The sequence below is a fragment of the Thermobia domestica genome, chromosome 14, assembly GCF_964235325.1.
Source record: "Thermobia domestica chromosome 14, izTheDome1.hap1.1, whole genome shotgun sequence".
NCBI classification, from domain to species: Eukaryota; Metazoa; Arthropoda; class Insecta; order Zygentoma; family Lepismatidae; genus Thermobia; species Thermobia domestica.
In genome coordinates, this window is record NC_137467.1 from 36,839,012 (window position 1) to 36,911,100 (window position 72,089).

Below are 72,089 nucleotides of genomic sequence, written 5' to 3' on the forward strand. Positions count from 1 at the left end.
CTGTCGGAAATAAATCACTTACCGAACTTCACTGGAGAATATGGTTTGGCCAGGTCTTTTCTAGAAAACTTAGAACAGGCGTTTAAGATAATCTCTGCGTCGGAATACGAACGCATGGTTTTGGAACCGTGTTGTTTGTCGGCTGGGGCCAAGACTTGGTACCAAACGGTCTGCAAAGACATCAACAGTTATGCGGACTTTGTGCGTCTATTTAAGGAGCACTACTTCTCGGCCAGGATGGAACGCCTGCAGAAGAAATTCATCCAAGGAATGAAATTTGACCGGTCCAAGTATAACCGGCTAACTGACTTTGCCTGGAAGGTCACAGCCGAATACTATGCTGTGGCACAACATCCAGATGAGACAGAACTCATTGAGATTGTCCTAGATTGTCTGCCAGCTGGAGATGCTAAATTGTTGCGAGCCGTGGAGCCCAAGAATATCCAGCATCTAATTGTTAAGATAGCTGAAATAGAAGGTCATCCGGAACCTGTGGAACCAGTGACGGATAGGAAATTCAAGCGTCTACATATTCGGCAGGCCAAGATAGGAAAAAAAGACAGAAAAGAACGGAAAGTCACAACAGACTAAAGACACTTCGTCGCAGACGGAGGAGGACGAAGGAAAGAAGAATGGCGATGCCAAGGGAAATGGAAATGGCAATCGATTCTTGGGGAACCGAGGTCGAAGAAGAAATTTTCAGGCCAGAAGACCCTGGTACAACAACAACCGAAGGCAAAACTGGGGGAACGGAAACCAGAATGCTCAATATGTTTCCAATTCTAATTACCAAACGGGAGCAATGAACTTTGGATGTCATCGAGGTGCATCCCAACAGTGCGCGCCGAGTTCGAACCACATACCGGGAGCGCAAGCCTATCCGGGATACATGCCGAATTTGCCTCCTGGAGGAGGAGTGGCAATTCCCACATCCACTCCTTCCCCAGCGGTGAACATAGCTATGTCCACTGGTTGGCCTCCGCCGTATACGATGTTTATGCCGCCGATGACGCAGCCACCGGAAGCGACTAGGAATAGTTCAGAGAATGCATGTCGCTGCTCTCACTAAGGGAGATTGAGGACTGCGATATGGATTCCTTGAACAGAAACAAAACATAGTCGAGAAAAAAAGAAAGAGAATCGTAGATTAAATTTAGATTAAGGTAATTCTTGTTTGTTTTGTGTGTACTTTTGTGTCCAAATTTTCCTTTTTCATATAGTGTAGTTATAAAATTCTTTGTTAGGATTAAGGTCTTTGAAAAATTTTCAAAACATTTCTTATATTGATTGCATTGCATTAGAGTATTTTATGACTAAAATGTTAGGTTAGAAAGAAAGAAAAAATAGGAGCTTAACTTAGAACTCCTAAGTTAGATTTTTTTTTCCCGAAGCTCCCGGAGGATGTTACCTTATACATCGTATAATGTAACATGGCCCGGAAGTTTTGGGCAACCAGTGTATATATGAATTCAATATTTATTAAAATTTTATTTTTTAATATATACTTAATCTATGACTCGATGTGAAGTAGGTCGCAAAATTTGCGTTAAGCTCCTTGAACTAATGATTTTAGGATATTTAGAGGGAAATATATGGTAACATATTTACATTGAATAATTATTTGTATATTTAGCTAAAATATAATATTATTTTGGGAAGTAAGGTAATTTCTGGTCGTTTTTAGTCCTTTCCAGTCAATTTTCATTCATATTTTTGGCTTAGGGGATCTTCAAAAGAATTCAAAAATTTTATTTCAAAAATCTTCTTTAAATTATTACATTTGTAAAGTCAGCCATAGTAGCATCTTGAAGCATCCCTTTGTTTAATTTAAATTATCTGTGATTGGATCTTCCGCAATCACAGTTGTGGTTGAGATTTTTCGGCTCCTTTGATCTTGAGATATTCACCTATCATCGTATAGTTACGTCACAATGATCTTCCAATTGAGAATCTTCTTCCTGTTGCCTTTGTTCTTTGGTTGATGAAGCCGCCATGATCAGATGTGTAGTGCGTCTGATCTACAGAAAATCAACAATTTAATTCAGTGTGATTAGCTGATAGTGGACAAATTTTGGAGTACGAACTCTTGAGGACTGCGGCGCAAGACAAATTAGTTTGACTTGCTCATTGTGAAAGGGTACGAGGAAGCAAGCTGCGGGGGTCAGGTTTGCACGTTGTCGCCGGAACCGTGAAGACAGCATGGCTGCAGTCCAGCTTTAAATTGTTTTGACGTCCCAAAACTCACCAGGAGGTGAGGGGATGAAGAAATTTAATCCATAACGCCTAAGGTAGCTATATGTCTCTGAGGTGAACAAGTAAGTGACTATTTTATTCAACAAAAATTCCCTTTTCGGACGAGTTGAACCTACTAAATTTCTAACCTCTTTCGGATTGGAAAATGTTTATATCTAGTGTTGTGATGCGGTATATAATGTGCTAAACGCTGCGTAGTTTTCCCTAAGTTATACCATATGCAAACTTAGCGATGTGACGTAAACCACTCGTTCAATGGGGGGGGGGGAATTGTTCTTTTGGAGTTTCAGTGTGGATGTTTGTTACCAACAGTCCAAGAAATGTGTGTACTCTTGAGTACATACATTTCACCCCAAAATTATATTTTGAATATGTAATTTCGTATGTTTCTTTTTTTTTTGTTATTTATTATTTTCCGTACTGCTATATTCTCTGGTTTGTGCTTACCTTCACTTTAGTTTGAATACGATGAGACAAAATGTATACAAAGTTTCGGCTCACATTGATAACAAGGGTGGTTATACAACTATCGGCAATGGGAGATGCTCGTCAACAGTGACACGTTCGTTATGTATTTTGAATTCCTTTCACCTGAGATCAGAAATTCGAATTTTAAGCACATAGTTTAAGACTTTTTTTTTTCAATATACAAAATTAAAGCTGAATGGTCGACGTCCCATACGTCCTCGGTAGAATGGCAGGGTGTGTGCTATATTATTAATCTGTCGAATAAAGTGATTTTTATATGTTTTAGGTTAAGTTAGTTAGATAGTTAGGCTAGGGACTAGGTTAAGTGTACTTTCTTTTCATGTAGATTTATTTAGTGTATGTATTGTCTCAAAAGAAAATGTTTTGTTGTGGAATCAAAGTGGATGAGGTTTGAGCTCATACAAGGGAGGTCACCTTGTTGGTATAAATCCTCCGCGCTGACCCTACTTTCACAACGGTATCTAAAAAGAGAATACTAAGAAAAGAAAGTAAAATATGTAGCATACAGCCGTAATGAGTAGCACATGTGTAGTGCAAGGCTTACGTGATTTTGTAGTAAATGTCCTTATTTTCAAATTGTTTTTTTTTTTTGACTAAACTAAATGTATGTAGAATTGTTCATGATATGTGAAGAGAGTATGTAATGCAATGATAAACTTACCCATTCAGCTATGTCAAGAATTCTCCTCAATTTCCAACCTTTGCGATTTTTTTTTAAATGTATTCTCCTGTTATTTCTTATCATACAGAAAGTTAGTGTAAATAAAGCGTGCGAGTCGAAACAAAATCTTTCATTGTCCAGTGCAAAGCTGATTATTTTAAAACGATGTAGTAAAGTAACTTCAATAGTATTGTTGGTACTCAGAAAGTAGTGTGTTTAAAGCAGTACGTGAACAGTGTAACGAAAGTAAATCATAGCGTCTTGAAAGTGTACAGAATTGATTTCACTTAGTGTGACCGGGGTTGGAATCACAGACCTGCCAGGAAATTTCACTTCGTTAATAAGATCACAAAATTCACTTTGGCGTTTAGTTTCTTTTCGAAATTTCATCCCGTTGCGCGTTTTAGATTCGATTTGAGATTTTTTTTATCTGGGTTAGTAAACACAAACATTTAGATTTTCGAAGCACTCACCGTCAGTTTCACTCTTGGGTCAGTGTCTTGTTCTGTCGGATTGTGGTTTGTAACCTTATCTCGCGATGGGATGCAGGCTATGAGCTGCGGATCAGGATACTGGACTGCGAGTGAGAATGAGAGAGGCTTAAAAATCTTCACATTTTGGGTCAATTTGAGTTCTATTTTCCGGAGAGGATTGGTGTAGTGGATGGGTCAGTGAGTGTTGACAGCTTACCGATCTGGGCTCAGTGGGTTCGCGTTCAGCAATCAGTGACACATTCACGCAACCATAGTCTTGAGGAAAGGGAACATCATACAGAAACACAATATCAGTATCATCATCATTAATTTGTTTAATTTTTTTCATTTTATTTTACATTTTTTTATATGACATTTTTTTTTTTTTTTTGTAAAATTGGCGTTCCACAGCCAGGATCTGTTATTTCAACCTTTCGCGAGTGCTAAGTGAATCATATTGAAAGAGCAGTGTAATGTAATGGGGACTGTTGTGACAAACGACTCCTTGAACGATGTGTAGTCACTTTTGAGTTTGTATATGTGTAACTTGGGGAAACAATTTATATGAGATGGAGATGTCTGCTGGTAGCAGGTCAAGTACTGAATCCCGTAGTCCGGATGAATATGTATGTTGTAGTGAAGAAATACAGGGCTTCAGTGTGTATTGTGACGGTTGCTCTGGATGTGTGCATGCACAGTGCTATGGTATAACCGACGAGCAGGTAGAAGAATTAAATAAGTGTAGTGAGCCCTGGTTTTGTAAAACGTGTGTGGCCAAGCAGCTGACTGTGCGCTCGCTTTCCAAGTCACAGGAAAGTGGAAGTGAACGGAACACCACGACACGCGACTCGGGAGAGAAACTTTTACACAACGGTGGAGAGAGTGTCGGAACTGCAGGTTCACCTGCATCCGTGACAGACCTTGCGAAAAGGTTAGAACGTTTTAGTCAAACCTTAACTTTAACTTTGGACCAAAAATTTGAAAAGGTTGACAGTATTATGAACCAAAGATTTGAAAAAGTAGATAATAATTTGTACGCGATGAATCAAACATTTGATTTGTTAAAGTCGGAAATGGTGCAAATTGTAAATGAAAAGGTGGAAAATGTAAACAAGGACGTATCGGACCTCCGGAACGAAGTTCGCGATTTGTACACTTCGGTGGGGGAATTTCAGGATACGATAACAACGCGGGTAGACACCGTTGAGGAGAATCTCCGGTTGTCAGTAGAAAAGCAAAATCGCAGGTGTGATCAGCTCGCCAAAGAACTATCGCATCTCGAGTCGAGCACCCAGAAATCTTATGACGTACTCGAGGCTAAGATCCAAACTTTGGTGAAGGATCGGGAGCAAAGTAAACCAGGTCGTGCCGGTCGCAAGCGGTCACGTGACTTTGTTGGTTGTGAGGGTGTTGACTTTGACGGAACAGACTCTGACACCCGAGTGGATGTACCAGTCTCTTCGGTTGGGGAGACTCGTACTGTCCCAACGGTGACAGTCTCTGTCTATCAGCCGACCAGAGTTCACACTAAGAATGTCTGGTCGTTTGACTTAAATTCGCATTCGTTGGTCACGAACAATTCCAGTCCCGCCTGTGGGGATATCATGAGTGGTCAGGTTGCCTCTAGGGCTTTAAATCCTTTATTGACGTGGTCTCAGGCTTCGGTCTCGACTTCCAATGTATGTAGCTTAAGTCATGTAGTGTCCAGCACTGCCGCAGACAGGACTCCTTCGTTTGTTGGAATTCCGGAGGGAGTATGTAGTCACACAGTGGTATCGATGCCGAGCAACTTACCTTTTGGCCCAAATTATACCTCTTATTCAAATTTTGGACAAAATTATTATAATGCAAAGAGCCCTGTGATTGGCTGCAACTCTCCCCTGAATCCCAGCAGATATGAGGGATGTTCTGGAAATAGAGCGTTAAATTTAAGGCTGTCGGAAATAAATCACTTACCGAACTTCACTGGAGAATATGGTTTGGCCAGGTCTTTTCTAGAAAACTTAGAACAGGCGTTTAAGATAATCTCTGCGTCGGAATACGAACGCATGGTTTTGGAACCGTGTTGTTTGTCGGCTGGGGCCAAGACTTGGTACCAAACGGTCTGCAAAGACATCAACAGTTATGCGGACTTTGTGCGTCTATTTAAGGAGCACTACTTCTCGGCCAGGATGGAACGCCTGCAGAAGAAATTCATCCAAGGAATGAAATTTGACCGGTCCAAGTATAACCGGCTAACTGACTTTGCCTGGAAGGTCACAGCCGAATACTATGCTGTGGCACAACATCCAGATGAGACAGAACTCATTGAGATTGTCCTAGATTGTCTGCCAGCTGGAGATGCTAAATTGTTGCGAGCCGTGGAGCCCAAGAATATCCAGCATCTAATTGTTAAGATAGCTGAAATAGAAGGTCATCCGGAACCTGTGGAACCAGTGACGGATAGGAAATTCAAGCGTCTACATATTCGGCAGGCCAAGATAGGAAAAAAAGACAGAAAAGAACGGAAAGTCACAACAGACTAAAGACACTTCGTCGCAGACGGAGGAGGACGAAGGAAAGAAGAATGGCGATGCCAAGGGAAATGGAAATGGCAATCGATTCTTGGGGAACCGAGGTCGAAGAAGAAATTTTCAGGCCAGAAGACCCTGGTACAACAACAACCGAAGGCAAAACTGGGGGAACGGAAACCAGAATGCTCAATATGTTTCCAATTCTAATTACCAAACGGGAGCAATGAACTTTGGATGTCATCGAGGTGCATCCCAACAGTGCGCGCCGAGTTCGAACCACATACCGGGAGCGCAAGCCTATCCGGGATACATGCCGAATTTGCCTCCTGGAGGAGGAGTGGCAATTCCCACATCCACTCCTTCCCCAGCGGTGAACATAGCTATGTCCACTGGTTGGCCTCCGCCGTATACGATGTTTATGCCGCCGATGACGCAGCCACCGGAAGCGACTAGGAATAGTTCAGAGAATGCATGTCGCTGCTCTCACTAAGGGAGATTGAGGACTGCGATATGGATTCCTTGAACAGAAACAAAACATAGTCGAGAAAAAAAGAAAGAGAATCGTAGATTAAATTTAGATTAAGGTAATTCTTGTTTGTTTTGTGTGTACTTTTGTGTCCAAATTTTCCTTTTTCATATAGTGTAGTTATAAAATTCTTTGTTAGGATTAAGGTCTTTGAAAAATTTTCAAAACATTTCTTATATTGATTGCATTGCATTAGAGTATTTTATGACTAAAATGTTAGGTTAGAAAGAAAGAAAAAAAAGGAGCTTAACTTAGAACTCCTAAGTTAGATTTTTTTTCCCGAAGCTCCCGGAGGATGTTACCTTATACATCGTATAATGTAACATGGCCCGGAAGTTTTGGGCAACCAGTGTATATATGAATTCAATATTTATTAAAATTTTATTTTTTAATATATACTTAATCAATGACTCGATGTGAAGTAGGTCGCAAAATTTGCGTTAAGCTCCTTGAACTAATGATTTTAGGATATTTAGAGGGAAATATATGGTAACATATTTACATTGAATAATTATTTGTATATTTAGCTAAAATATAATATTATTTTGGGAAGTAAGGTAATTTCTGGTCGTTTTTAGTCCTTTCCAGTCAATTTTCATTCATATTTTTGGCTTAGGGGATCTTCAAAAGAATTCAAAAATTTTATTTCAAAAATCTTCTTTAAATTATTACATTTGTAAAGTCAGCCATAGTAGCTTCTTGAAGCATCCCTTTGTTTAATTTAAATTATCTGTGATTGGATTTTCCGCAATCACAGTTGTGGTTGAGACTTTTCGGCTCCTTTGATCTTGAGATATTCACCTATCATCGTATAGTTACGTCACAATGATCTTCCAATTGGGAATCTTCTTCCTGTTGCCTTTGTTCTTTGGTTGATGAAGCCGCCATGATCAGATGTGTAGTGCGTCTGATCTACAGAATATCAACAATTTAATTCAGTGTGATTAGCTGATAGTGGAAAAATTTTGGAGTACGAACTCTTGAGGACTGCGGCGCAAGACAAATTAGTTTGACTTGCTCATTGTGAAAGGGTACGAGGAAGCAAGCTGCGGGGGTCAGGTTTGCACGTTGTCGCCGGAACCGTGAAGACAGCATGGCTGCAGTCCAGCTTTAAATTGTTTTGACGTCCCAAAACTCACCAGGAGGTGAGGGGATGAAGAAATTTAATCCATAACGCCTAAGGTAGCTATATGTCTCTGAGGTGAACAAGTAAGTGACTATTTTATTCAACAAAAATTCCCTTTTCGGACGAGTTGAACCTACTAAATTTCTAACCTCTTTCGGATTGGAAAATGTTTATATCTAGTGTTGTGATGCGGTATATAATGTGCTAAACGCTGCGTAGTTTTCCCTAAGTTATACCATATGCAAACTTAGCGATGTGACGTAAACCACTCGTTCAATGGGGGGGGGGGGGGAATTGTTCTTTTGGAGTTTCAGTGTGGATGTTTGTTACCAACAGTCCAAGAAATGTGTGTACCTTCACTTTGTGCTTATTTTCACTTTAGTTTGAATACGATGAGACAAAATGTATACAAAGTTTCGGCTCACATTGATAACAAGGGTGCTTATACAACTATCGGCAATGGGAGATGCTCGTCAACAGTGACACGTTCGTTATGTATTTTGAATTCCTTTCACCTGAGACCAGAAATTCGAATTTTAAGCACATAGTTTAAGACTTTTTTTTTCAATATACAAAATTAAAGCTGAATGGTCGACGTCCCATACGTCCTCGGTAGAATGGCAGGGTGTGTGCTATATTATTAATCTGTTGAATAAAGTGATTTTTATATGTTTTAGGTTAAGTTAGTTAGATAGTTAGGCTAGGGACTAGGTTAAGTGTACTTTCTTTTCATGTAGATTTATTTAGTGTATGTATTGTCTCAAAAGAAAATGTTTTGTTGTGGAATCAAAGTGGATGAGGTCTGAGCTCATACAAGGGAGTCACCTTGTTGGTATAAATCCTCCGCGCTGACCCTACTTTCACAACGGTATCTAAAAAGAGAATACTAAGAAAAGAAAGTAAAATATGTAGCATACAGCCGTAATGAGTAGCACATGTGTAGTGCAAGGCTTACGTAATTTTGTAGTAAATGTCCTTATTTTCAAATTGTTTTTTTCTTTGACTAAACTAAACGTATGTAGAATTGTTCATGATATGTGAAGAGAGTATGTAATGCAATGATAAACTTACCCATTCAGCTATGTCAAGAATTTTCCTCAATTTCCAATTTTTGCGATTTTTTTTTAAATGTATTCTCCTGTTATTTCTTATCATACAGAAAGTTAGTTATTACAACACGTTCAACACACAGCTCGCAACATTCTTCACCTTGATCTTCATGCCACTTACAATGGTTCGTACGTGCACTTTCATGTATCTTCACTCGAAACAATTATTTTACCTCATAATGATCAAATACCTAGGTATTTTACTATGACTTTTATTTCTATTTCTCAACATTCTCTTGTACTTACCTCATATACTCATATTTGAACAACTATTACACGAGGAACAATTTCACACATTACTTATCAGTAAAACGCATCTCACTCCCAAACTTAGTTAAAAATTTACCTGCTATCAACTCATTCGACACGATAAGAAGGTTCCGGGTTGACGCGCCACCAGCGGCGTGGCATAGTATTTTATCCTTACACATGCTATAGTATTGACTCCCCACATAATATTCCAGAACATCTAATCATAACTATTTATTACAAATCTTTGTGTCACAATGACAGTCATCTATGTTCGACCAGGTCGTCCTATTCGTCTCCCATTCCAATATATATCTGATAATTTCCGACATTGCTGATATATTCTGATATTAACGTCCATAGCTGCTCAGACCGAGAGAAACAGCTTTTAACAATTTTATTACTGCCTCTACTACAGGCTTCATTCACCCATTACCAAAACCAATCCGTTCCTGATCTAACACTACTCTTGATAGTCATCACTTCATTTCTCGCCCACAGTATTTTCATCTACATCCTAGATCTCCTGGGTAGTGAACATGTGCCCATTACACTCACTCTAGAAGTTTTCACTACTTCCTCCTCTGTCTCATAACCCCCTTTTCTCATACTTCGCTACTAAACTTACTAAACTCATACACTCTCAGCGTCCTATCCCTCTTTTACTGAAAATGAATTTAACCCTTCGAATACCAAGACTGGGTCAATTTGGCCCAGATGTTCTTTTATAAAGAAATGCTATAATATCAAAGAGAGATAGTGGGCTAATATTTTAGGTATTCCTCCATTAAGAACCATTTTTACTTTTGGAAATAGAATATCATATAAACACAAAATACCCAAAAAATGACAGAAAAGGTAGCTAGGTCATTTTGACCTAGCCTTGGTACCCTGTGGTACGGCACACAAAAATAACATCTTTTATGATTATTATTATTATTATTATTATTATTATTATTATTATTATTATTATTAGTATGCTTACTGAAACGGTATTTTTTCTTTTACCTGCAACAATCACTTCCCCGTTCTACCGAGCTTTGATTGGGGTGAGATTAGTACAAAGTTTTATCAAATACTTTTGACCACTCTTTCCCCCATCCCATCCGCACTACACATTTCTTTCTCAGCAATTGTTATATTTTTGTTCAGTTCCCTAAAATATCTGGTTTTATTTTTAGCAAGACATGTGATTCTTCACTCTTCAAAAGCATGTAAAATGTCACAAGCTTGTTTGCAAAGCGTATTGCACCAGCAAACCGCTCTGCACGGACTGTCATGTGTAATTAAAATACAATGTGCGAAAGAATTTCTTCCTAATAAAGACAGTGTATTTTTGTGTATACATTTCTAATGTTACAGTACTATAATTCAGGTATTGTTTAAAAATCACGAGCCGCCACTGACAGTGTATACAGCGTATGAAATTTACTGGAATATAAAGAACGATCAGGTACATTGCCCTTTTTATTGTACGTTAGAAATTTTAACTCCCTGAATGAAACTTGACACTTTTTCTTAACAAGAAGCAGGAGTAGGTCAAAATTACCCACGCTTAGTACTTTACCTAACATTGTAGGCTTGGTACTCTAATGGTTAATCAACGCTAAACTCTACCAGCAATCATTCAACTCGCAACTGGGCAGTTCATCCCTCAAACTGCATATATATCACCTCATCATCCTAAAATCCCTCCGCGCTAATTTCGTCTAGTTAAACACTCACCTCGAAACTATACAGAATATGTTTGCTCAGGTTACCGCGAAGCTCTTGAGCATCGTAGAGCCCTCCACCGAACAGTGTGTAATTATCTTAGAGTATACAAATTACGACAGTGGATTAAAACCTGAAACACAATTTCTGACATATCACACCCTTCGCAATATTAGATGCGTTTCAACGCATTAGCTAGTAAACCTCTTATCCTCTCTTACACCACGATCACACATTGCACAGAGACCAAGAAAAAGCTAGAACCTTTGCTTCCTAATTATAGGAGATTTTCACACCCCTATCATTCACTTAGCATTTTATTTATCTTCCTGTAGACCATTTCAACTTCAATTCACCTCATATTCATCTTCAACCCAACATGGCGCACAACATATCTACTCACAAAGCACTCACTGCCTCCATTTCTAACACACAAATCACTAATGTCATCTATCATAAACGTTATAATGCCCCTGGAATCAATAACATCTATCGACATGTAAGACAATCCACCAATACTACTCAATCATCTTGGTCATATTTATTCCACGGAACAATTATGAACCAGCTCATTAGAAATAATCCAAATTTCTCTTGTTCCTTAAAATCAAGAACACAGTCCGATACAGCTCAACAGGATCTTCACCAAAATCCTAGGAAAAAATATCGTCAAATGACTTCATGCTCATCTTTCTCATTACCATCTTTACCACACCATCAAGCAGGCTCCCGCCCACAAATCAGCATCAACGATCAGCTTCTGCGTCTCCTCAACTGCATCCGTAAGCAGTATAATACCACCTAGCTATCCTGTCTGGTACTCTTTGATTTAGAGAAGGCATTAAATGTGGTGTAGTGTTAGGGTTTGCTTCTAAAACTCCTACATTTTCGCCTTCTTATCGCATATATCCGTTTTATTTACAATTTCTTGTTTGGCCACCGTACTTATGAATACATTATTCAACAGTTATATCAAATTATATTTATGCACACAGGCGTATCTATGGCTCTTTAAAATCACCCTTATTATATCTACTTTATGTTAGTGACATGCCTCTTCCCCCACAAAATGTTTAGTTATTTCCATACGCTGATGATACAGCTTTTCTTGCAATTTGCCGTATTATACACTAAGTAAACAGGGCCGCGGTGGCTCAGTGGTAGATCGTTCACCTCTCGTGTTTGGAGTTCCGGGTTCAAACTCTGCTTCCGCCAAGTGAACTTTGTGGTGAACAAACACCGTGTGCGTGGGTTTTCTCGGGGTTCTTCCGTTTCCTCCCACTTTATTCATTCCACCATTTCATTCATCTCTCATCATCACCGTCTCCTTTAGCCTAACCGGCATAACCGTGGGACGTAAAACTCAAAAATTTCATTTCATTTATACACTAAGTAAACAACGCCTTACAACCAACAATGCACACTTTTGTTCTGCAGTGAAATAACCGGCGATTGAAATCCAATGCTGCGAAAACCCACAACTACAGTATTTCTGCCTCCTAAGAAACGCTCCAGATTTCAGAGTAATACACACTTACTTCCATCACTGTTAACGACAACCTTTTACAAAAAAAATGTCATATAAAATAAAAATGTAAAATAAATTGAAAAAAATTAAACAAATTAATGATGATGATACTGATATTGTGTTTCTGTATGATGTTCCCTTTCCTCAAGACTATGGTTGCGTGAATGTGTCACTGATTGCTGAACGCGAACCCACCGTGCCCAGATGGGTAAGCTGTCAACACTCACTGACCCATCCACTACACCAATCATCTCCGGAAAATAGAACTCAAATTGACCCAAAATGTGAAGATTTTTAAGCCTCTCTCATTCTCACTCGCAGTCCAGTATCCTGATCCGCAGCTCATAGGGCATTATAACGTTTATGATAGATGACATTAGTGATTTGTGTGTTAGAAATGGAGGCAGTGAGTGCTTTGTGAGTAGATATGTTGTGCGCCATGTTGGGTTGAAGATGAATATGAGGTGAATTGAAGTTGAAATGGTCTACAGGAAGATAAATAAAATGCTAAGTGAATGATAGGGGTGTGAAAATCTCCTATAATTAGGAAGCAAAGGTTCTAGCTTTTTCTTGGTCTCTGTGCAATGTGTGATCGTGGTGTAAGAGAGGATAAGAGGTTTACTAGCTAATGCGTTGAAACGCATCTAATATTGCGAAGGGTGTGATATGTCAGAAATTGTGTTTCAGGTTTTAATCCACTGTCGTAATTTGTATACTCTAAGATAATTACACACTGTTCGGTGGAGGGCTCTACGATGCTCAAGAGCTTCGCGGTAACCTGAGCAAACATATTCTGTATAGTTTCGAGGTGAGTGTTTAACTAGACGAAATTAGCGCGGAGGGATTTTAGGATGATGAGGTGATATATATGCAGTTTGAGGGATGAACTGCCCAGTTGCGAGTTGAATGATTGCTGGTAGAGTTTAGCGTTGATTAACCATTAGAGTACCAAGCCTACAATGTTAGGTAAAGTACTAAGCGTGGGTAATTTTGACCTACTCCTGCTTCTTGTTAAGAAAAAGTGTCAAGTTTCATTCAGGGAGTTAAAATTTCTAACGTACAATAAAAAGGGCAATGTACCTGATCGTTCTTTATATTCCAGTAAATTTCATACGCTGTATACACTGTCAGTGGCGGCTCGTGATTTTTAAACAATACCTGAATTATAGTACTGTAACATTAGAAATGTATACACAAAAATACACTGTCTTTATTAGGAAGAAATTCTTTCGCACATTGTATTTTAATTACACATGACAGTCCGTGCAGAGCGGTTTGCTGGTGCAATACGCTTTGCAAACAAGCTTGTGACATTTTACATGCTTTTGAAGAGTGAAGAATCACATGTCTTGCTAAAAATAAAACCAGATATTTTAGGGAACTGAACAAAAATATAACAATTGCTGAGAAAGAAATGTGTAGTGCGGATGGGATGGGGGAAAGAGTGGTCAAAAGTATTTGATAAAACTTTGTACTAATCTCACCCCAATCAAAGCTCGGTAGAACGGGGAAGTGATTGTTGCAGGTAAAAGAAAAAATACCGTTTCAGTAAGCATACTAATAGTAATAATAATAATAATAATAATAATAATAATAATCATAAAAGATGTTATTTTTGTGTGCCGTACCACAGGGTACCAAGGCTAGGTCAAAATGACCTAGCTACCTTTTCTGTCATTTTTTGGGTATTTTGTGTTTATATGATATTCTATTTCCAAAAGTAAAAATGGTTCTTAATGGAGGAATACCTAAAATATTAGCCCACTATCTCTCTTTGATATTATAGCATTTCTTTATAAAAGAACATCTGGGCCAAATTGACCCAGTCTTGGTATTCGAAGGGTTAAATTCATTTTCAGTAAAAGAGGGATAGGACGCTGAGAGTGTATGAGTTTAGTAAGTTTAGTAGCGAAGTATGAGAAAAGGGGGTTATGAGACAGAGGAGGAAGTAGTGAAAACTTCTAGAGTGAGTGTAATGGGCACATGTTCACTACCCAGGAGATCTAGGATGTAGATGAAAATACTGTGGGCGAGAAATGAAGTGATGACTATCAAGAGTAGTGTTAGATCAGGAACGGATTGGTTTTGGTAATGGGTGAATGAAGCCTGTAGTAGAGGCAGTAATAAAATTGTTAAAAGCTGTTTCTCTCGGTCTGAGCAGCTATGGACGTTAATATCAGAATATATCAGCAATGTCGGAAATTATCAGATATATATTGGAATGGGAGACGAATAGGACGACCTGGTCGAACATAGATGACTGTCATTGTGACACAAAGATTTGTAATAAATAGTTATGATTAGATGTTCTGGAATATTATGTGGGGAGTCAATACTATAGCATGTGTAAGGATAAAATACTATGCCACGCCGCTGGTGGCGCGTCAACCCGGAACCTTCTTATCGTGTCGAATGAGTTGATAGCAGGTAAATTTTTAACTAAGTTTGGGAGTGAGATGCGTTTTACTGATAAGTAATGTGTGAAATTGTTCCTCGTGTAATAGTTGTTCAAATATGAGTATATGAGGTAAGTACAAGAGAATGTTGAGAAATAGAAATAAAAGTCATAGTAAAATACCTAGGTATTTGATCATTATGAGGTAAAATAATTGTTTCGAGTGAAGATACATGAAAGTGCACGTACGAACCATTGTAAGTGGCATGAAGATCAAGGTGAAGAATGTTGCGAGCTGTGTGTTGAACGTGTTGTAATATTAATGGTTGTACAAAAGATGAACGTTTGAGGAGTGTCGGTGACAAATGTTAATAGTTTATGAATATAAAGAAATTTATTAGTCTCTCGTGAAGTCTTACCTTTTCGATTTTAACATAATGAGTCAATAGTGGTACTACATGTTTCGGCTTCAATTCTTCTGGAGCAAGCCAAGACTTACACTTCTAGCTGTATGTCGGAGGCGGGAATTGATACCAAGTGTTGTAGGTTGGAGATTCGGACAGCTTTTGATAGGAAGAGAAAAAGTGTGTACTTCCTAGTAGGATAAAGAGTTCATAGGATACACCTCTTAATAGGATGTTCTTTGTATTCTTGACAGCGTTTACCTCGGAGAGGAAGTGGTCGTAATGAGCAGGATGGTTCAAATCGGCGTTTCTTCTTGAAAACGAAGATTTGTTTATGCAAACGGTCGTTGATAGTATCCTGTGATGTTCTCAGAATTCGAACTATGTTCGCTGGTCTCTGATTGTTCCGAATACGGATGCATTTTTAAAGCTACATCTCACTTCAGGTAGTTCAGCTTATATATCTTCATGTGTTATAGATGGAGGGACCCCTCGTACTACTATTGACATGGTATGTGGCTAAGGTTGCTAGTGTCGGATGTTGTTAAGAGAAGTTAAAATTACAGTTTTTCTGAACATTTCAAAACTGTATTGTCACGAATTATTTTGCGGAGTTAGCCGACTGTGATTTAATGACGAATCCATTTTTTTTTTGTTTCTACCATTTGCGAAATATCTTTGCGTTGCCGATACTGGAGAAGTTACAGAAGTAAAAACTTCGAACTCAAGTACTTTGGATTGTAGTTTTGCAGTAGGAAGCTGTAGACATGGTGCAGAGAACGATAAGCCGGTCGGAGTGAGCGTCAGAGCTCGAGATGTTATGTGAATTTGTATGCTTCTTAAATGGTGGTGAACTCGTTGATGATGCTTCGTGGTTGCCACTGATTGGAAAATCAGAACTTTCATAACTTGGTTCAGTGTATGCTCTGTCTCGTCGATTTCTCCGCTTCTCGTTTATCTTCAAAGGATGCGTAAAAGACTGTCCATCGTCAATTATCATATGGGATAAAATAACCGAACTGAAGCAATATCCAAAACTATGAGATGAGATCAGTATAAGAATGAAAACGGTCATAATGATGATCAAAAATCATACTACTTGTATACTCCAGCTACCTTCAGCTCGTGAAAGCTCTCAATTTCTTGCAACCCCTCGCCTGTTAATGTGTCAGCATCACTGTGCACCCACACGAGTGCAATAAACACAGCCTAGACTTGGCAACTACGCCTCACTACATGTAATCCAGCTGGGAAAGTTTGCGAATGCACTACTTTCTACCGGCCAGTCAAAATGGCTAGCAACCTATGAGAAGTAACGTAACCTCTGTAACGTGAGTGCTGAAAAGGAATTTACGTGCAAAGTGTAAGTGCTGGTCTGTGTTCTATCGAAATTTTACAATTATACGGTATAACATCTAACAAAAATCAAAAAGAAAAACAAAAAATTGGGCATAAGGAACTTTGATCCTTAGCATTATAGAGAAAGTAAACATATATAACACACAACTTAATATAGACAGATTAATTCAATATAAATACAATACAACTAGAGAAAATGAAAAATTTGTAAAGTGATAGCAAGGATGGAGAATGAGGGGAGGTGCGAAGCACAAGACAACACATGGGTATTTAAATCAGACAAGTGAATGTGTCTTCTGCGTAGGGTCATCTCTATGTGATTATGGGAACCGGGTAAGCCAAACTGAGTAGAAAGTGATTACTGTGCAGGATACGATGGATCAAAGAGTGGAAGATGCTAATGAATAAAATAATCAGATATAACCTTCAGACCCAGATTAGCCCCAATTCGTGACTTTTCCTTTAATTATTTTTGAACAACTGCAACAACAGATTTCTTAATTGGTATCTTAGCAACTTTGGATGAGACACTTGTCTGTTTCCGGGGAAGATGTAGACTTCGTATTATATAGCCAAAAGACTTGCAAAATATGGAATTAAAATGTTTAGTCTTGTTGGGGAAACTTTATACTACACAACAAATATGGAAGCGTATGTGGGGACAGAACCAGAAGGTTCGTTCCAGATAGATGACAAACCAGAGGAAGTAGTGAAGAGATTGTGACAACCGATTTATGGTTTATCTCGCAACGTGAACTTTGACAATTATTGGTTTACAAGCCACAATTTAGTTAAATCAATGGAATGGGACAATAAGTTAACAATTATAGGGACAAATCCTAAAAACAAGGAAAAGTTGCCCCCATCTTTGTGAATGCCAAAAAAAGGGAAAGAATACATGAGTGTGTTTGGTTTTCATTAGAACTGCACCATTGTCTCCTACGCACCTAAGAAATATCGGTGTGTAGTGCTCATCTCAAGTATGCATAATCACAGCAAATTAGATGAGAGTACCGGAGATAAGGGGAAGCCAGAGATCGTCACACTTTACAATGAAACTAAAGGTGAGGTGGACACAATAGACCAGATACGTACTGAATATGACGAAGACAGAAACACTAGGCGATGCCCAATGGCGTTATTTTATCACTTCTTAAATGTAGAAGCGATCAATGGTAAAGTTATACATTCAGCGAAAAGAGCGAGTAAATTCTAAGAGAGAAAATACCTAAAGGAACTGGGAAAAGATTGATGAAACAGAGAGCACTGAATAAATGAAATCCCACAGAGCTTCGAAAATCGGAGGCAAGGTTTTCTGGATTGATTCTAGAAGAAGATGCTCCTGTACCTCCTCAACTAGGAAAACGACGACGATGTTACATGTGTAAACACAGAAAGAGGAGATACTTTTGCCAAAAGTGTTGTAAGTGGGTTTGCCTAAGGCACGCAAAAATGATGTGTGGAGACTGCTGTAGAATTGAAACGTGAATTTCCCTATGTGTAATACACCGCTATTAGGAGAAATACTGGTTTACTTCTTTCTAGTTAATAAATATTTTATTTTGAGTGCCGGTATTTAAGCAATAAAATAGTCACATAGTTATCGAGCTTATTATAACAAGGAAGATATTGCTTCAATAAAATGAATGTACAGTTTCGCTTAAAGTGTATCCACTGTCTGGTGTATTTTGTATTTAATATTGTAAATATAATAAAAATTTAAATCCTAGTTCACATCTTATCAGGCAAAACTGTTTCTCGGTCCAGGAGGCAAAATGTTATCATTCATGAATTTTTTTTCACATTACCACTGTAGGGTTAAGAACGATGAATCTCAGGAGGGTAAAGTGTACTGACAGAGCGTAAACATTAGGGACAAGGGATATGCTGATAGCGATTTGGTGTGGGGTCTAAAGTGAGATACTAGATACTGCATGAATAAAGGATGCTGAGCTTGAAAGCGTTTGTTGATATAGGTTAGATTGTTTTTCGATATGGTACTGTAATATGGGGAAAGTTATGCGTTGGTATAACTCCAGAGTGGGGCTAGGTAATCGGACAAGGAAACCTATGTGGAAAACTTATGGTTAGAGGATCAAAAGTTTTTGATAGATTTTGGATGATGCGGCTATCCACACCGGAAATCTGTGTTCGGCACTAAAATGAAATGAAATCTTTGAGTTTTACGTCCCACGGTTATGCCGGTTAGGCTAAAGGAGACGGTGATTATGAGAGATGAGTGAAATGGTGGAATGAAGAAAGTGGGAAGAAACGGGAGAACCCCGAGAAAACCCACGAGCACGGTGTTTGTCCACCACAAAGTTCACTTGGCGGGGGCTGGGATCGAACCCGGGACCCCAAGCACCAGAGGTGAACGCTCTACCACTGAGCCACCGCGCCCCCCTCGGCACTAAGAAAACTTTGAATGTACTTAGGATCGTCTATGAATAAAGTTCAAAAAGATGGCATCAAACTGTAGAAAATAGAGGTTAGTGCTCCTGTTTCGGAAAAAATATTTGTGTTTTCTCTGTGCTTTATCATTTCCATTGTGAATCCAGTAGTAAGCTTACGGCTAGAGTCTGCGTTTGACAGTATCTCCAGCTGGAAATGCAGTGAAATACCGTTAACTCTTATTGCTACATAACTCTCAATTAATATAATTTACAATGTTCAACACAGATGCCAAGAAAAGAGTGAGAGTGACTTGGACAACGTGATCGCACGCTAGAGAAGTGTGCCAAATCAGGTGCTCCATATTCTCTGTTTAATGTGGTGATGTACAGAAGAATCTTATCAAAAGTGCAGTGACCAGAAAACCACGTTTAAAGTATAATACCAAAATACACAAAGCGTTGAAAACAATTTTACGGACTGTGCTATGAATATTAGTTTGTTGCCGGAATATGGATGTTTAGTGGTGAGTGAAACATGTTTGAAAGAATCGGTAAGGAACAGTGGAATGCCGTTTCTCAACCAATTCTCTAAATAGATAAACGACCACAAGACCATAGGGGCGGACTGTTCGTAGTATAAATGGGGCAGAAGAGCACAGAATCATCTCGTACGTAAGTGTGAAATTATTTGAGCTGAGGTAAGTCTGTCCAAAAACACAAACTTCGTCGGGTGTTTCTGCAGACCATATGGAAACAGTCCTCAAAGTTTACTTGAAACATGCTACGAATCACTTCCAGTTGCCATCATAGGGTGACACAGTTGCTCATTTTGGTGACTATAACTTGGGCTTAGATATCGATCGACAGTAAACATGGGATAACATCAGACACAAATGACACCTTTTTGTCGACAATTCTATTGAAGGACTCGATTTGGGTTATACAATGTTCATAACGCGCGTAAAAATAACAGCTTAGGTTATGTCATCTCTATTTTTCCGACAGAATGTGTCATTTCATATAAAGAGTTGCTTCTCCCAGACCGCGATTTCCCCGTTCCATGTCTTACTCCCAATCCCAGAAGCCAGCAATCCAACTCAAAAAGAAAGTTTGTGCCTGCCTGAAGTAGGCGCCTTTGGATGAAATTTCTAAAGTACTATGGTGTTACAGTGGACACTTTTACTAGATGGAACAACAGACTAGACAGTGGGTTCTTTCGCCGACGTTTTTAATGCAACAATAAGTACTTTGTACTGTTCAAGAAAGTAAAAACAATGAAATTTCCAACAAGGCACTACGAACCGAGTCGCCACACATTCCGAAGTAAGAAAAAGCTTTAGGAACTATGGTATGCATTTCCAAATGAACACATATCTTTAAAAGAATTTCTGATATAGGACTTCATATAAAAAAGATATTGAGATGCAGCAAATACCTAGACTATATTTTTTAAAAAAATCAGACACCAGCATCAACATTAAACAATGTTGGTCTTAGGTCTAAACCTTGTAGGATAACTCTTGTAATGTACAACGATGCAACAGGTGCAGAGGTTGAGGGAGGAACAGAAAATTTTAATGAATTATTTTGTAATAAATTCTAAACTGCATAGTCAACATACTTCCCTGTTCAATCCGCTCGCTCGTCCACTTTATCTCATTTATCTATCACTTCTCCAGAGGATGAGTTACTTTTATTTTCTCTCTGGCCTGAGAACCTCTGGCCAGGACAATATAAGCTAAACCTTTTTGCGTTCGACGTCATCTGTTATTTCTTTTCCACTTTCGCTCATTTTTATAGATGTTTCAGGAAAACCTGTTCTTGGAAAACAACACGTTTCTCCCATTTATAAATCTGAATTAGAAAGTTATGTGTCATCCTAAAGCAATATCTCGCTACTCTGAAACATATCACTCCTGTACGAGAAAATTATCAAAGACATTACTTCCGGTTCAGTACAATCTTAAAGTTTGTATTGGAGGGTGGATGGCCCATCTGCCGTCAGAGAGAGCCAAAACGTGATTTTTTTTCGTTTCCCATTTACATAAAGTGTAAGTAAAACTTTCATTATTTCTCAGTCGCTGTTTCATTTTTAACATCCCTAACATAAAAATAATAAAAGAAGACCATATCTGTATGAGTTAGCATTAGAACTAATAAATGAAAACCTGAAAGCTCGTTCTGAAATCTCAATAAAAAAAAAAAGCTCCTGTTCTTGGCACTATACGGAAATCAAACTACAGATGATGAACCGGTCTAACCAATCCGAAGAGATATTTCCTACATCTTCGGATCAAGAGAAAACAGAACTTGCCTTAAATGTAATGATTCTGGGAAAAACGTGTTCAGAAGGCAGTCAACAATTACTACTACTTGCAATACATGCCAGCAAACTCAGAAAGAGGGCAGTGACGTGGATGTTGATTAACTTTGAACCCGCCTTGAATCTACATATTGTGGAAACACATGTGCAAGAAGCACTTAATGATTACTGCTCCCTGCAATAAATATCAACATTACCACAGCTAGCTCAGTGACATGGATGTTGATTAGGTTGTATTCTGTTCTTTTGTGTTTTGTTCAGTGTGTTCACTCATATTAGGAGTGTTGTAATTTAATTTAAATGAAAAGTATACTTTTGGTCAACAATGATTTGTCTTAATTTAAGAAAGCTAAATGTGCCAAAACATACACTTTGCATCATACACAGAGCTGAAAAATGTGATTAATCGATGACGGCCGAATTGACGTCGTCGCGAATGGAAACGTGAATTGGCAGTACGTGAGCGGATCAAGGTAAGGAACGAGATATTTAACGAATTTTATCGCGAACTTTTGACAACTAAGATGTTTCGCATTTGTATATTTTATCACGCGTGTAACTTGACAATACCATCTTATGTAAAAAAATTATTTTTCAGTAAATCGTTTCACATATCTTACAATATTTTTTTACTAACAAAATGTGGACTTCATGTAAGCCGTTTTCACAATTATGCATAGCCATCTTTTACCTGTATGAGATAGCATGTTTCCCCCAAAATTGAACTTCGATTACACCATTCTTCATAGTCTTCACACGAGCAGATCCCCCCCATCTGTATTAATATATCTGTTGCAAAATATAAACTTTAATTAAGTCATTTCTACACACTTAGAACACTTTTCTTTTTAATAAAGTTTTCTCCTGTGTGTTTTAACATATGTATTGCAAAATGTGAGCTCCATATATATATATATATATATATATATATATATATATATATATATATATATATCTTCTTTTCAACTGTGTGTTGTCATGCGTGTGAGATTTTCATCTCTGTATTAAAATGTCCTGCCAAACGAAATACTTTTCTAAACTCATCGTATGTGTAGTTTTCTACTTGTGTATATTAAAATTTGTCTTGCCAAGCTTGAACGCGAATCAAATGACGCACTAGAATCAGAAGTTGCTAACTCATTATTGCTAGATTTTTACAGGATCACGCTTTAAATTTTATAGAAATATGTTGTAATACCGATATATCAATACAATGATCTAAAATTTTTTGTGCTGGTTCGTTTTGACAGGTATGCGATGTCTTACAGTACCAGTTATTTATAAGGTAAACAACGTTTTTGAACAAAGTTCAAAACCTGATTTAACAACTTTTTTATAAAACGAGTGAGAAGTTGGTAAGTCAGTATACCCAACAACTTCTGAGTACACAATAAAGAATAGGTAAGGAATACGAAACACAGCTACGAACTTTATTTTCAACAACCCACATGCACATTCACTTTACATCATCTCGCGCTTCAGAAACGACAGTGAGCGAAAAAGAGTGGAAGATACTGTGTACCGAAGTTTTGGTACACAAACTCTTTCCTAACATACACCACGAATTCCGTTAACGTCACTAACACTTTAGATATGAATGCCGTTAAAATCGCTTTAAAATCAAAGACGTTAACAACTGGAGTGAAATCATGTTCACTATTATTAGTGAGTCTTCTTTTGACACATACAACCTTAATACGATTTTTGCGTGAAGTTCGTCTGATCAATTTAACTGATGTGGAAGGGAGGAGGACTTGATTTTTGACCGCTACTTTTCTTCAATTTGCCCAGTTTCCGTCAATGAGCATGAAAAAATATCTTGTGAAATATAAATATATGCGGTGAAAACAAACCTGCGCAACTATGTATCGGCCAGCAAGATGCGGCCAAATCGCAGATGGTCCAGAAGGCCCTAGTGTTGGAATAGACATGGAACATGTTTATCCGCTGGATCTACACTTGTAGCTGATGAGGAAGCTACCCCTCATTATCGATGTCGCTTAAACTTGTTACCCGTAACTCCATTACATATTTGAAGACTCAAGAAGGGGTATATTTGGAGTTATTATTTTCAGATAAACATTCACTTGAGGAACCGTCACTCGAATCTTCCTCGGCGTCAGCCACTTTTTCACTATGCTGCAATTCCTGTGAGGGGAAGGCAGAAGCGCAGCTCGTAGAGTAGATGCGGAACCAATTTGCCGTAATATCTGCGCCCAAATTACGAACTTAAAACTTGTCTTCCAAAACACATTCCTTTACAAAGGGGAGGTATATCATTTGAAGGACTTATTGTTTCCTTTAATATTTAGTATTATTGCAGACCTGTTTTGTACGATATTTATCGTGAATTTAATTTTTTTTTCAAAACTTGACTTAACATCTTGTGGGTGCGTCAAATCCCTTTCTATATTCTATGTCTAGTTACATGTCTTGCCAAAGCTGATTCCAAACTAAATCCTATTCACCACCATTTGCATGTGTTTGGTTATTGAAATGTGTGTTTTAATATTGCCGTTTGCCAAATGTGAACTGCCAGTAAATGCTTTCCTACACTCTCCACACTTGTGATTATTGTCCTGTGTGGATTAACATGTGTCTAGCCAAATGTGAACGTCGACTAAATGCCTTACTACATTCTTGGCATATGTGATGCTTTTCTCCTGTGTGGATTAACATGTGTCTAGCCAAATGTGAACGTCGATTAAATGACAAACCACAGTCTTGGCAAGTGTAAGATTTTTCGCCTGTGTGGATTACAATGTTATTAGCCAAACTTGAACGTTGATTAAAAGCCTTACCACACTCTTGGCATGTGAAAGATTTTTCGCCTGTGTGGATTAAAATGTGTCTAGCCAAAGTTGAACGTCGATTAAACGCCTTACCACAGTCTTGGCAAGTGTACGATTTTTCGCCTGTGTGGATTATAATGTGTCTAGCCAAATTTGAACGTAGAGTAAATGCCCTACCACACTCTTGGCATGTGTAATGTTTTTCTCCTGTGTGGATTAACATGTGTGTAGCCAAATGTGAACTTTGATTAAATGCTTTACCACACTCTTGGCAAATGTGATGTTTTTCTCCTGTGTGGATTAACATGTGCTTACCCAATCTTGAGCATACACGAAATCCCTTTCCACATACTCCGCAGATGTGGGATTTCTCACCTGTATGAACTAACTTACCGCTTGACAAATTTGAACTTTGACTAAAGCGTTTATCACTGTTTTGGTACGTTTGACGCTTTTCACTTTCCTGTGTCAGCATATGTCTTGACAAACGTGATCGATGAAATCCTTTGCCAAACTGCGTCGAACTATGACGTTCCTCATCTGAATGAGAAATGGCTCTCTTTAATATAATAAACGTATTCTCTTCTCCGTGGGAAGCAAATACGTTATCGGGCCTGTAACATATTCAACAAATAACGAAATATGATTGGAGATAATGATTAAGTAGCAAAAAAAAGGTAATTTTTCGCTTTTTTTCATGATAAAATTACGCTTAATTTGTTTTATTACATGAAATATTGTAGAAATAAGAAATGGAGTACCAATGAGAAGTCTCCATATCTCTTTACTTTCAAAATAAGAGGCTGTAGTTTTTTTTCATTATATCAAATTGAACAATCATTTATATCGTGGCGGTCATAAGTCTTTGACCATGTAATGGCGACTCCTTTGAAACAAATGGAGAGTATTAGAATTAAATCTGTCATATCTGTAGTTTCGTGTGAAGAAAAAACAAAGTTGAGGTTTAAGAAAAACTCAACTTATTATTATAAACTGTACCGAAGATTATTCACTTATATCATCATATGTGGAAAACGAAAGACGTTTCGAAACGAAGAAAAAAGTAACATACAACTTTACAAGCTGAGACAGAGAGACTTAATGTAACCAGACTAAAGACGAATCGTTTACAGCGTAGTGTTCGTGGTTCAGTGGTCTAGACGCTTGACCAGTAATCTGGAGGTTCTACCACCAGATACACGTCCAGCAACTTTTTTTTCTGTACTTTACGAAGTTTTATTGCGATTGATCGGCAATGACAGACGTTTTATTACATTCAAATATTTGAATACTCGTTTGTTTCAATACTTGAACTATCAAATTTTCAGGAATAATACTAGTAATAATAATAATTATCTCGTGAAATATTTAAACAATAAAAACTTATTATCGCACAGGTGATACCATTACAAGCAGAACGTGACACAAAAAAATATTTCGGTTTTGTGTAATGTTGCCCATTAAAAGGGGAATTTCTCATCTCGATCCTAAAACATACCGAATTAAAATCGGGATGAGGCTTAACATTTTAATTCGAGACGGGACAAGGCTAACTCACAATATCGTCACGCTTTGGAGATGAGAATCTAGACGAGACGAAAAGTATCGTAAACATTGCTCGTCTCATCTCGATTCTCGAAAGAGTATATGCTACTCTTTAGGTAACAATTGCTCTGTAGACTGAATCTTATATATTGTTTTGTAACCTTGTATTTCAGTGCACATTAACTTATGGTCGGTGTATATATTTTTGTAGCAAAGCTTATAGAATTACATCTGCAAACTGCACATGTTAGTTTAATATAACCCTTAGTGTTCAATGATATTCAGTTCTTTTTATTACAGTTATTTTCCTCAAAACGTACAATAGAATATTTTCTACATGAAACTTTAGCGGAAAATTTTCGACTAAATTTGAGTAGCTGGAGAAATGTCTCACGAAGGTACGGAACCCCTTCCCCGAAACCTCTACGTTTAAGTAAGTTTTGCCAAATTTTAGAGCAACTTTAAAACATTTAATACCATTATTATTATTATTATTATTACTATTGCTGAAGTGTTCTAAATTTAATGGTTCAACCTGTTTCACCCAACTGCCGCCTAGTGAGTATTGTGCTGAACAAACACAGTGTGTTTCGGTTTTTTCCGTGTTCCGCTTCCTCCCACTTTCTTTATTCGAATATTTCTTTCGTTCTCATCATCGACGTCTTCTGTAGCTTAGCCGGCCTAACCATTACTTAAAAACAAATTTTCTTACGGGTCTTGTGAATTCAGAATCCCTACTTTCTACACGAAATTTGTCTCGAAACTTTCCGCTATAACATTTAGCTAGTTGTAGGGACGTATGGAGAGGGTATGTCCTGATAGTCCTAACACTTCTCTTTAATCCCGACTACATTGTAACTTCTGGCTAACGCTACGGGCGATTTTACAGGCTTAATACAATGTGTCCTCGTACGGAATTTCTTATCTATATTATTATTATTATTATTACTGAATATTTGATACCTCAATATTGCGACCTACTGCGATGCAAATAAGCATACTGAAATTACGAAAATGAAAATAAATTCTTCGGACACACTATAAGGAGGAATTGAGTTATAAGAGATACTTTGCAAAGAGAGGAAAAAGGTGTTAGCTACTGGAAAATATGAAATTCGAAACTTCGGATGCCTTAACAGAAGCTAAGTAGGATTTGTCTTCATCACGATACCCTTTCGAAGTAACACCCTTTGTTTGGGTAAAAGACGTTGGATTATGGTTGCGTTATATTGAAATATCATCAAAACATACCAAAAACAATAGTTACTATTTATCAATTTTTCTTGAATGAATATATGGAACGTGTTGAAAATGGAGAAGGAAAACATTATTATTGTTTCTAGCGAGAGTAGAAGAACAGTTAATAACAATTCAGGCAATTTTGTGACTCATAGACCTGAAGGATGACCCATTTGTATTCATGAATTGTTTTCGAAACAAGCGAAGTTTTCAGACAGTAGGAATCGAGATTGTGACGTCATGTAATTAGTTTTCCCTGTGAAAGGAGTCGTTTCAACTCTAACTTGTAAGCACAAGAGAAATTGACAATTCTTCATTTTATTATACATCAGAAATACTAACATTCTAAATTATATTTTTTTCTGAATATCTTCGAAGAGAATCGAACAGCGGACCTCTAACACACAAAGCGAATGATCAAGCCACTACCCTAAGACCGCTCTTTTAAGTAAGAGTTGCGAATTGCTCTTTTATGTAAGAGTTGCTATGTAGCGAATTGCAAACGTTTAAGATTCAATTTTTTATTAACCATTAATCACTGATTTTGCTCAAGATAACATAGTGTAGTACAGTGAATTCAAGATTAAATTTAAAAAATACCCAAAGTATCTCCGTAATTTATCTCTATTGTATTTGGTTATTCTTGTTTCCCAGGTGTTTCCAATAACCTTGAACGACCTGGACACGAACACAGATACATCGAGAACATTTAATATTTAAAAAGCTTTCTCATCGGGAATCGCAAGTGAGACCGTCTAATAAACAATCTGATGTGTGGGTGCGTGGTTCGTTCCCAAGGCAAGCAAGGTTGAGACTGACACCGTGCTCGTGGGTTTTCTCGGGATACTCCCACTTTCTCATTTCACCAATTTGTCTATCATAATTCACTTGCTTTAATCATAGTCTTCCTTAACCTAACAGGCATAATCGTTGGACATTAAAGGATTTTATTTTCAAGCTGTTAACCCAAACCGATCAGAATCGAAAAAGTTGTATTTTCTATTGCTCATTAACGTTTTCTCACGAGAAAATATGTAGAAAAAAGCCACGGCGAATCGCAATTCTATTCAAAGATAAAACAGTAGACTAGCAATATCTTAACCTAAAATGTAACCATTACATATTGTCTGGAACTTTTCCAGAATCTGTACTGATATTCCGGGAAGTGCCACAGTTGGAGTTGTTTATTGAATCGGATGGTCAGTCGGTCGTGGGTCAACAGCATATCACCCACTGCGACCCACCACCATCATGACACACTACGACCCCACTCACCATGAACCACTGCGATCATGACCCAGAAGTATGTTTCTTGTGCACATGAAAATACAGATATGAAAGACCTAATTCTCATAAGCTGCATTTGTTTCAAAGCAGTCGCCATTACCTGGTCAAAGACTTATGTCCGTCACGATATATACGATATCAGAGTTAACCTGGTACATACCAAAATACTTATTTTGTGCTATGTGGAATAAACATTTCATTATTATAAGTGAAAATAGAGACCCATTGTCACTAACATTAATTATATATCATTACTTTTTGTGTCAGAAAATTTAAAAATCCGAAGAACTTGTTGCAATTGCAGCTACAAAAAACTGTCGCTATGATTACAAAGAAACAAAGGGACGATATAACAACTTTTAAAATTTTGCACAAGATACGTGATTTCCCTTAACTATACAAATTTCTAGTTGCGATCTTATATAGTCTGATACCTTGAGATAGTAAAATTTTGCGTATATTGATATGTAGCTACGTAGTTACATCTCATACATTCTTATTAAATAAAAACTTTTGAGAAGCATAGAGTTTTCAATTTCTTGTAATTTTTATCTACTTATTTGAAATACATGATATAACAATTCCAGAATTCCACGTTAAGATAATGTGGACAACCATTAAAACCTTCGTTACTCCTAGATTATTAATAGTGCTTTTATCTTTGTGGTGTAAAGATAGAATTTAAATTTATCATAACCTGGTGTAATGTCATTCGCACAAATCGAAATATATATTGGGTTTGGAATCTTGCTATTACAGGGTTTTTGCAAACAATGCCTCTCGAGTGTTATTAGCATCGTGAAACACTCAAGTCGTTATTGTTTATCACTTTAAAAGTAAATAGGGCGTACGAAGATAAATGCTACACTCTGAATACCGAAAAATTGAAGAAATTTGTTATGCATCACATTATAAAATACAGGCTGCTGAACGGTTTGAAATAAATAATTTAATATGTTGAGCGTCTACATTTAAGTGGCATTTTAATACGTTACGTTCATTCAAATGGGAATCATAAAGACGGGAAGAGGATTAAATTCGTACGTTAACTCTTATAATCTACCTGGTCTCTCCTGTTAGAGAAAGGACAGTTGGCACAATAGCTTTCTTACTTTTAAAAAATTGTAGCGAGCAGCAGTGTTCTCGGAATTACAACATTCAAGAGTGAGAAGACGAACATTCTGCATATTATACCTCAGTACAAAAAAATTGACATCAACCTAATCTGGTATTACCAACAGAAATGGCTGAATTGATTGAAATTAAATTTTACATGTCTGGAATTAGCCAGACATGTATGATGTATCTCATTTAGAAAACTTTTTATCTTTTCTTACGTTACTGACTCTAGAATGAATATCCTACGAATAAAAGAAAAGGTATAAATCTTACGCTAAAAGCAGAGTATCTGATGAGTGGATTATACTTGGGAGGTGAAATTTATCATGAAAAATCTTTATACCAGTGAGCATGTTATCTACGACTTACGAGATGAAAACGGAAAATTTTGCGCAGATCTCATAATACATAAATTTACCATATGATATAAAATGAATATGCAATTTACAGAACTTCATCACACTTTATCTGATGCACTCAAGTGATCACAATTTTGCTAGCATAAAAAATGTAGAAAAACTACAATTTCAAGGGGATGTTGTGAAATTAAGCTGTGAACTTCAAATCAACTTATAGACTTCTTTAGATGTTTTAACAAGAGCAACGCCAAAAACAGCAAAAAGGCTTGTTGTATACCACTTTAAAAAATTACTCCGAAACAAAGTATTTTCATCATTTCTCACGCCTTTATCATTTCCGAACGTTTTTCTTTACTTATATGGAGCAATTTACTTATATGGAGAAGTATATCTACCTACTTGGGAAAAAATATCGAAGAATCACAATTTTTTCCTCGATAATTCACAGTAATATTTCCTGTTTCATTCCCGCGCTACTACAATACAATACCCAGGGAAGAACACTTACGGACACTCTTTACTAAGTATATCTACGTACCTTTAACGGCATCTTACATAATATATCTTCTTTAAATATACACTTGGTGGAATAGAATTACGTAATACTATATGACTAATGTTGTAACGAACACTGGACATTTATAAACACAACGTAAAAACAACAAAATAATAATAATAATTAACATATGAAATAAATTTTCAAGAAAATCTTTTCCCGACTTTACCATCCCATTTCGAAGAAAGTATACATTTTGTTTATACTATTTCACTCAAAATATGTTTTATTCGCATAAATGCGTGTTGAAACTAGTCCGCATATCAATAAAGTACGAATTAAAATCAAGTTCCTGCACAAACCCTGAACCAGGGACAATAAGCATAAGCTTGGTTCTGGTTGTATTTACTGTACTATCTGTGAAATTTCAAAGTTGAAGTTAAGCATTGGTTTTCTGCACACTTTGTTGCAGAGGTAGCACCCTCGTGATCAGGTGTTTGTTTCGCTGGTTACAAAAAAGTACAACATACTGAACATACGTTCGCGAAATTGTGAATGAAGGCCGAAAGAGTAACTCAATTGCAAGAAACGTGACCTTCATTTGAAGTTTTCATAGTAATTTTCAATGTGTACTTGTAGCAGTAATAGCTTAAAAAGTAAAATATATATTTCACTTTAAATTTTAGTATAAACTCAAGAATATGCGAAACTCATTCACCCAGTGATTAACCAAAGCCGAAGTCCCATACCTCATAAATTTAACTTCTCGACTGGGTATCATCCTACACTAAACCATGCCAACTTCCATCATCATAGCCCATTCTTAGAGTATCGTATCCTATAGTATTATCTTTTCCTTTTTGACACACCAAAATTTCACAAAAGTTTTACAGTTAACAAGCATATTAGTGACGCAAGCGACGTGACCCGCCTATCGTAGACATATCGATTTCATTATTTGTGTAAAAATGTGATGTTTTTTATTGTAATTGTTAACTAAATATATAGCACGTAAAATTTCTTTTCGTTCATCTCACGCTACGTAAGTTATTCAAAATTTAACGTCTTTTTCCTGATTGTTAATAACCATCTTTAACTCTTTCAGCACTGACCTACACAATTGTGCAGGTAGGTAGAATCACCAACATATACAATGCCGGCTGAACATTATGTTTACACTAAGGTAACTATAATGAAGTTCAAAAAGTTACAAAATTTGTAAAATATCTGTGTTTATGAACAACTGATACGGTATTAGCGGAACGTGTGAATTTACCAACGCAAATGTCCGAATGGTAAAATCTTGTACTGGTTAAAACATACAATATTGGCTCGAAAACGAACAAATAACAGCAGTGCCTAGTACTAAAATAATATTTCAAATCAGGGTAAAGGTTAAAATTCATGCCAGGAAAAAAGAAAGTGTGAAGGTGTCACATTTTTTTTATTAATCATTCACGTAACTTCTGCCAAATATCTGTTACGTGCCTACAACTTTTTTATGCATGGTTAAAAGTATCAACCTGGTGGGGTTTATTAAACATTTTATACAATACCCAAATTAAACAAGTGAGTATCGTTTCACAATCGACTTCCAAATTATGCGAATTCAATATTCAAACATGAGGTAGTACATCTGTAACAATATGTTCCCATGTATTAACAAGATCGAAGAAGGAATCTGTTCCTTGGACGCTAGATCTATCTCAAATATCTGTGACTAGTTATCCGTTAATTTTTCATTTCTATAGAGATAAATGTTGAAAAATCTTGTTAATTTGAAGCACTTCCAATCTGAATAGAAAGCTAAGGAAGAAGACAGAACATATCGTTGGGACGCTGACCCGATCGCAGAAGTGCTGCTCGACAGCTTATACAGTTTTTCTCTATGAAAATCCAATAACAGGATTACTAATCACTTACAAAACAACAGCTGCTACATACCTGTTATTATTTTCGTTTTATAGCGATAAATGTTGAAACCGGAGACGGATAATTTTAACCATGTTCAGTTGGAATTGAATTTCAACGGAAAAAATGAACATACTATTTGAATGCAGAATCAATTACAAGCAACTGCAACGTGATAGATTTTACAACTCTTCCTCTAATAAAATAAGTAATGAAATTGAATGTAATAGTAAATTTGAACTACTTCCGTATTTGAGATGTATACAGTTAAAAAAAATAGTCGTGATATTACGCCAGATTCGACACCAGTTTTGGAATTTGTTAATTTTAAACTTTATTAACGAAGCTTCGTATATGGAGGAGGACACTGATCACGTGAGTGCTGCATTTCTGGTGACTTTTTTTTTATATCTGACTTTCGGGACAATCACCCTCCTCCTACGCACTGCTATAACTAAAAGCTAATACGACGATAATTCCGGTCCCGATGCTAGGAGTGAAAATCGGGATTTTCCCGGCTGACCATATTCAAGCTTTGGTTTGCTAAAAGAACCTTGAGTGCTTTGCACGAACGCCTGGTCGTCGCTCGGAAGGGCACACACGAAGGCGAGTGGGGTGCATTGTTCTAAAGTAAACACACGTTATACTCTTATGAGTTCTCCCCTTGTACGGATTGAGCTTCGCAAGCTAAATTGCCGTTTGCATACGTGAGAGCCGATTTTTTTTTAGTTTATCATCAGTGATTGTACGATATTTGCATACTCCTTCGTGTAAAATATTTTTTCTAATATTGTGCAGAAATCAATAGTGAAGTGACTAGTACATATGTGTTAGCACCTTAACATTCGTTTCTAATTTCAGTTTTGTGAGACAAACTCTGGTTCCAAATCATTGAAAAGGAAGGAATAATTGTGCCGGCTTGGACGATCGCTTATTACTATCAGCAGAGGACTCCAGCGGATCCTTGGGATTATCCGACGTGGAACATCTGAGATTGTTATAACTGCAACGCCCCTGAAGGAGTTGACCGCTCGAAGATTATTGTGAGTACGTGAAATCTTAATTTATCAATTGTGCCATACGGCCATCTGTATTAAAAGAAAAAATAAGATAAAGGTGGAAATAAAGAAGTTTGTTTGCATTAATTTTCATCTCTTAGAACTCAACGTGAATGTAATTTATCCTATCTATCTAGTGCTTCTCTAAGTGATGCCGAATTATTAATTCTTTCTTGCTCCAATTGGAGAAATATCCTTGCGTGTCATGGTCGGTGTCCAGCTATAAGACATACACTGAAACAATTCACCTGGATTAAGGAGCTACTATTTCTTAGAACGCCAGCCTCCTTAAATGTTAATGGTTAGCTGACTAGGACGAGTAATAAAAAATTGAATTAAAAAGAAATAGGTGAACATTTAAGAATTAATTCTAAAAGTTCCGATTAGTAATGTAGCTAAAAAGAATTATCAAAAGAAAATGCAGAACATGGTGAAAATTAACCATAAAAGGAAAAATTGAAATAATACATTCCGACTATTAAAATTAAGAAAGGTAAAAGAGAATTACACAAAGAAACGATGGAAATTGTTACAGATCATGGATCCTGTAATTTTTATACTAGAAGATTAAACATCAAATTTGACTAACATGTTACTGCATGGTAGACCAAACGCCGAACTAACCTATCGGCCATGGGTTTACGCTCCCTACAATCAACGGCTTCTGGGTCAAATATAATGAAATGCCACATGATCGTTTTTCTGAAGTTTGATTCCAGATATAAAATAATCAATCTATGTGACTACTCTATCTTTAAATTATATTATATTCAACTTTTCAATTTGGAATTCATGCTAAAATTTGTACATGTTTAAATATTTGGTTCTGTAGCTATATTTTGCACATTTTAAGTTGGTAGCATTGTTATCCTGGATGTGTATATAAAATTGCCTTCTGCCAATTTTGATGACTCACTATGGTACCTGTGTTTCGAGCAGGTGTGTTTCCAAACCTAGTAACTTATTGTGAAATAGCTATCATTTCGCTGCGTTTTTTTTTTTTTTTTTTTTTTTGGAAGAAGAAGGTAAGATGAATATTGTGTAGAAGCTGTACCGTATACTGTATGAATAGTGTATAGAAGCTGTACCGTATAAGAAATGTAAAGAGTAGCTACCAACCTTATCTCTCAAGATTTGTGTGTTTCTAAGACTCTTGGAGGCAATGGTTTCATGGTAAATTCAAGGTCTAAACATAATAGTGTCTGGAGGAAGGTAAGATCATTATGTCGTTTCATTAAGTTTCTGGTTTCAAGTTTGTTAAAGTTTAGTTCTGCGCTTAAATACAATTACTATTGATGCGAATACAGTATATACTGGACATTTCTCACTGAGTATATACAATTCATTTCACTCCGTTTGCTTGTTTGGAAATAGTTCCGCAGCTGTGCTAATGATGGCACTAGGAAAGTAGTACCCAAATCATGTGTTTTTCTATCATGATATTATTGCCACCTTGCATACAGTTTTCATATTTCGTGACTTTTCACGTCACACTCAGTTAAAATATAAATTAGTTGATTAACAAATTGTTCATTACCATAAACAAGTTATAAAAATATCATTTAAATTACTTTAACGATTCTCATACTACTTGCATACAAAATAGAAAATATCTATCTTGCAAGTGCTATGTTGCTACTTGCTAGTATCCTATGAGCTTTGAGCTCTCTGCAAGTGCTAATCAAACAAATGTCAAGCATGGAATATTTTGCTGGTAAATTATCAGTATCTTTAATTTCAAAACTGACTTCGAAAAAATCTCAGCCTTCCACTTTTTTTCGCCAACTGGTAATACTACTTGAAATGTAAAATTTAACTCTAAATTTTGAAGCTTCACTCGTAAACTGCCTGATTTTATATGGAATAGCTCAGCGTTTACATCTTTAAGTGAAAAAATATGGAACTGTCCAAAAAGGCAGTATGAAGTATGATAAAAGCTATCAATACACGCAAGTACTGACAAAATGGTAGAAAACTCATATCTTGGTGGAATTCAATCGAAAATAGTGTGAAAAAAACACTTTTAAAAATTGAGAAAAGGTTAAATTAAAAAAAAGGGAAATATACGTGGAAACACAAAATACATAGAAAAACAGATACACAAGTAAACTATAAACCATTAGCACCATAACCTTCTCGTCAGCCTTGGCTCCTTGTACTCTCACGTTCCTGCACTTTCGATTGGATCATGGAATATATTCCCCCGTGTAAGACATATAATAAAAGTGGACAATAGTTTTTCTTAAAGCAGTTTATATATTTCTCTCATAAAACCTTGGATTCATAGCCATGGTCGTGCTTTCCTAATGTAAACCTGCAATCCAGTATATTTTTCTATGCTACTAAAATATTTTGTTCGAAAGGCGGGATGTACTTAATAATTTCGTATTTACAATTATATTCCTAATCTGGACTGTACAGGGCTAATTTATAAATAAATAAATAAATAACGCTTCGCTGGCATTTTATGAGTACATCTCATTAATCCAAAACGAAATTTGACTTAACATCGTTCTGAAATGAATTTAAATAATAATGATGATGTCAGGCTACAGGAGTTCTATATATAAGAACGAAAAGTCCATTATAAAATACAGTTCTCAAAAGTACTGCCAGAACATTATCTGATAAAATGCTGCTGCCCCATAACAAAAACAGAAACTAACGTTACTCAGAAAACGATTAGCAGTCATTAGACCACTTCCCTTTAGAGGAAAACTAAAAAGAAGAAGACGACGTTGGGCACATTGTTAAAGGTACTAAGATTCTATTTTGTCAAAAAACACACTTTGCATAGTTATTTTGTAATGATAAATCTATTCTTAATCTTCTATTCCAAAGCTTTTCTTAAATAAAAAATACAAAATCCTGCAGGACTTGTATCTTGGGCCATTCTCACTTGCCTAAAATCTAAAAGCAAAGTAACAAAATTTATTTCAATCAAATAATAAGAAATATCTTGATCTTGAATCACATTCTCTGCCATTAGAAGCAAAATAACTGGCAATAGCTGATAAATTTCGCAATATGTTTCAAATAGAATGGTTGGGAAATTTTTCAAAGTTCGTTCCTGGGTTATTCTTACATTCGTCTATATTCTCGAATAAGATCTCAATTCATTTCACTCGCCTGAAAGAAATGAAACGGTCTCAAATTATACCATCTGCAGAGTAGGAGCCGTTCTGATCAAGTTTGAAACAAGTTTAATGCTACGATCAAAATTTCTTTCATTGTTTGTCAGTACGGACATTAATACTTCCTTCTTCATTTGAAAAAAATACTGACGAGTTACTTGGCTCTCATACTAGGAGTAGCAGTATGTCAAATATATACCTCTACGATAGGCTCAGAGCAACACACAAAAAAAAATCGAATTGGAAAGCGCTTGAAATAGAACGAGTTGAAAATTTCTTTGTAGTTTCCAGCTAAAGATATTCTTACAAATTTCTAAATTGTAGAAATCACACTCCTAATTTGTTACAGTTAACGACTAAAAATGAAAACGAAAATAAATAAATTATTTATTCCGTAAAGGTGGTTGTAGAATAGCTCAAAAGTAAAAGGTACAAATCTGAAACAAGGAAATTCGAAGTCAGGAAAATATTTCCAATCCTTTTTCTTGAAATATTATCAAACTTGTGGTTAGTAATAATACTTTTTCCGCTTCTCAACACAAATGACATAATTTGAAATTGTCTTATCCGTAATAACTGAGGGAAACACATTTGTTGCTATATGATACAATATAAAACATACAATTATGTCTGTAGATAACAGAAAATAAAATCATCCATTTCTTCTATTTTTATACCTACTCTAAATTTTGACCTCTCATTTACGCGCTCTGAGGGACTAAGTTGGAGTTCTTTCACTTCAGATCACATTATCGCTACCCGATGAGTGAAATAATTAGTTATCATTTTCTACAATCTAGGAAGGGATAATAATATCCTAGGTAAGAGCTATACAGTTATACCCAATCGTTTTATTTGTAACATGTTTAGAATTTGGATCTATTAATGGCGTGCGTTCTGCTTTTCATTATAGGGGTTATAATTTGAAATCACACCATTTAAAAGACAATGAAATGACTAAAATTTTCGAGGGCCTTACAGAAAGAATGGGCCTAGATATGAATCAAACAATTTCTTACTTTCTTATTTGAGACCCTGAATATTTCAGGGTTATCTTCCTGATCTATAAAATTTCAGGAAGGTATTTATTTCCATTTCTTTACTTTATCTTCCAAATTATAAGAACAATATGACTAATAACTTTATATTAATATATTATGACTTACTTCTAGTTTTTAAAGAATTAGCTCGTTAAAAAATCTAAAATTATTTGACTACTTTATATAACTAATAATATGATTTTCTTAAGTTCCATTTCCATTTGAACTAAAAAGTAGGGTAATTGTTTAGTATAGGGGCCAAAAACTAGCAAAACGTAGGACAATTTACGGAACAAAAGAGTTGATAGTGATGTTGAAATACTCAAGAAAGTATCGAACACAATTTTTTAGGGCGGTACGGAATTTGCACAAACCGTAAGTGTAAGAGGAAATGATTTATGTGAGAAAAGGAAATGAATTGCTGGTAACGAAGATAGAAAACAAAGAGCCCTGCGGGGCTCTATCCCGACTTCACTCGCTAAAGCTAGCTCGGCAATGCCGTCTGAATTTAATGTTGGTAACGTAATTTAACATATGAAGCCATAAAACAACCGTATCAGAATAGGATATCGTGAAAAGTAGGCGCATATGATGGTCCACCAAAGATAAACAATTGACAAAATAGCAAAGTACTAATTTACAAATGATGAAAAGGAAACATTTTGTAAAATAATGTAGAATTACGTAGAAATAGAGATATAGCACTAATAATAAACCCTGAAACAATGTTAGTAATAGACGTCGGTCTGTCTCCTGTCTCTGGCTTGAATTTTTGAAGAGGTATTCGGACTTCACTTACATGTGAATTAAAGCATGACATTTCGAGAAATGGGCAGAAAGAAATGTCGTGTGGCAATATTACATGCAAAATTATAAAGATAAGAATTTTTCTTGCAAATATTGTGAACATACATATTTATGCCTAAATGTTGACAAAATTGTGGGACATGTGTCTTGTGGCAGTTACCCAACCTAATTTGTTTATAACATGTAAAATTTAATATGTTTATATCAGTAGTAGAGTCAAGTATAGAATATCCATTTACATGTAAATTTAAACTTTTTAGTGGTTTAAAAGTACGTGGACTTACTATACCTTTTTTGAAACACATTTTCTTTCGTAGAACATATTATAAATAAATATCCATTTATGCGTACTCTCTAAATTTAATAAAATAACATAACATCCTTCAGAATATACATTTTAAAGACTCCTCTGGGGACAACTGTAATAATATACTGTGATATAAAAACGATTTTAACTTTGAACTGATATATAGAAATAGAATGCATTTTCATTTGTGATTGTTCATAAATTCAAAGAAAATTCCCATTTTTGGGAATCTTCCCGGGTATTTGTCCATCACTAGTCCTGGCATAGGACAGTTTGTGCATTTGGATAAAGCCTTCGCCGTTGTTCGAATTGCTAGCGTGTGCCATTGGTGCACGTGGTCTAGAGTTCGATTCCCGACGTAAAAGTGCTGAAAATTAATTTTACAATCAGTTACATTAATTAATTACCCGTCATCAGCGCAGAAGTTAGAGGGAAAAAAGAGACAAAATCTATTATGCCAATAGTTTCGAGTAGCATGTTCTTAATTATATCATATTTTAGTAAGATTCTGAATTGCAAAATAAATTAATATCAGTATAACATATGTATTGTAGGAGAGCTGTAAAGTGGTACAATTTTATTTTTATTGGAGACACGGTGGCTCAGTGGTAAAGCTCTGCTAGTTCGTTTAGCTTCCGTCAATCGGGTTTTCTAGTTCAAGAACAAAAACGTGTACCTGGGTTTTTGGGGTATTCTGACGTTTCCTCCCACTTTTTCACTCTACCGTTCATTCATTGCTGTCATCACCGTCTGCCTTGGTGCATAATTAAGTAACATTAAAGTAAAAGTAATAAAAACTAGAACACCTTCTTCTTAATATATAAAATGATTAGCCCGCTGGCCAGATTCGGGCTTACAAAGCATATATCATATCTGGCCAGAGTAGTAAATTTCTAAATATACAACCATATTTCTCGGGATGAGCTTTGTAAATATCCTTTACAATGATATTTATTGGACAGTTCTTTCTTGAGAACTTTCAAAGCACAACTGCACAATTAAACCTCCAATTGGTGTAAATAAAAATACAATTTTCAACAATACAATACAATACAATACAATACAAAAAATACAACTTTCATTGTAGTTTCCAGCTAAAGATATTCTTACAAATTTCTAAATTCTAGAAGCACAAACTCCTAATTTGTTACAGTTAACTACTAAAAATGAAAATAAATAAGTTATTTATTCCGTAAAGTTGGTTGTAGAATAGCTGCAAATAAAAGGTACAAATCCGAAACAAGTCGGGAAAATATTTTAAATCCATATTCTTGAAACATTATCAAACTTGTGGTTCATAATAATAGTTTTTCCGCTTCTCAACACAAAGGACATAATTTGAAATTGTCTTATCCGTAATAACTGGGAGAAACACATTTGTTGTTATATGATACAATATAAAACATACAATTATGTCCGTAGATAAAAGAAACTAAAATTATCCAATTCTTCTATTTTTTTACCTACTCTAAATTTTGACTTCTCATTTACGCGCTCTGAGGAACTAAGGTGGAGGTGTTTCAATTCAAATCACGTTATCGCTATCCGATGAGTGAAATAATTAGTTATCATTTTCTACAATCTAGGAAGGGATAATAATATCCTAGGTATGAGCTATACAATTATACCCAATCGTTTAATTTGTAACATGTTTACAATTTGGAACTATTAATGGCGTCCGTTCTGCTTTTCATTATAGGGGTTATAATTTGAAATCACACCATTTAAAAGACAAGTGAAATGACTAAAATTTTCGAGGGCCTTACAGAAAGAATGAGCCTAGATATGGATCACAAATAATTTCTTACTTTTTTTATTTATTTGAGACGTGTTTCCAAACTGTAGTGTTTATTGATGTCATTTTCGATTTCGAGCGTTGAATGTTTTAAAGATTATTATAAATATTTTTATACATAACTGGAATCATTATGTATTGTCCACGATTAGTCAATAGTCCACGGTTATGATTATTAATATATAGTTTTTGGTATATCTTTTCATGTTATGTTAAACAAATCATACACATTGCAAATTTTTTCCGCAGTATTAGGTAAAAATTCATATTATAGTACTGTACAAACTTGTATTTTACCATGCGCCAGGCGAAGTAGCACTAGGTTCAGGCAAAAAATGTGCATACAAAAAATTTTGAAATAAGAAACTGATAAGAATAAATAAGAAAGCAACAATCTTGCGATTTTAATGTCTTTTCCGGTACATTTCTAATTCCTTATCATAATCATAATAATAACTATTATTTTAAAAATTAAACAAAATAAATACCAATGAGAAGCACCTACTGCGCTAGAAGACTATGGATTCGATAGTGATAGCGGCCCTATTTGATCATTTTCTCATCTCTACTCTTCCTAATATTTTGGGGTCTTTCACGTCTATAATACCCTACTCCATAATGTTAGTTATAAGTGTGTAATAACTAGCTCTTATATATTAGTATACAAATCGAGCTTCATCCTCCTAACGTGATGACAGGGAAAGATAAAGAGTAAGTTAATAACATCTTTAACACTTCCTTTTCCCAAGTTAAGGTAAACCAAATAATGATATATAACCTACCGTTTAATCAAAAATATGATGTCTTGCATAATACTACTTTGAAGTACCATAAGACGGGGTTACTTTGCACAAAATTTGAAAAGAGATTCACAGTACTCTGTCGGTAAAACCATGAGCATTAGAGAGGAAGTTTCAATTGCCACCGTAAGATAGAACATGTAACTGTATTTCGGCTATAATGTTTGCGGTTAATTCAGTTCAAATTACCGGGAAAGTTTGTTCTAGTAGAGGTAAAGGCTGCAAAGTCACTGAAAAGGATGATAGAATTTAACAGATATCATCTATACAGATATCATCTATATCATCTTTTTAAAAATTATTTAAAAAAAAACATCACTAGATATTTGGGGAGTGGGCTTGCAGCTTATACACGTAGGAATCACTAGCAATAGATTTTTAGGCAAACCTTTACTTTGACTCAAACAGTGACTGCAACGATTTATCTGATCCGGTGTCGGAAGCAATTTAGGAATGATTCCCAAAATGCTCCAGTTTGCTCCCGGAAACGGATCAGCTGAATCGGTTAGTTACTGTCCGAGTCAAAATAATGTACAATGTTAAGAATTATATTATATAGACAAGGGACAAAATGTTACTAAACACCATTTTTAATCAATTCAGGTGAAGTGGTGACTATCAATATTGATATCTATATGGGGACTACCACCCCACCCACACCCTACTCAAGCACCATAAAAACATCCAAAAAAATAATATTTAGTCAAACCACTACTATAAAGCTAACGTAAGAAGGACAAAAATAAAAAAAAAACACTCATCACTAATTATAAATCAGTGAAGCATCACAAGGAAAAATAAATTACATTTCACCAAGATAATGGAACAACCAAAGTAAGTACTGATACCGATACCATCATTATAATATCAATGTTAATAAAATGCATGCAGTTTAGTGTAGAGTATAAAATGTTTGGTAAGAGCTCACTTTATGCCGAACATTCATTGGAACCGATTCAGCTGAACCGATTCCTCGGAACCTTAAGAGATCTGTTCCCAAAAATAATTCCATGAATCGAAGCAATCGAAAAGTAAATTCTGCAGAAGTTTTGCAGACCACCTAATAAGCAATCGTAATCTAACTTCACCAGCAAACTAAGATATATCATAACAATGATTATATATTACGATTGCTAACCAAATGATCTACCACACTCATTAAGAATTTACTCTTCAATTACTAAGTACAAGGGCAATATCTTTGAGAACTGACTCTAAAGTCTTCCGAGAAATCAATTCAGGTAAAACGGTGACTATCAATTTTGAGATCTAAATGGGGGGCTACTCATAAAGAAACTTAAGAACTCGTAAAGAAAACATCGAAAACCACAATAAATAATAAAACCACTACTATAAATCTAACGTAATACAGAAAAACTAACAGCAAAAAAATAAAGTAACACTCACCACCAATTATAAATCAATGCAGCATGACGAAAAAAAAAACACGTACCCCTTCCAACAATCAGTTATAATCAGGATTTGTACAAGCTTAGAAATAATTTTTAAAAGAGAATCAGCACTGCGAGAGTTCTCACTACACTCACTCAAAAATATCTCATTAGTTTCACGGCATATATCACCGACTATCCACCTTTGCTTACAACGCATTTGACCGACAGTAAATTTGCGTCTACCGAACAAACTCTCTTCAATGTTAAATCAATCCACACAATATTCCGAAACGATACGAATTCACTTCAGTATCACAAACATGTTTAAGCAATAAATAATAATAATAATAATAATAATAATAAATAATATCAGAACAATCAAACTCGCAAAACGGTCTGTTCAAATCCTGGACAATATTACAAGAACGAACCGACATCGAAATTAACTTCAGTTGGCACATTTCACTACCTTCTTTTTCCTTCACCAAAGTAACACATGTTCGACTACCAAATTCAAACATACAGCATGATCACACATTAGTACATAACTACCAATCAGCGACGTCAACACAACCAACCAATCACAGCACAAGAGACTATATCACTAACACCGATCGCTAAAACACCAAAACAACATTCTCAACAAAAGGAATAAAAACGATTCCGTACCTGTTCCAGTGACTGTGATTTTGTTTCTCCAATACCACTTTCGGTGACAAAATCACTTGTTCGGCATAAACTGCACTCTAACCAAATGTTTAAATACTGAATGAAAACATTGCAAAGTAATACTTTTTTGTATGTTGTTGAAAGGAACCCCACGTATGAAACGTTTCACATTTCAGTTTCAAGAATTGCATCAAAGTCCAATTAAACGCACTAGTATCCTACGAAAATCACTTAACTTTGACGGAAATTCTTTTAAATTTAGGCTGTTTTTACAGTAACTGCTTTTCATACCACTACAACAAACCCTCCTGGTAATTAGAACTGATGCTAACCCCAACAAAATAGCCAAAATCTTACAGCGTAGTTGAAACTTCCTGTTTACAGTTCATGGTTGTACCGACAGAGGACTATGAAACTCTTTTCATATTTCGTGCAAACTAACGACCAATGTGCAAATTAACCCTGTGTTACGGTATCTAGTAACCACTGTAAACGAAATGGAGTATCAAAATTCAATGTGTCAAATCATGACACGGGACTAGAAAAATGTTTGGGAATGAAGGAATCCATATAATTAACCATAACCATTAACCATATAATAATCCATACGTATAATGTATTGTAGTACTTCGGAACACAAATATGCAAGCAAAGAAAGCATTTCAGAATGTTACCTATAAAAAACTTAGGAACGTTCAAGTACACATTCAACACGCAAGACATGTAAGTTTATCCTAAATACAGTATTTTGCGCTATCCTCGTTTACCAACATTCTGCGTAATGCATTAATCTGCATAGCAATCTTCTATTTACTGGCCATCTAGCGCATGCTCGTTATAGTTGTTTGTACAATAATTCATACATCATGTACGTTTACTAAGCCCCTAAAGTGATCCTATATTGAGAAATGGAGGTCCATACCCTAGAAATGATTGCTGAGAATATAAAAAGTCGACTTCCTTTAAAGAAATTAGTGCAGCTGTGAAATGGATTTGTGTATGGACCTCTACAATTAATGAACATCCATTGTGGTAAAATGATTCTTTATTTTGTATTTTGCTAATGTCGTTCTAAGCCCTCCGGAGAAATTAGGGTAGATCCATTTGAGCTAAATCCTGAGTAAAATTACAAACGTTCATAGTTTTTTTTTTTTTTTTCAATATAATACATTCCACGTTTAATTTGGAAAATTTTAGGATGAATATCATTCTCGCGATTTCTTATTTTACAAAAGTTTCTATATAAATAAAACAATATCGTCGACCACCTATATTTTAAATATGTGCAACAATTAGTGAGTAATGTGTAATCAATAATAAAAGAATCATTTTTTTTATGAAGATATAAACTACATAAGATTTGTATGAGTAGTAGTTTATATCTTGAAAAAAAATATAATCCTTTATATCTTGACAAAAAATCGATTTGTTGTTATTATTTGGTATACAGATAGTGTACCGTATGTGTGCCACTCCATTTCCAAATTGTAGATTTATTAACTTACGTTCGAGATATCTCCCATACCTAAATACTTCTTGCGAAGCATTTCTTTTAACCGATTTTCCAAACCCATGTAACCGTATTATCAATCTGAACCAATTAGTATATGAAAAATTGAACATTACCTTTCTGGCCGAACTGAATTTAAATTTTTTGTGGTTAATTGTTGGGAGTCATTAGAGTACGACGCGCAAGTCTCCTGAACCACTATTTTTCTTAGCGTTTCTAAATTACTTTCCAATGCAGGATCTGATTCTGCAAATTCTGATTTCAGCATATCAACGGTCACTTTCACATCCAAAGCTGTACCCTTGTCCATTGTTTGCTCTCCTTCCGTTGTACATAATATTAACCCTTTGTTGTCAGTCATCAGTTCGTATGTCCACCCTTTCCCTTCGAGTGGATCTTCCTGAGGTAAGTCATAAACAATTTCTTCTTTACACATCAATTCCAACTTAACAGACGCCTCACCAGCCATTGTGAATTCAAATGATATAAGAATTTAACACTGTTCTTATACTTCCCTTATATTGTTTGCCAGTGTTTTAATGAAATGATTTACGAGAACTTTCAGAAAAGTAACTTTATTTTTCCAATCTTCTGCGGTTGCGTATTTCTTTCGTAAAGTGATTCAAGGTTAATAGAATGAATAAAGCTGGGTTATATCGGTAAAGGGACGCTGATTGGCTGGTGAAAAGACGTCACTGCAGGAGCAGCTAGGATGGCGAGAAATTGTAGAGAAGCAGACACGCGAAGCGCACAGCCACAAGCAAGACAAGACAAGGTTTGCACAGGAAATAAACAATAATAAAAAATTTTAAATAATAAACCTACGTGCCTTTTTCTGCTTAGTTGTTTGTTGTAGGCCTCACTGTGGCTGAGGCATGCCTAGTCGAGATTTTCTTTTATGGGCATTTGTTGGTTTTAGATTTTATTTCTATTATTCATGTATTTTATGCGAATGAACGACCTAGTTCTTACATATATCTTAACTAAATGTTCATTCATATCAGGATACTTTTCACTTATTTTCGCGGTTCTCTTTTGCAATGTTTTTTTCACCGGACATAGTGCTGGTACCATTAATGTCATTGAAAATAAGTTCAAAACCTTTCATTTTTGACATCCATTCCTGGAACGAGGAAACCACCACGCGACAGAAAATCGATCCAAACTTCAGATGCTGTTGTTGATTTGGGGTTTAACGTTCCGTTCAGCAGCGAGGCTATATGAGACATGGACCTACTGATTAACGTGGAATCCGAACCACCTGAGCTCCCGCGGGGAATCGAACCCGACTCTCCCACGCTAACCCTTCAGCTCCCTTCAGATGGTGTACCGGGTATGGAAGAAAGTACATCTCTAGATAGTGTACCCATTGATGTGTCGTATTTTCTTCCTTGATGAGCGATGTATCCAGCAAGAAATCGAAACCCTTCCACTGAGCAATCTGTCTGTTGTTCAATAGCCGGCGATTCGGTAGGTGTTCCGTCATCTGATACAAAGATATTTTCGATTTCGGTTTCGCCTTCAATCATTGACAAGGGTTGTGTCATATCTGGTACAATTCCTTCTAATAATTTCGATGTCAAGAAATCTCCATAATCTTCTTGCGCGATACGAACTTCATTTGAAAGAGGGATTTCATTTATATTTTTCCCCATAAGCAAAAGCCGCAAACGGTGTTTAAATTCGATTGGTGTCGGATGGTCATAGCCCATGTAACCAAAATGGCTGGGCCAACGTTAAAATATGGTTGCATTGATCTTTGGTGACAAAAGCAACGTTGGTCCAGTGTTCTTTAGGCGGTAACTAGCAACCAACCAAGTCCCAGTGTTGGCCCTAGTGTTGTAAAAAAACGGTTTTTTTTCTGTGAAGTTTTTTTTCAATAAAAAACATCGTTCTTTTTCATGTTTTTTTTTCAAATGTCTGTTTTTTTTCTGGCAACTATTATTTCTTGATTTATGTTGCAGATTATTGAAATAATCAACAGAACTTGAGTCGAAGCCCTCGTAACTTACATGTCGTTTGTTTCCTTGTACCTATACGAGCAAAATTGTGTGATTATTCCATTCGGACCCAGGTCATTTTTGGCGTTTTCCTACTTTGTCAGTTAGTGACTTATTGCTCAAAAACCATTCATTCGATTAATATGGTTAAGGCCTTGCTTTTAGAAAATGGATGTGTCTATCTTTTGGTGTAAGTTGCATTGCAGTGTTGCAAATGGGTGGGAAATTATTGAGGGAAATGTAAGGGTGAAAATTTACAAAAACATCCCTAACCGAATATCTTTTTTTTTTTGTATCTAACACCACTGCTGCTATATGGATTCAAGTCACCTAAAAAAAATCTTTGGTGTCTTGACAAGATACAGTGAAATCCTGAAGTCGCTGGCTTCCATTCAAAGAGAGTAAGAAAAATTCTCTGTCGTCATACACAAGAAATTTTGACACTTTTTACGCCACAGAAGCAAAAATCAACAGATGTGCCGGGGCTACAGCTTCTCTAATTATCCTATTGAAACTCTTTATGGTGCGTTCTGTAGGGCAAAGAGGAAGCTTTCAGATAGTGGTACGTTTGTTTCAATGTAGCCAGCAAGAGGGAAATAATAGAGGGGAAAAGGGAAATTTTCCGATTTTTTAACCTAAAATCAGGAATTAATTGTTTTGGCTGGAAAAACTGCTATCAGACAGACAAAAACTATCTGAAAATAAACTTTAGTACTCCAAAAATATATCCTACAAGTATCATGTCGATATCTAACAAAGTAAGCATGAAATTGAAAAAAATATCTCATTCTACCTCAGAAATTCACCATTTCCAGAACAGGGTTTATTATAAACCTCAACTGTACTTCCCCTAATTATTCTAGTGAAACTTTTTATGGTGCGCTGTGTAGGCTAAGGACGAGCCTTTTAGACACTGGTACGTTTGTTTGAGTGTAGCCAACAAGAGGGAAATAATAGAAAATAAAAAGGGATTTTTTCCTAAATTTGCCCCTAAAATCTGGAATTAAAATTTTCTGTAACTGGCAACACTGCTATCAGACACACACAAACTATCTTAAAATAAGCTTTGGTATCCCTCTAATATATCCTACAAGTATTGTGACGATATCTAATAAAGTAAACATGTCAATAAAAAATATCTCATTCTACCTTTAAAAAATCACAGTTATCTTTCCAATTAGAGAACAAGGTCTACTGTAAACCTCAACTGTACTTCTCCTAAATAGCCTATTGAAGCATTCTATAGCGCGTTGTGTAGAGCAAAGACGAGACTTCCAGATACTGGTACATTTGTTCCAATGTAGCCAACAAAGAGGAAATAATAGAGACAAAACTGATAATTTTCCCAAAATTTCCTCCTAAAATCTGGAATGAAAATTTTCTATAGCTGGCAACAGTGCTACCAGACAGGCGGAAACTATCTTAAATTAAACATTGGTACACCACTAATGTATCCTACAAGTATTATGAAGATATTTAAGGAACAAAACTTCTAATTACCAAAAATATATTACGGTAAACAGAAAAGTCGGGAAAAGCTACAAAAATCAAAGGTTAGAACCTAAATACGAATTTTTCGTGCGCCCCCTAATTACCCCATTGTAACGATCTGTAGTTGCGTTTGTTAAGTAACGACAAATGTTCGATTGGCGTAAGTTGACTTGCACTCCGACTTATAGGTACGGATTTATAAACAAAAATTTTGTATGTTTTGCCGAAATTTAGGGAAATTTTAATTTTCCTAATTGACAACACTGCGCAGGTTCGTCCAATTGATGTCAACAGTTAGGTATCTATTCGAGGTATCTACTTGGCAAGTCTTAATTAGGTCTTTCTACAACGAAGGAAGCTACAGGGAAAAAACAGTAAAAGAAATTAGAACTTCGAAAATTCTCGAATTTGTGACTAGGGTGAAATTTGAAAAGGAAATTCGACACCAGAAGAAAAAGAAATTAATATGATAAACTATGGTCCAACCATATTTGGCAAAGAATAATATCCTGATATCTTAATTATGTCCACTCAGGAGAGGATTGAAAAAGTGACACACCCGTGTGCGCCACTTTGGGCACCTGGGCTATCGAGTATACATTTGATTACTTTCTTTTTTTTTACTACTAACCCGTGTTGTTGTTGTAGTTATAGTCTCGACTAATAATAATATCGTTGTTGTAAACAATAACTTTATAAGGAAAAGTTTCTCTATTTTTTACATCTTAATTCCAACACTATTGGTGAGAAATGCAAAGTGTTTCAAAATGAATATCGGGGTTTTAAGTCTTCGTAGTACTTATTACATTTTACGTACAATTATAAGCAATGCATCAAGTAAAAGTGTACCTTAAACAGTCTTTGCTACAAGTGTTCGATGTGAGATTCATTCGTCACACGGCACACATCTAGTCGATAGGCGAGAAAGGCCCATAAACTTTCCGCCATATGGCATAAAACACATTCAATTTAGGGGAGTCTCGTTTCAACTGTACCATCTCCTGAGGATTTGCATACGGTCAAATGCAAACATTATGAGTGCTCACATTAGCACTTAGGTGAAATGTCGATTAATCACTGAAGACGACACGATCTAGGAAATCTTCATTGTTATGCAGCAATATTTCACTTGCGAAATTGGCACGTAAACTGTAGTTTGTACGCTTTAGACCTGTAGCAACTACAGACGATAAAGACGTAGTTGCAAGCGTCTCCTTCATATTCTTCACACAGACGGTTGCACTGTACAGATTTAGTCTTTATTAAAACACAAAAAGCTTTCTGCTCTCTAGTATCCATCTTTGCTACTTGCTCTTTCTAACGGTAGACAGAAGAAACAATGCCTGTACATGCGTGAGTACAAAACTGTTTGAGTTGCTCTTTCATTTGATATAATATTTATAATTGTAAGTTAATTGTAATAGATACTACAAAGTTTCAAAACGCTAATATTAATTTTGAAACAGCCTGCATTGCTTAAAATTGTGTCATCCTATATTCATGTCTTGTATATACATATCATCAGGGCCGGCCCTAGGCAATTTGTCGTCCGTGCACTGGCATAATTTGCCGCCTCCTCCTTTCTCCAGAAAGAACAAATATTAAAAGTCATGATTTTAAGTATGCTACTCCAGCATGAACAACGAAGGGAAGGGTAAGTGCAGTTGCACTCAGAAAGGCTTAAATACTTACTAAAAATGCAATCCCGTTGTGTCTGTTTTTTTCTTTAAATATTAATCTATTATGTTAGTGAAAGATAGAGCAAACACACCTGCAGAGGAAAGATGGCAGTGGTGCCCACCCCCCTTATGTCCATGACGCACCCCCCTCCCCCCGAGTTGTTTATCCATAGGTGTTTTTCCATGAAAGAAAAATCTTTTCGATTAATTTTTACACCTCCAAACATATTTATATAGATTTTTACCCCCCCAAATATTTCAACGACGCAGTTTGCGTCATAGCCCCCCTTTGTAGGCACCCCTGAAGATGGTAATCCTTTTTATAGAATTCAATATCGAGCTTCAATATCGATGTATCAATTTGTAATTCCAGTGCAACTAGCTCTTTTATCTTTAGTTTTTTATTTTTCTTCTACATCCGTTTAATTAAAAAAAAAAACTTGTTTCTATCTTCAATGATAAGGAACTTGATTCTGACAAAATCAAGACTAGTTGTCATATCAAAACTGTGATAACTTACTAAAGGGAACAGATATTCGCTACTATTCGAGAATTGCATTCTTGCATTTGACAACAATCAAGCAATTTGTGCTCGGATTTATTCGACCATTTGCTTTAGCATTGTCCATGTGACCTTAAACTAATGCAACCTAAACATAATTTATGAAGGTAGTATTCAAATAGGTCAGCTTTGTAAGTGTAACTACCATCATCATGAAGTATGTTTCCAACAAGAAATATTTAATTTAAATGGCAGACAGATTTTGCCGGATTACTATAACAGATTTTGCCGGACCCTCCAAACTTGCCGCTCCATGGCAATGCACGTGTTGTATATATGGTAGAGCCGGCTCTGTATGTCACATATATATCTGTATATCACATATAGTCGACAAATAATTTATATATGATATTTAGAAAAATACTATTAGGCAAATTAGTATTAGTTTTTACCTTTAGACAAGTTATTTGACTTTTATACTGTTCGTGACATTATTTTCATACTTATTAAAGGCCTATTTTCACGAAAAAACAAAATTTCATTTCTACTTTTATTTCTTAGTTGATATTGATGAAACCTGTTGAAACCCGAATTGTTAATAGGTATGGTATTCATGTAAATTGTAAAATATTTGTAGCGTATCAGTATCTAGCGTTTAATTTATGTTGCATTTTACGGTGATTACATCTACATAAAAATATTTCATACTTAAATAGACGTAAGATGCATTACAAATGACTATTTGAAAAAAAACGAAATTTAGAAAAAAAAAACGAGAGCCAATGTTTTTTTTTAAAAAACGTACATTTCTGAAAAAATACGAACGGTTTTTTTTTTTTCTATTTACAACACTAGTTGGCCCAACATCATTTTACGTTGCAATAATAGTTGAATTCAACCAACCTTTTTCCAACAGTGGGCCATTGTTGATTTTAGGTGTATATATATATATATATATATATATATATATATATATTTCATTTTCATTTTATTTATCCTCCATTCTGTACAAACTTGGAAATAATTTTCCGATAGTACATGGGATTCGTCATGGTTAATTGATGCAGTACATATATTTTAGGCACATTTGTTAAACATAATTCATACTTTTATACATTACAGTAATTTGAAATATCATTATACAAATACTACAGCATACCTTATACATAAATGAACCTATCTTGTTACTTTGCTACTACTATTTACATTGTGACTATTTAATTGATTATATTCATCTATTGTATAGAAGCAATGTGACAATAGGTATTCTTTTAATTTTCTTTTGAATGTAACATTAGACTTGAATACCTTTAATTTGTTTGGTAACTTATTGTATAGCATAATACCAGCATATTTTACTCCCTTTTCGTACATTGCTGTTCTATGGTTTGGTGGATGAAAATTAGTCTTATTTCTTGTGTTGTATCCATGCATGTCACCGTTTGTTATGTACTCATTTATGTTGAATCTTACAAATTCTATTAAGCAATATATATACAAACATGGTAAAGGTAGTATAGCTAGTTCTTTAAAATATTTCCTACAGGACTCTCGGGGTCCTACACCAGCTAGGATTCGTACAACTCTTTTTTTGAAGAACAAAAATATCTCTACTTTTTACAGTATTTCCCCAAAATATTAATCCATATCTTAATATAGATTCAAATGAGCAGTAATATAATATTTTTGCTGTATTTCGGTTTATAGTATTTTTGATGGTTTGTACGGCAAAACACATTTTTCTTAACCTATTCGAAATTTTTTGTATATGATAATCCCATTTTAAATCTGCTGATATATGTACACCTAAAAATTTTACAAAACTAACTTGTTTTATTTCGTTTTCTCCTATTTTTATACTTCCTTTATCTAGATTGTTGTTTGTTAATTTAAAACTTATTGACAAGGTTTTTTCTGAATTTACTATTAACTTATTATGATCAAACCAGTTCGTTAGCTGTTTTACGGTGTTTTCTATGTTAGTATTTAATCGTTGTTGGTTTTCGCCTGTTATTGCTACACTTGTGTCATCCGCGAATAATGTGGCTTTTGCAAAGTTTAAATTATCCGGGAGATCGTTTATATATATCAAAAACAGTAATGGCCCAAGAATTGATCCTTGTGGTACGCCGCATTTTATTTTATTCATTGTAGATGTGAAAGTAGTTAATTTTGAATTTCTCCCATCTACTGTAGTTATTTCTATCACCTGCATTCTATCTGTCAAATATGAACGAAACCAGTTTCTTATTACTCCTCTTATTCCACATTTCTCTATTTTATATAAAAGTTCTCTATGAGGCACTAAGTCAAACGCTTTTGTAAGGTCTAAAAACAATCCTATGCACTTATTTCTTTTATCTAGTAGTTCGCTTACGTAATTCAGATATTGATAAATAGCGGTTTCCGTTGATTTTCCTTGAATAAATCCATGTTGATATTTTGAAATTGTTTCTGTACTTTGTAAATACAGTGAAACCTGTTTGTTCATTGCTAATTCTAATATTTTCGCAAATGTTGTAATAAGAGAAATTGGTCTATAGTTACTGATATCCATTTTATCTCCCTTTTTATAAATTGGTTTGACTTTGGTAACTTTTAATTTTTCAGGAAATACTCCTGTTTGGAAAGAAAGGTTTATTAAATAGCATAAAGCTTCAGCTAGAGAACTGTTTACAACTTTTTTGATAAGCGCAGGAGGTACTTCATCAATGCCTGCTGACCATTTATTTTTCATTTGATTGATAATTTTTATTACGTCGGCCACATTTACAGGATATATATACATTGAATTTAGATTATTTCTTATGTTAACTTTCCCAAATTGGTTGCTATTTTTGTGTTTGTCATATATTCTACTTAAATTTGTGTAATAAGAATTGAATGTGTCTGAAATCATTTGTGGGTTATGAATTACTTCATCATTGCGTTTTATTTCAGTAATATTTTCTCTTGTTTCATTTATTTTTAGTTCATATTTACTAATGACCACAACGCTTTGGTCTTATTAGACGAATGCTGTACTATAGTTTCGTTATGCATTTGTTTTGCTGCTATAATTACACGTTTATATATATATTTATATTTCTTGTAATATTTTTCGAATGCTTCAGTAGTATTTCCTTCCTTCCTTAACAAGTTTAGTGTTTTCATTTTTTGACTGGAAATTTTAATACCCTGAGTACACCATTGTTTGGAAGTTTTTGTTCGTAAAGTAACACTCTTTTTGGGAAAAGCTACATTGAAATAGTAATTAAAGTTATCAAGAAAAACGCTCCAGGCTTCATTTACGTCATTGTGCAAAAATACTTCTTCCCAATTTTCATCTTTAATTAGCATTTTAAAGTGCATAATATTATTTGTATTGAAATTCCGCCGATATGCGTGTATTTTTTCTTGTTCCCGTTTTAAAGACGTACTTTTATTTATTGGTACATTAATAGTGAAGAGTTGACCGAGATGGTCAGAAAACCCAGTGTTTACTACCCTAGCATGACTATTTAATATTAAGTTATTTATCAGAAGTTGATCTATTGCTGTTTTGCTATTTTCGGTTATTGTAGTAGGTGTTCGTACGATTGCTTTCAAGCCATATGTTTCTAACATAGCATTAAATTTAAAATCAATCTTTTCAGTTTTCAAAAAATCAACATTTATATCCCCTATTACTGCTACGTTTTTTCTTCTTTCTTGGTAATATCTAACAATTGTTTCCAGTTTGTTTGTGAATAAGTCTAAGTTACCGTCAGGTGTTCTATATACACATACTATAGCTAAATTTAATTGCAATAATTCTACTATGCTACTTTCAAAATGTTTATCTACATTAAAAATTTTCAAATTTCGTATTTTTGTTTCCTTCCAAGCCTGCTTTAACCAATATGCACGACCCCCCTCTGTTCATGTGACATCTACATGAATTTGCTAGTAATTTGAAACCTTCTACATGTAGGTACTCTATTTCATTTACCTTGTGCCAGTGTTCAGTTAAGCATATAATATCTACATCACGTAAATCATCTAGCATCGCTATTTCTAACATAAGCCTTTTTTGAGTGTTCCACCCTGCACATTTTGGTGATATACCTTTATTGGAATTATGTTTGGTTTGTTTTGTTTGTGCTTATCATCACTAAAAAATCATCTGATAAGTTTTTTGGAAGCTTTTTGTTTCTCATTGGTTTCTGTTGTTTTTCTCCCTTCCCAAAGTTTGCATTTGGGTCGCTTACAACCTTTGCACTTGAATCTTTACTTTTTACATTTGCACTTGAATCGTTACTTATTGCTGATACCTGGATATTTGTATCGGTCATTACTGGCATATTGGTCTGACCATCAGAGATGATTGGGGAATTAATTTCATGCCATGGCAGAGGAATTGGTTGCAATTTGGTTTTATTTTGTATCATGTCTGCTAGTGTTTTTGCCATTTTTTCTTTACCTATTTTATTTAGGTGAAGCCCATGTCTTGTGAAGCAAGATCTCTCTACATCAACGTCAACAAATGTAGAGTTTGGGTATAGCTTCACCCACTTCCTGAGTTTGTTATTTACTCTACATATTTCATCATTTACACAAGAGAAATTGGCTAGATCATGCCTATAAGGTATACCTACTACAATAACATTCACCCCTTTCACAGATTCTAAAAATTTACACATTTCTTTAAATATCTCACCCGATTCATTTTTTGCTACATCATTAGCTCCAGCCCACACCACAAGATAATCACATTGTACTAAAGAATGACTTATGCTCAAGATATCTTTCGCCCTTGCACCCGGCTTTACTATACCACATACTTCATAGCGATTACCCAAAATATGTTTGGGTTCTGGAGCACAATCACGACTATGGCTATATATATAATGGAAAGTAAAACAAATATTAAAACAGAAGAAAACACAATTACGTAATTTAGATATATTTTTCATGTTGAAATTACCAGATTTTCACGTCTAGTTCATACTGTGGAAGCAGGAGTCATTCCTACCCAGAATGCATCAGGTGAACCGCCAGACGTCCGCCAAGCAGTGGATTCCGTTTGCTGGATTTCGGTAAGATTTCATGCAATTTTATAATTATATGTCATTGTTGATATGTTCAGTAGCATGCCTAACCTATATATAATAAGTGGTTGTAGTTCATTACGCAATGAAAACTTTCGGCGTACATAAATTCCAGTGCTGTGCTCGCTAGGATTATAAACAAAGCGGCAGGTAATTCTATTGATATATGATTGCCCATAATAGGTGTACGAAAATCTAAAAACCGGTAAAGCAATGTGGGAAGCGTTGCGTTAGCTGGTCCCCCTTCCTTATAGGTTCGTTAAATTTATGTGAGTTTGTTTCAGAAGTGGTAAAATAAACACACATGGTGTCAGTAAAACTTGAAAAACTCTACCGTGAGCTGCGCACGATATGCGCAGTCAACGCGTTGTACCAAATAATTTCGGAACAGGTTTGCTTTATTGAGTACGGTATCCTAAAAAGATGCGATAATAGGTCAGATTCGCTCCTGTCGCGCATCGTCGGCTATGATGCAAATCATCGTTATTTCATTGCCAGTGATGTGCATAGTGCTAAAAAGGGTGGTATGCAGTGTGCGGGCATGTGAGTACATGGGCACACCTAATTTCGACAATGTGTCTTTGCGCGCAAAGAAAAGCGTTGGCTATTGTGCAAATTATCGTTATTTCGTTGCTAGTAACGTCCAGAGTTCAAAAAGGAGATATAGTGTTTGGAGTTTTGAGTGCAAGGTCACATTGCCAAAAACGTTTATGTGTCCTTGTACTCAAACACACACCCTCTACACCGCCCTTTTTAGCATTGTGGACATTACTAGCAACAAAATAACGATGATTTGTACCATAGCAATGCTGTATGAGGGAAGGAGCATTTCTTGTAGTATTTTACATTAGCCACTTCTCTCATATATGTAGCTTGTGATATAAATCAGTGTTATTTTGGTTGCTAATAAGTGTGAAAAACAGAAAACCCAAAGAACAAACCTCAAAAAGGCTGGGAGGAGGTACCCCATGTTACGAGCACGCTATACACAGTCCCGGTACTCCAAAATAACGCTATTTGGTTATTAATTATTTCCACAACCGTACAAGCATCAGTGACTACCTAATTGGTGTTAGTTTACATTAGCCTCTTCTCACCCTTGTACAACGCTAGCTGGCGTGAGGCTTTACAGCGATTGGAGTTGCCAGTTAAAATGATCTGCATATATTTGATTACCACAGCCAACTCTGTGAACGAGAGAAAATGGTTAAGTAAGTGTCTTATAAGGGTGGGTCCTTAGAGGGCGGAGACGCGGCAAGGTGACGGACGTGTTTGTGCACTTTTAACACGTTCCTTTCCTTCCACAATGAAATTATTGATCTTTGTAAGATTGTGGACATAAGTAATAACCAAACAACACTGTTTGGAAGTATCGATACGGCGTATATGGCACGCGCTCTTAAGGTGCCTTTATTGAGGTTTGTTCTTTGGGTTTTCTGATCTTATCATTATTAGTAACGTAAATAACATTGATTTGTACCATAAGTAACACTGTATGAGAGAAGTGGCGGCCATTGTGCACAAGTTGGGTACCAGTTTTTACGACGACAATTGTGTTATTTTCTTTACATATTTTGTCATTTCCTTCTTTCAAAGTTATGTTAGGATAGGTTAGTTTAGGTTCTGGTTGTTTCTCTATTTCCTATTTATCTTCATGATTTGTACAACTGCTCAGTCTCTCTTCCCACATACGTAAGCACGAAATTTAATATTGAAATATCGCACGATATGCAAGATTCGGCCATTTAGGTACTTATTCACTGCTATATCGTGATTCACTTTCATTTGTATATCTTATTTCTCGATAAATTCTTTAAATTTTTGTCACAATTCACTGACAGTTGAATTACGATTTAGTGCTATTCCAGGCCAATGATAACATTTGGAATCACTAACCTTTTATAATAAGAGAAGTTCCCCAAAGAGTATTCACTTAGTCTTTGAACACATAAAGAAGAAAAGGGAAATCACCCAGAGTGATAATTTTTAACACAAACTTTTACTCAGTCCTTAAGGTCAAAATTGGAGGCAAATATAAATGCAGTAACGCAATAGTTACAACAATGAATACATTGGTATAAAACATGTCGCAGTACGCCTACACCCGTAGGTGAGGACGATACTCAGTCGGTAACAAGATAATAAAATCTAATCGGGTAGAAAGGAGAAGAAGAAGAGAGGAATGGGAGGGTTTTCGGCCGACTGATGTGCAAAATAGAAAACTGAAAGTATTAAGTTCTCCTGGCTAAAACGAAGACTGTGTTATTGTGAAAAATAAATATAGACAGTGTAGATTGTGTGAGATATGCAGTCTGTCAAATATATAGTTAGTAGTGTAAAAATAGTGAGTAAAGTTTTGCGACAGTGGGAAGTGTGTGCAAGTAGTTCATGGCACATGCACTTGTGTAAGCTAACTGCGTAATTCCAATAAATCAGATGTGTAGCGGAATGTACATAGTATATTACAACAAACACAGTCATTAATTTATAACAAGGTAAGTGGTGTTTCTGCACTGAACTACAATAACAGATTATCACACGCTAATCACGCGCAAAAGGCGAGTATAACAGCGTGTACCTGCTGCAGTCTATTCATACGTTGATTTACTCATGTTGTAGCACGTGACCTTCACGGGCTGTAACTTTCATCTACCGACGGCGACATAAAGATTATGCTCGACTCAAAACTCACATATCCGCGTGTGAATTAGTGCTATAAGTGTGTTTACATCTGAACGGTATTAGTGTAACAGTGCATCGAAGTTACTAAATTCAACATTAGGCTCAGAAGTGGTAAATTATACAGTGTAAGTATGGAGGCGAGTGCAGACAACCAAACAACGACAGAAAACATTGACATTCTTCAGGTGTTGCTGAAAGATATGGCCGAACAGTTACACTCATCTCAACAAGATACAACAGTAAAGTTGCAATCATTACAACAAGGTAATGAAAACATTCGCAAAGACATTGGTGACCAGTTCAAGTCATTCCAAGAAGACACAGCAGTGAAGTTACGATCATTACAACAAGGTAATGAAAACATTCGCAAAGATATGGCTGACCAGTTCAAGTCATTGCAAGAAGACACAGCAGTGAAGTTACAGTCATTACAACAGGATTTAAGTACCGACATTAGGTTAGTGCAGGCTGAATTAAATAGTGATGAAGAAGAGGTGAAAAATCAATTACAGACACTCCGTAAAGAGATATCTGATTGCCGTGACACTACACAAGTGCAGATAGCAGGCTTACGCTCTGGATTAAACGAAGTAAGTCAGATCATGCAAACAGTGCAAGAAGGTGTCAGTCGATTGTATATTGAAGTGGAAACACTGAAGACTACTAGCAACGAGCTGCAGGATCAGCAGCAGACAATGAGGAAGGACATGGAAGAGATGCAAGTAAATCAGGTGGAAATTCAGAAACGTCAAGGTGAACAGGAACTACAAATCCAAAATTTGAAACAGAAATTTGACCATATGGTTAGTCATCAATTTGAACTACCCAAAACATCGAAAGTGACAGAGGAACCAATGAACCAAATCGTTGATCCAAGCCCAGACAGTGACTCAGAGGGTTCTTCGAATCAAGATGAGTTAGTTTCACGATGTTGTAGAAATAGAAAACACTGAAGACAGGAGTCATCACACTATAATATATCAGAAGAAAATTCAATAACCCAAGATGGACGACGGTGTGTTTCTGTGTTGTCTAATGACGAATCGCCAAACATGCCCAATTGGAACAAGAACCCACCATTTAATGATACACCCAATAAAAAGAGAAGAGTCTATTCAGGAAAAGACGTAGAAAATATTAACCATAAGGAACTACCGTGTTCAAAGGTTTCCAGTGGAAGTGTAACGCTATTGAGAATGAGTGATATCAAGCATCTTTCACGCTTTTCAGGTGAATTTAACGGTCCCTTGGTATCGTCATTTTTAAGCAAGATTGAAGAAGAAGCTAAGGTTATGAATATGTCCCATGCCCAGTTACTAAGTATCATCCCATTAGTACTTGACGAACCGGCACAGTCGTGGTTAAAACTACAACCCAAGCCATTTAAGACTTACCAAGAATTCAAGACATATCTTTTAGATACGTTTCAATCAACTCAGGTGATATCGAGTAAGTTAGCAGCTTATAAGAACACTAAGTTTGACCCAAAGGTGAACCAGTCTGTGAAGCAGTTTTCAATCGAACAGTTTCAGAAGTTGCGTGAATTATGTCCTACGTTATCGGAAACGTACCTGTTATCAGACGTCACTGCGTTACTACCATGGAAATACCGTGAGTGTTTGATTAAACCAGCGCAGACTTTCCCCGAATTTTTGTCTACTATCGAGCGTGTAGAGTGTTTACGAAATTGTGAGATGAAGAACCGTCAAGATAAGAGTTACCATAAAGCGAGTCCTAAACCTAATGTGCACCAAGTTGTGAAGAGCAAGTCTAGCAACCGGACTGCACAAAGTGACGAGGAAGGAGGCTACCAACAGCAGTAGAAATCAACGCGGGGCAACAAACGCAAGGAGAAACGATTTCAGCGGAGAAGATACAAAAGTGACGGATCGGCATCCGACGAAGGGATGAACGAAGAGATCAGGAACCAATCTGAAGAAGGTCCAGACAAATTGATCCACCTGCGGTTAATAGTCTGTTGAGGGACAATAGTAATTTAACCCATCATGCACAATGGAATCAGACGGAACACATCAGAGGTAAAAACGGCAACCAACCGGGAAATGTATCGACCGTGGGTTGGTAGGCCCGCAACCCACGTCCACAGAAAGGCTTAGAGCCTCCCAACAGAGATATCTAGTATGCTTTTCACATGCTACGAGTAACCCCGAAGAACGAAGTGATGTTGAAGATGATTATAATAAAGGACTGGTAGAAGAGGTGGTACACTCAAGTTCAAAGATTAAGGTTAAGGTAAACGGAGTGACATTAGTCTCTCTCTTAGACACCGGAAGTGAAGTGTCATTGATGACTCAAGAAGCGTAGCAAAAGGTGAGTTATGATGTGTCTCATCCTCGGTTATTTCTTGCATCGGATATCACTTTAGTATATTACTCAGGTAAAGGTAGAAAAGTTCTTGGTCAAATTGAAATCTTGGCAAACATCGAAGATATTGAAATGAATATACGAGTGTTTGTTGTGAAAAAGATGAGCCAGGACTTGTTATTAGGAGCAATTATACATTTCCGAGATAAGACTAATGTTGAAGTCATTGACAAATGATAGTATATGCGAGATGATACCTATATTACCAGATGAAGAGAACGCTGAAGAAGTCTATCTGTGTCATAATCAGAAGAAGGACAAGTCATGCCAGCTATTGTATGACATGCCCAATGAAGAAGAGCTGAAAGAAGTGGTTCGGAATGCAGACGCCTTAGATGAGGACCAAAAGGAAAGATTATTTAATTTACTTAGCGAATATCGTGATATATTTAAGGATCATTCAGGACGTTGCAGAGATTATCAGTATAAAATGGAGGTAAAAACGTATGGTGCAATTGTACGCCGGCAATATCCCATCCCTTTGAAGTATCGCCCACAGATTAGACAAGAGATACAGAAACTTTTCGCAGCAGGGTTAATTCAGCCCAGTGGGTCTATACATTGTAATCCGATCTTTGTCGTCCCAAAGAAGGGAACGGACAATATAAGAATGTGCTTAGACCTCCGTGAGGTGAAGAAGCACGTATCGTTGAAACCTATTAAAGCGGAGCCTATTGAAGATATATTTGCTAAGATTCAGTATAAGCCGTACCAAACACAAATTGATCTCGTCCAAAGGTACCATGGGATACCATTACATCCCGAGTCCAGACAGTTTACCGCTTTCAATTTCGAAGGTGAAAATTGAGAATTTACCGTCGTGCCCTACGGTTATATTAATGAATCTTTGGCTTTGGTATTGCAACACGTGCTACCGATCTAACAACTTGGTTCATCATTTGTCAGGTATATAGACGACCTTCAAATTGCAGATGACAGCTTCGATGAACATATAAAACACCTCAGGATATTATTCCAAGCTTTTCGTGAAGGCAATCTCAACCTCAATTTAAGGAAATCAAGTTTTTGTCGAATGGTTACGCGTTTCTTAGGGTATGTTATAACACCGAAAAGGATCAAGAAGGATCTGGAAGCCATCAAGCCAATACTTCAATATCCTCCTCCCACTAGTATAAGTAACTTAAATTATCGTATGTTAAGAATGAAGAATGACATTAAAGTATTGCAAATAAGATAAATCAGAAGATTTAAAAAAAGGACAATTCTCGCTTTTCTACAAGTCTTTGCAAGAGAAAACAACAGGTATTTGAGAAATGGTACTGTCCTGTGAAAATCAGTACGTCTGGCCACCCTACTCTAACCACAACCCCCTCCCCTCGCAACGACCTACAGAATGCCCAATTTGTTTTAAATTTGTTTCCGCACCCAAGAAAACACGCCCATTGGGTTTATCTGTCCAAGTTATTACACTTCAACTATATGTATTCAGAAAAGTTGAGGTACCCAACAAAGTAACCGTACTAAAGTTATTTTCTCTTATCATAGGTTAAGCTCATTTTAATAATGTACCCCGTGGATGAGTGTATCGCTTGTCACTTTGTAATCAAGAGTCCTGGGTTCGATTCCCGACGGCGGTAGAAGTGTTTCAGACCCCACTTAAGCTGTAATCCCGTCTTTAGGACGTCATCATACCACGGAAGGCAATGGCAAACTTCCATGGGTTCACATTGTCCAAGGACCTTCGGCTCAAAGGACCGCCTTCGGGCAGAACACCACGTCCTCATCAGGTTTTTTCGAGACTTTTATAAATTGTGCAAGTGTCCAGAAGTTAGATGTTGGAAAATTTTAAAAATTGTTGTATAGAATCATCTTAGCACATACATGTTACGGTTAAAAAGTTAAAAAGGTGAATTTTAATATGTTTTAGAGTCTTTTAAAAATTTATTTTTACATGTACTGAAATAGCATATACAGATTTCATATGGTTGACATTTGTGTCAAACAAAATGTCTCGGGCTAGAAAATTTCTTAAGTTTGAAGAGGTTTCGGGCATTCTAAGAAAATATCACTTCTTCCCGAAAAATAAAACATTAAAAACGGAATTCAGTGTCTTCAAAATTGAATATATCTCCTATAGAATACTAGTAACCTGAAACTCACAATTTGCTCCACGACTGTAAGCTTAATGAGTAATAAGAAAAGTACTGTAGGGTTGCTGGGAAATATATATATGTTAGAAAAAATTGCGTTTTTGCGTATACCTTAAGTTCATGAAAACAGAATTAAAGACCATGCTAGTTAGCTCTGTTGAATTCCTATTCGGGAGATCATGAGTTCGATTCCTACGGCCGACGATCCTAACCTGGTTTTTCAGAGCTTCTCTCAGTCCTAGCAGGCAAATAGTGAGATGGTACCTGACAAATAGCGCTGGTCGGACCCTTTTTATAGTTAATGTGGCAATGTATCTAGTGTAAAATGGCATTAAGGCATATCTCGTGTTTGTTAAATTAGATATAATCAGGTGGTATGATTTTTCATTATATTTCTTCCTAACCACCCATAACACTAATGGACTCACACATTTAGACCCTATTATAGCCTCTATCTCGTTTAAATGTGTAAATAAAGTTCAGGTAAGCAGGAAAATATCCCCGTCCCTGTTTCGTCCTCCATAAAAAGTTCAATCAGCGTTCCCACTGATCTGAGAAAGTCGCGCAATTTGAAGTACGGATTTCTATTTCTCAAACCGTTTTTAGAGCGTTATTTTGCTACAGCAGGTTTTTCTTTTGATTCGACTTGCGACGAGCCACAGGTTTCATATTACCACTTTAAATTAGATGTAACGGCATTTTAACGCCGAGTACACATGTACAGATAAAACTGTACTTGCATAATCAACTTCTACTCGGAAAAATAGACCTATGCTTTTTTTTTAAGTCCAGGAATTGTGTAAATAATGATTTGGAAAAGTCGGGTAATTCGCGGTCGACAAATCAAATAACTGGGAACGTTTATTATTATTTACACTGGTATTTTAATTATCGTCTGTTTTTCATTAAATATCGAAGTTTGGAATTTGAAATAAAAATATTAAAAAAAACAAAGCAATATATATATATATATATATATATATATATATATATATATATATAGGGTGGGCCATTTTAATCAATCCACGGAAATATCTGAAAAATGATAAAACATAGAAGAAATTTTTGAAGTACACGTTATATTGCTAAGGGGGAAAACAAATTCTGCCAAATGTACACCTCCCTCCTCCCGTAAATGGGGGCAACAGGGGGTAACTTTGAAATGTCAAATGGAAACATGGGTCGAGTAATACCTCGTTCGAAAGGCCTTAGAAAACTAAGTAACGCTGTACCAAAAGATGTTTCATAGTGTGCACCAGTTTCAAAATGGCCGCCATGATATGGTTCGGAAACTCCAGTACCCGTAGTATGAAAACCATGGAAGGTAAATGAATGGAACAAAATTGAAATACGTAAATATCATAGGCATATCGAATGGTGTGATCCCTGTGATCCCAGTGGCCTCCCTAAAGGGATCTTGGGGGCTAACTTCAAAATTTCAATGTCTGACCGGACAACGGTTAGGGCGTACGCTTGACTTACCCAATGCTGTTTGGAAGGCAGACTTCATGGATAGAGAATTGGTGCACTGAGTTAATGCGGATGGCCACAGTTACATTTTGATTAACTATTAGCACTCATGTCATATTGTGAGCTTGAGGGACGAAACGGTGTGTACATATATCCTAGAAATGCTTTCTGAATAACCAAACAAATATTTCAAACAAATATTTCATCCTTACAAACAAATATTTCAACCACAACATGCCTATTTGTAAGCTAGCCTTAATTTGCGAATTAAAGTAGAGTTCTCATTTGAACTTTCACTGTTACTTTCCACCCCACTCACATACAGAGCGCAGGGAGAGATTATTTTGCAGGACTTGGATTTCTCTCTGTACATTATGGCAATTTTACTCTAATATTTTTATCTCTGTTGTATTATTCTCGAGCCTTGGAACGCCTCCGTGGTTTTCCTATTTAATTTTCGTTATTTTCATTTATGTCTAACCGTATTCATACTATGGGCACTAGACGTTTTCTTAGACACAGTCACCATGTCTTGGCGATCATTTTGAAAACGGTGTCTCATGTCGAAAATTTTCTTACAGAAGCTGTTTGATATTAATTTGTCTATGTAACGTGGTGTTACTCGCCTCAAGTTGCTATTTGAAATTTTCAAGTTGGCCCCGGATACCTTTCAGTTGGCCCTTGGAGTCACCCAGACAACACCTCTCGATGTGCCTTACGTCAGTTAGCTACTCCAGTTTTTCTTCTGTTTATTTATCTCCAGTCGCTTTCATACTACAGGTACTAAACCTTTTCTCAGACACGGATACTATGTTTCGGAGGCCTTTTGAGAACACTGCCATTTCACCTCAATCGTTTTCTCCTGCAATATGTTTGATTTTGCAAGATTTATCGAACGAGGTACCACTCGACTCATGTTACTATTTGAAATTTTGAAGTTATCCCCCAAGACCCCTTTAGGGAGGCCACAGGGATCACACCATTCGATATGCCTATGAATTTACGAATTAAATTTTGTTCCATTCATTTACCTTCCATGGTTTTCATACTACAGGTACTGGAGTTTCCGAACCATATCATGGCGGCCATTTTGAAACTGGTGTACAACATGAAACATCTTTTGGTACAGCGTTACTTAGTTTTCCAAGACCTTTCGAACGAGGTATTCGACCCATGTTCCCATTTGACATTTCAAAGTTACCCCCCGTTACCCCCATTTACGGGGGGCGGGGAGGGGTACATTTGGCAGAATTGGTTTTCCCCTGAGCAATATATAACGTGTACTTCAAAATTTTTCCTGTTTTATCATTTTTCAGATATTTCCATGGATTGATTAAAATGGCCCACCCTGTATGTATATATATATGAGTATGTAAAGACGTATTTTTGTACTTTTCAGTGCATACATTTCTAATTTTTGGTGCAAATCCTAGGTCTAGTTATCACAACCTTGAAGTGATTGTTTAAATATGTCATTATTAGATCAGTTCGTTTGAGCAATTGAAGTTGTAACACCTTGCGATGCGGCTCGTGCCATATTATGATAGGTTTAATAGCACTAGTTTGCCCAACACTTGGATAGACGTATTTTTTCAGTTCGGTTAGATTCTGAAGCTAGATCACGGTTTGAACTCTCTCCCTTCGAACTGATCATAAATTGATCGATAGTGATTTCAGATTGACTGGAATGATAATGACAATCATTAACGTATTTGATTGTTTCAGGGGAAAATGAAATTGTCGTCTCATGTTGTTGAGTTTAAAGAAGACAGTGGCGGAGGCGTCGGGATCGTACATAAGTCTTTGCTGACTCCCAGGAAAAGAGAGACGTATTGGCCACCTAGCACGTTAATGTTTAAATATAATAATCTCTTAGCGGAGAATAGTACGCCTACGAAAGATTGGCCTCTACACACCATAAAGAGGTTTTTTTATCACACAGGTTTGTTCTCATTATCTTTGTCACCGATATGGAATAACAAAATGTAGATGTTATTAAAAAAAATGTTAGTTTGTTTAATGAGATAATATTAACGCGATAATCTTCGTAGCTGATCTTGTGTCGAGTCGGCCCTGTGCCCTTCTTTTGTGTCCGAAGTTTAATGTTCAGTGGATATTCAAATTTGTAGAAAATGAAACGTAATAGCCCATTACCGGGTTCTGTTCGTGCGTGTTTGCTATTTTCTTTATCACTGAAAGAGTTTTATTGATAAATGTATAGGAGGCATTTCATACGAATTTTCCAGAGGCATGTTGCTTCATAGTCACAGATTTGGCTGATATTTATTTTACTGAAAGCTAGTGTTATATAGGTAACAGAAATGCAATATGAAATTGTTCTAACAGATACTGCAGAAAACACAGGGTGTTCAAAAAGTAATGAATCTCCCCTAACTGGTCGTTTCTAAAACACACTCAAGAACAGGAAAAAAAGCACATCTCAAAAACTATATTTGGACAATTATATAATGATTTTGGTTTTATTTGAAAGCGAAAAACTTGCAGTTTTACGTCCCACGTTTATGCCGGATAGGCTAAAGGAGACGGCATATTTGAAAGCGAATGATCCGTGTAAACTAAAAATGGAGTTTTTGCATGTTAAATCCAAAAAATCCGAGAAAAATATTCAGCAATATACTAAAAATATTGCCCCAAATTACATCCGAAGTGAGACCTTTTCTAATGGTGAATCCCGGGTGGTAGAACAAAATAATTTAGTACATCACATTATCTAGACATACACAATAACATACACAAAACATAACAGATAAAAAAATTAAAAAGGTAATTCTCTAATAACTGTTCTTAATATTTCTAAATGCGGAAGCAAACCACGGGTTAAATATTATGAGTAAATTCACAACATCCGAAAACAAGATATCATGAGCCGTCAAGAAAAATGTATATCAAACCGTGAAAATATGGGGCAAAAACGAAGCCTGGGGTCCGTCCGGACCCCAGGTATGTGTTATAAAGTTAAAAAGTACCTTTTGAAATATTCAAGGTCAAATATTATGTTACATGGCACGGATAACAAAATCCTGTTTAATATCATTATGTTTATTTTTTAATGAAAGTAATGTTTTGGCTTTAAAATAAGCCCTACACGTTGTTTGTGCCGTACCTATAACCAAAGTTATGCAAGGTTTTCTTCGACCTTGCATGTTAAAATTTACTTAACATGCCAAGGTTGGCAACTCTGCAACATGAAAATTGTACGTTACTGAGAGCTGTTATTTTGAAAATACTCTTCTCTCATAAAGTACTTATTATATCCAAATTTCATGAAATTTGAAGATCGCGAGGTTGAAAAGTATGTTTTTTTTTGTAATTTGTAATGGTAGTTCTAGCCGTGGATTGCACTCTGTCTGTGTATGTAAATGCCATCAAAAAGTCAAGTTGATGCCGCAAGCCACCCACATATAAGATTATAATGGTATACTCGATATATTAGTTCCAGAGAGACGAGAAAAAAATGGTCTTTGCTGAAATATGGACAAATCTTGTGCTTCAGACTGCAACCGCGTAAGGGTATAGTAAAATTATAATAATTTCATTCTCAGAAATAATACCTTTTTAATTCCTTCATATGTTATTGTATATGTCTTTATAATGTGATGTACTAAATTATTTTGTTCTACCACCTGGGATTCACCATTAAAAAAGTTCTCTCTTCGGATGTATTTCAGGGTACTATATTTTGTATAATGCTGAAGATTTTTCTCGGATTTTTGGGATTGGCTTACACAGATCATTCGCTTTCAAATAAAACCCAAATCATTATAACTGTCCAAACAGTTTTTGAGATCTGCTTCTTTTCCTTTTCTTGGGTGTGTTTCAGAAACGACCAATTTGGGAAGATTCATCACTTTTTTTGAACACCCTGTATTTTCTGCAGTATCTGTTAGAATAATTTCATATTGCATGTCTGTTACCTATATAACACTAGCTTTCAGTAATATAAATATCAGCCAAATCTGTGTCTATGAAGCAACATGCCTCTGGTGAATTCGTATGGAATGCCTTCTATACATTTAACAATAAAACTCTTTCAATACTCTGTGATTACTATAGATATTCAAGATATAAGTGAAGCGATTTCCACAAAGTAGAAAAAAATCGTAACGGATACAATTCTTTAAAGTGTTATGGGGTTAAAATCTCTTTCTGGATCGAAAAGTGAATGTATATTGACTCAGCTAATACTTAGAGTAAAAGCATATTCCTATAAGTTACATTAAATAGGCTACTTTTCGATTTTAATTAGTTTCCAGTCGAATGTAATAGGGAATTATACCGGTTTCAATTAATCGTTTTGAATTCAAATTTGTTTAGTCAGGAACAAAATGTAGATATTACAAGTCTCGTCGAGTTGTCTCCTTGTATGTCTTAGAAACTTACGTTAGTATGTGTTTCTTCTTTACGTTAAGTTATATATATGAATTGTTGACTTCTTTGCTTTTTTTACTTTTCCTTTCTATCGAAGTTTCTGGTGTCCCATTTGAAAACGTCCACGACTTTCTGTAGCCGTAAACTCTGTTTGAAAAGTGTCAATGTTCTTCCTCATGAACAAAGCCTTAAATTCACAATCACTGTGTATGTGTGTGTGTGGGGGGGGGGGTTCGCCTAAGGATGGTATCACTCACCGTATTGACTTGTTTGAGTGATACCATCCTTCGGTGAACCTTCCTCGATATACGATGATTGTGGAAGAACATTGACAATTTTAAAAAAGAGTCTACGGCTGCAGAAACTTGTGGACGTGTTTTAAAACGGGACACTAGAAAGTCGATAGAAAGGAAAAGTACAAAGCAAAGAAAGCAAGATGTGTGTGAAGGAACAGCCGCAGTGTTAGATGGCTGCACTAGTCTCGTATACAACTAATGTGTTTTGGGTTTCCTGGTGCTTCCACAAAAGTGCACACCCCTTATGGAGCAGTGGCTTCCGCTTAAATTGTCTGATTTTCACATACGTTGTAGCCCATGACGACTACATCAAAAGTTGTCATGGGTGCAAGCTCTGGAAAATTCATATGCGCGTGATACAGCTCGTCAACTTTACATATGGCCGAAATATGGTTTAGGTCAAATCGCTTTGTTTTTTATTGGCCTTCGCCGGCCAGGTTGGCTTTCTTGTTAAATGATTGTTAAACTCGACAAGCTCTACAACATATGTGAAAACAATCTTATTTCAACTGAAGTTTACATAAACATGAGCGCTCTGTAGCGCGCGTATATGGGTTTTCAGAGGTTCCAGGTGTCGATCGCTACAACATATGTGAAAATGAAGTGATTTACACTTCAGACACATGTAAACTCGAGCGCAATGTAGCGCGCACATATGAGTTTTCAGAGCTTGCGCCAGTGACTTTTAATGCACTCGTCATTGTCTACAACATATGTAAAAATGAAGCGATTTGACCAATGCCACATTTCGGCCATGTGTAAGCTTTAAGCTCACTGTAGTGCTCGCAGGTCATATGTAAACTTGAGCGCAAATGAGAGTTTTTCAAAGCTTGCGCCCATGACAACTGTTAATGTACTCGTCATGGACACCACATATGGGAAAAGCAGCAAATATAACCGAAAGCCAGTGCTTCACAGAGGGTGTGCGGACTACTGACGGATTTCAAACATTCAACAAAACAATTTCAAGGTGTCGCATATCCAAATTCGGCAGCGATCGACACCTGAATTTAGACCCCCCAGCTCTAAGAATATGAACACTGTAGTATTAAATTTGTTCTGATAGGAAAAACACTTGAAAGTATTTCAAACGTTTTTCACATCTCTGAAATTCATTACCGTCTTCATACCGTTTTGGGTGTTTTACATGAAGTGACTCAGATTTATTTTTCAGATGAAATACTCAAGCAAGAAGAAAGCTGGTACAAGTCCAGGATGAATCGAATCTAGAAACTGATAACAAAATTACAGGGCGACCTCAGAGGAAGAAAAAGCGTCCGAGTAGATTAATTAGTGATGATGGTGATGATAGTGAGGATGAATTTTATGTAAGAGGGCAGTGTCGTACGAATTGCAGGATTTCATCACTAAATTTACCTTCGCCACCTCGTTCATTACCATCAGAACCAGCTTCATGTGATGCAGCTGTGTATTCTTTATATTCTCTTAATTAGTGCCGGCCATTGTGTTGTTTGTCTGTGTGTTCAGCCGAATGCATAAACTGATTCGAATGAATTTTTTACAGATTGTTTATTGTTCAAAGTACAGGTCAGTCTCGTTGGGGAAGTAAATCGGACAGTGGGGTGAAACCCTGGTCTGAAAGGACAAAAATGTATGAAAAACAATATTTTTTTTATTAAACACAAATTTAACGCACTATCTTCTGTTAGAACAACCTTATAAATGTACACACATACTTTGGAGATTCCAGGCTATCTGTGGGGACGGGAGGGGGGCTAAATCAAAGAAGGGGAAGGGGTGGAACCCCCTTAAAGGGCAAAAATGTAGAAAAGGAAGAAAAATAATTTAAAACGAATTTAATGGACTGTTCCAGGGACCTTTGGGTAAAAGACCTGCCTTTGAGCAGAACACCAATCATCGTCTTCGTTATATGAGCCTTATAAATGTGCAAACATACTTTGGAGATTCCACGCTGCTGGTTGGGGGTGCAAAGGAATACTCGAAAAATGAATCCGAATAACATTTTTACAGATTTATCGCGAGGTCGACTGTTAGAATAACCTTCATACTAGTTAGATTTGAGCACAGTTGCAGACAGGGTGCAGTTTCCTTCCGTTTGTGATCAAATATTCGATTTTGACGATAAGTCTTTCCTTTTTTACCTGTGCAGCGTGACTGATTTGTGCAGTTGGAAGTGCATTGTAAGGGCGTCTAAAATGTACCAGGGTATATCCCCGGCCCTGTCACATAGTTTTCACTCTTTAAAAAAATATCTGCACCATACACAGTATTAGCACAAAAAAAAAGACCAAAGCAATGCTATTTAAAAAAACAGAATGATTTGGGTTCGGTTTAAACTTAAAGCAAAATGTGTCCGTTTACTTCAGAAAACGAACCGTAATTTTGTTGTTTTGTTTGAAAATATACACTATATTACCACTTTTCAGAACATCCGTATATATTTTGGAAAAGTTCCAAACGAAATGTAATGTTTATGTTTTAGATTAAGGTATTATGAGCCTGCTGTTTCCCTTTTGAATGGAATTACGATTCCTCAAGTTTTTGTTTACACATTGTATGTGAAAAAACGTTAATGAGCAATAGAAAATACAACTATTTTTCGATTCGGATTGGTCTGGGTTAACAACTTGAAAATGAAATCTTTACGTTTAATGTCCAACGATTATGCCTGTTAAGTTGAGGAAGACTATGACTGAAGCAAGTGAATCATGATGGACGAATTGGTGGAATGAGAAAGTGAGAGTGTCCCGAGAAAACCCACGAACATAATGCTATCCGTCTGAAGCTTACTTGCCTTGGGAACGCACCAGGCACCCCACAAATCAGTTTAGTAGGCGGGGTCTCAGTTTCAATTCCCGGTGGGAGAGCCTTTAAAATATTAAATATCCTCGTTGTATCTGTGTTCGTATCCGTGTCGTTCAAGGTTACTGGAAATACCTGTAAAACGAGAATAACCGAATATAATAGAGATAAGTTACGGAACTACTTTCGGTCTTTATTTATAATTTAAACTTGAGTTCTCTGGACTATAGTATTTTATCCAGAGTTGGTGTGGGTCAATGAAATCTTGACCCACGACCACTGATCCACCATTCACCGTGACCCATGGCCCCTGACCCACCACCCACCGTGACCCACTCTGATCCACGACCCACCATGACACACCACCCACCATGACTCACTGCGACCCACCGTGACCCACTCTGACCCACCACTTACCATGACTCACTGCGACCCACCATGACACACTACCCACC

General features: G+C 36.2%; 1 protein-coding gene across 1 annotated transcript; it reads right to left on the bottom strand.

The window, feature by feature from the left end:
- Positions 1-21,949: 21,949 nt before the first annotated feature.
- LOC145669631 (uncharacterized) lies at positions 21,950-45,431 on the bottom strand. The gene is made up of 2 exons (XM_081737870.1): positions 44,893-45,431; positions 21,950-24,920 (listed from the first exon to the last, which is right to left on the bottom strand). The coding sequence occupies exons 1-2, from the start codon at positions 45,243-45,245 to the stop codon at positions 24,086-24,088; spliced, it is 1,188 nt and encodes a 395-aa protein (XP_081593996.1). The 5' UTR covers positions 45,246-45,431; the 3' UTR covers positions 21,950-24,085.
- Positions 45,432-72,089: the final 26,658 nt, after the last annotated feature.

Coding starts and splice junctions, on each gene's coding strand:
- LOC145669631 (XM_081737870.1), bottom strand. CDS start 45,245: ATGGCTGGTGAGGCGTCTGTTAAGTTGGAATTGATGTGTAAAGAAGAA. Junction 24,921..44,892: donor AATTCAGTTCGGCCAGAAAG/GTAATGTTCAAT, acceptor AATATGTTACAG/GCCCGATAACGTATTTGCTT.